Source organism: Astatotilapia calliptera, chromosome 13 (genome assembly GCF_964374335.1).
Source record: "Astatotilapia calliptera chromosome 13, fAstCal68.1, whole genome shotgun sequence".
NCBI lineage: Eukaryota > Metazoa > Chordata > Actinopteri > Cichliformes > Cichlidae > Astatotilapia > Astatotilapia calliptera.
The window spans coordinates 30,768,389-30,831,031 of record NC_137434.1 but is presented as its reverse complement, the minus strand read 5'-3'; the positions used below and the strand labels follow the sequence as shown (position 1 = coordinate 30,831,031).

Sequence of the window (62,643 nt, the reverse complement as noted above, 5' to 3'; positions counted from 1 at the left end):
AACTGAACAGCTCCTCACAAATCTGTGTGTGTGTGTGTGTGTGTGTGTGTGTGTGTGTGTGTGTGTGTGTGTGTGTGTGTGTGTGTGTGTGTGTGTGTGTGTGTGTGTGTGTGTGTGTGTGTGGTTTTCTCGGTAAGCTTGAGATCATCTGAACTCTCCGTCTGGTTTCCTAAAAACAGCTCCAGTCTTTCTGCAGGTCCTGGAAAAGCCTTGAACACATTTTTAGATCAGATATTCTCATAATGCAAGCTCTGCTCTTTTGCACTCACTTTTATTCCAAGGCCAGTATAAAGTCAGACAACTGAGGCTTGTATCAAACGAAGCAGAGCTGAAATATATGGTTAGTGGTGACAATGTGCTGCTTTTGCTGGTACCTCGCAGTGCCAGTTGCAATTTAGGGGACAAGCCGAGTGCCACAGTGTGTATTTTTGTCTTGTATTTATAGGTTAATATAGGCTTAAGTGTACACTAAGGTTCAGTGGATGTAGCTCCAACCAATCACATCTTCTGTATCATCCTTTTTTCAGTTGGTTAACATCTTGATTTGATGAAATGTCAGCTTGAAATGCTGCAGCTGACCGAAACACACACCCAGACCTACTGCAGGGTAATGAAGGGGGGATTCACGGTCACCTGATCGGCCCTAACCATATGCTTTGTCACAAAGGAAAGTTGAGCCTAATATTAAAAGTATTGGAAGCTGGTTCCACTGAAGAGGGGCCTGGCAGCTGAAGGCTCTGCCTCCAATTCTACTTTTAAGTAGTGCTCTATTGGGGTGATACGGTAAAATGAGGTCTTTCAGAAAAGATGGGGCCTGATTCTATTCAAAACCTCGTTTTCTGGATTTAACACGGAGTCACTCAAGAGAAGTCAGTATGGGTGAAGTGAAGTATATGCTCTCTCTTTCTAGTCCCTGTCAGGACTCTTGCTGCAGCATTTTGGATTAGCTGAAGGATTTTCAGGGAGTTTTTAGGACTTCCTGATAATAATGAATTACAGTCGTCCAGCCTGGAAGTAATAAATGCATGAACTAGTGTTTCAGCCGGTTTGGAACTGGGGATTGGGCCTCGAGGACCTCCATCTCTGACTGATTCAAAGAGCGTTGAACCTGTACGACCCCTCCTGTGGGTGGCGGGCCCACATAGCTTTTTCAGGCTAAGGCCGGGGTGAAAAGCTCCAGCAGTCTGCAAACTTTCTGTGTGACTAACTAAAGATGTGTTTCAGGTTTCAAACATTTTCCACCTCCTCAACAACAACTACAACCTGCTAAAGGAGAGCAATGATGGTCGAGGTGTTATAGGCAACATTCCTGTAATAAATCTGAATGAAATAAAATAATACTTTGTAATTGTACTGACTTTCACTGACAGTGGTTCCTAATATTGTGTCCCCGTCTTTGACTTACCTGTGACAACAGAATAACCTGAGGAAGACGTGAACATGAAGTGGAGAACTTTCTGTTGAGCTTCACTCATCACACAGAGGTGGTCAGCTGCTGTGTAAAAATGGACTTTTTGGACAAGCAGTTTGTTTTTGTAGAGGAACCGAAAGCAGCTTTCAGGCACCAGCTTTTCTAAAATTGGTCGAGTCTCGCCGTCGGCTCGAGCTCTGTTTGTTTTCCGAGCTCAGAGTCTGTTCAGCAGCAAGCGCTGAGGGTTGCTGTAACAGCAGATGTGTTTTGCGTCAGCACAGAGTTTTTTATGGCTTCTGGACCTCAGACGTTCATTCGCTCGGGCCTCTCTGCACCTGATGGTGAAACACAAAGCTGCTGGGAGCTCTCGTGTGAGCCTCCGGCCCACGCTGGAGACATCAGCTGTAGTAAACAGACATGTTGTGTTTATGTCTGATGACAGATCAGATTTGTTCTCCTCTTTGTTACATCGTGGCGTGCTGGGATTCGAGGCAGCAGACTGAGGGACCAGGCACTGTTGCATTATGGGAATGTTACATAACAGCAGCAGGACTGCGGCTGACTCATGGATTTATGGGCTGCGGATCTCTCCTTAAACAATTTGGGGATCCGACACAGATCTGGAAAATGAACGAGAGAGGGGAGATGAAAACATAAAGAGTGAATGAATGAGTGAGCAGTCAGCTGAAGGACTGCTTGCTTTTTTCAGCACAAACATGTGTGTTTATTCTCGCAAAGGTTATTAAACGAGACCTTTATGGCCTTTCCTTATGTTCTGTTATATGTAGACTATTACATTAATGGAGCCTGATATCAAAACATAGCTGAAGTTTCAAGCAATTAGGTCACTGCATACACAAATAATCCCTGAGAGCCAAACCCAGGCTGCAGCCTGCTTTAAACATTCACTTTAACATCCCTGATATGGGGATCTCAGGTAACCAGTTTCTGTCTCTGAGCAGATGTGGACTGGGTGGCAAAGAGGAAACTGTACAGTTTTTTAAAACCACCTAATGCGAACCAGCGAGTATCCAAAAAGTAAAAATGTTGCAAGAAGCTTGATTACAGGTTATTAGTTTGATTATACGTAGTTATTAAAGGTTTATCTTGCTGCCAGAATCAGTTTAAAGATCAGTTATAAGACTGTCCTGTGTTGGATGGGGCCCTCATCTTTTTAATGGGCTTTGGTTGTTTTTATCTTCTTTATTTGAACAGATACGAGCATTCAGAAACTCTTGAGTGGTCATTCCCAGCTTCTTCAGTTTATTATCAGCACTGTTGATGTGCAGGGAATGGTTGTCCGTCTTATCCAATGGGACACTCTGGCAGCCTGGCCTGGATGTACCCTCCTGCCTTTCGCCCTATGCTAGCTAGGATTGGCTCCATCCATGATCAGGTCAAACACATCTTTAAGCTCAGTTTTGAAACTCACTACAACCCATGGACTCGCGGTGGTCCAGTACGTATTTGGGTGCTAGTTGGGCTGAGTCATATTTTAGAGAGGACACTGAGCTTAGAATCAGGACTTGTTCAGAGTGAGTAAACAAAACCAAAGAGCAGCATAATGATGACTTCTATTGAGAACAACTTCAGCCTCATCCTCCATCTTTGCTGTGCTAATGTGTTTATATTAGCCAAACCATACCTAGCTACCAGGTATGGTAGCTAGATATGTTACTCGTATTTAGATCTTCATCTTGGTTTGTGTTCAAATTTCTAGCAGAGCTGTATGGTTCGCTTCTTTAGAAAGGCTTCGGACTGTCATACTATCATCTTTAGATGGAAGCTAGCTGGCTAAAGTCTTGCTAGCTTCTGACTCAACTAAATACTGTAAAATCATTATTTCACAGATACCAGTGTGTTAAACTTCATTGTAACAGCTGGGAGAACAGCTACACTGATAATTTTATTGGAAATGAAAGAATATGGGACACTTTTAACTCCTAACATTTGGGTCTCAGAATTGCTAATGACACGAGCACAGCCAGGGATCAACGCTGGGCAAAGTGATTGGCGATAGCTCACCAATCAATTTCTGTAATTTCCCCACTGATGCATTAAGTTAATAGAGAGACAGATATAAATTCAATCCGCCGAGTTGTACGTTCATGTTGGACCTGCTCATATAACCAACTCTTGCAACACAGATGTGTCTGGGTGTGCACAGGCACACAAGCTAATACCCAGATTTCCACAGGCTTTGAAGTTAGAGAGAGAGAGAGAGAGAGTGTGTGTGTGTGTGTGTGTGTGTGTGTGTGTGTGTGTGTGTGTGTGTGTGTGTGTGTGTGGCAGCTACGCTGATCCACCACAATCATCACGAAATGAAAGAAAATAGGAGGAGGACATTTCTAAGTGTGACTGTGAAAACTCAGCTTTGTGTGGGGAGGGGATGGAGGAGAGTGGAGGAGACAGGTTTGATATAACACAACTATAGGTCTACGTCACACAAATGCAGGCAAATGTCTCGACTGTGTTCAGTAACTACTGAAGCTAAATCGTTGTTTGTCAACATGCAAATGTTTCTTCATCCTGGAAGTGAGAAATAAACTCCCAGCCTGCCTGCGTCTCTGTCAACAGTGTGTTTTTTTTTTTCAAATGCACATTTGGGCCACACATTGCAGTTTACGGAGGGCGGATGGTGTTACCGTGACGGTGAGCTCCTCCGCCGCCTGGTGGCAACGCTCCTCTGCGATGTGACACGGGGGTGAAGGGACCAGAGGAATATGAAGCAAACTGCATGAAAAAGATCTTTATTTGTTTATTTGGTGGATAACTGTAAAATCCAAGTAAATAAAAGGTTTTCCATAATGCGTTGAATTTGAATAAAAACACAGGCAGTGTGTGTGCGTGTGCGTGCGTGTAAGGACAGCGGGTTGGTCGGTTCATCCTGTCTGATCGCCGTCAGTTTGTGCTGATGTGAGAGCACAGAGGAGCTCAGAGGGGAGAGGCATCTGTTGTCAGGAGGAATATTTGGTTTGATTCATAGCAACGCCTCAAAGTGTGGGACAGAGAGCAGGAGCAACATCTGGGAGAGCGAGAGGAGCAGAATCCTCAGCTTCAGGCCGCTTGGCAGCGACGCGCTCGCACACGCCTTTCCCCCAAAAAACAGAGAGGAGAGGGAGAGAGGTTACTGGAGTGCAGAGGAGATTCAGACAGGAGGAGGAAGAGGAGGGTGAGCGGTGCAGCTATTTCCTGCACATGATGATGTTTCTGATCCGGCCCAAACACAAGCGTGTTTCTGAAGAAGGCTGGAAAAATTAAGGGAACTTTAACAAAGGACGAAAGGATCGGAAAAGAAGTTTGGATGTTTAGATTCTTGTCCAAAATGTTTCATGAAATAAAAAAAACAAACAATTTTTTAAATGAAGGATCAAAAGTGCCAAAATCTACCCAACAACAAACAGGCGGTCAGTGAAAAACATCAACAGAGAGCAAATAAATCAATTATTACATTAATGTAGAAGATGATTTTAAAAATGTGATTTGAATTTGCCTCATTTCTGCTTTGGAGACAAATAAGAAGGACGTCGCTGAAGGTACTTTTTATAACCTCTGTGTTTGAAAAATAAACAGCAGATGAGACATTATTATTATTATTATTATTATTATTATTATTATTATTATTATATTCACAAGATTGTCACTGGTAGTCTTAAGAGTTTGAAAAATGAAGACAAAGTTTGTGAGGGTGCTTCACTTTTCAACCAATAGGCTTCTTCAGTTCTTCAGGGTCACGTGACAAGTCTAATGATCAACAGTGGGTGAACGAGCTGAAGAAGCCTCTTGAATGAGACGTGAAACATCCTCACAAATGTAAAAACAAAAAAAAAAATGCTTTTTTTTTTGTTTTTACATTTCAACTTTTCAAGCTCTTAAGATCAGTTTTTACAAATAAAAAAAATGTTTGCTAGTCAGGAAAGTCATTAAGCACACATCCTTATTTACAGTGGAGGCCTGCAAAGGCAACGCCTCTTCAGGAGATGGAGGGAGCGCTAATTTATGCAGCATGGGTTTAACTGTACGACTGCTGGTTGGTTGAAAACAACAAATTGGCTGCTGAAAGTAAAACTGCGGAAAGAAAGTAAATAAATGGGGAACTGATAGTCAGATAAATGATTACAGAAGAAAACTGAAACTGAAATATTTCATAAATAAACAAACAAAGAACAACAGTAATATCTCAGTTTGCTTGCTTTAAAAATTAGATCTTAAAACTGAGACGATGATGCGGTTTGAGTCATTCCTCGTCTGAACACAAGAGGGCGCTGTTTACCCATCAAAGCATGGTCTGCATTCATTTCATGCAATTCTTTTAAAATCGCTTCTTATTCTATCAGATGGAACTGCTGAAAAGAGTCAAATGAGGCTGGTTCCTGAGAAAAGATCATATTTTATTAAATATAAATGTCTTTGATGATTTGCGTGAGTTTTCATCACGCAAATCATCACGCTTGTGCTGATGTCAGCACAAGCAGAGCTAACCACATGTTCATTCATTTGTTTCGTCAGTTTTGCTAATTTTTCACCTTCAAGATTCGGAGCTAACAACAAAAACTAAATAAAAGAAATGAAAGCAATAAATAAAAGACCAGCATCAGCTGTTAATCAAATCTATTTAAGCCCAGAATTTTCCGGATCGACAGATGTTTTGATGTCACTGCCAGAATACCAGCCAATGAGAGCGCTCTGAATGACCCCGTGCTGCAGGATGCTTCGTGACGCCAAAAGTTGACGTGGAATAAATTATTTTTCCACATGCTGTGATGTCTCATTGAAATAAATGAAAAGATAAAATATTTTGCGTCTGTTATGCTTTTCTCCAGATATTTCACAAGCTTTTCTCTGCAGTTTGGTCATTTGAATTACAAATACTAATGCGGTATTTATTATACAGAATCTCTTTACAGCAACTGTTATGTCAAGGTCATTTTATTATAAGATAAGGACTGTGCAATATTAAGGGTCAGATAACCACACTGGCTACTGTGGAGAGGAAGAAGTGCCTTTTGAGAGGAAGAGATCTTGAGCAGAACTAACCTCAGGAAGGGCGACAATCTGCCAGGTGAGGGGAAAGATTAACTGAGCTCCTCACCCTTTCTCTAACGAACTCATTTGTGGCGCTCATAACCACAATCTCATCCTCCCCACAGCTGGAGGTCATAGCTGAGGGTAGGAACACAGAGCAGACTGGGGCTGCAGACGCTGCACACATCTATCAGTCTGCTGCTCCCTTCTTCCCTGACTTTCAAGTACCCATGGTACTTGAAATCCTCCACTTGGGGCACCAAGTCACTCTGACCCTGGTGTGCCAATTTCACCTTTTTCCCCACTGACTTCAAGATGGCTCACCCCAGCCTCATCACACTTGTGATGAAGGTTAAGGCTTTAACTGACTGATCTGTGCTCCTGGCTTTATGTGGGAGGGTATTTCCAGAAAGGAATGCTTGTTCATCTAGAGATCAGCCGTTTCAGAGTAGAGCTCGGTCGTTCAGGCTTCTGACTAGGATGCCTGCTGGACACTTGCTAGGTTACATTTTTACAGGTGTGTCCAACCAGGAGAAGCCCCTCAGGCAGACCTAGGGCACACTAGAGAGATTTTACCTCCGACTGGCTTAGAAACACTTCAGTGTCCTGTCAGAGGAGCTGATGAGGTAGCAGAGGAGAGAGAAGTCTGGACATGAGCACTCAGACTGCTGAAGAAAATGGATTTTCCACATGTCACGTCTACCTGACACTGCTTTAACAGGACAGCTCATTTTGTAAAATCTTCCAAAGAATAATCACATAGGCACAGCACTTTTCCCTCCCAGGTTTTCCCCTTTTCATTTTATTTCTGCTGGAGGTTCCAAGTACACAGCTACGTCTGCCTTGTATTCACTGAAACCTGGGACTGAGGAAATTGTGGATTTATTGGTCAGGATTCCTCTTTGTGTTGTCCTTGCAGTGTCTCACTATTGTCCTCACAGCTGTATCATCACACATGTGTGTGTGTATTTATGCACTTTGTTGTCAGTGTCCCAGTCTGGCCCTCAGACTTTTACTGCCTCACATTACCACCTATTTACAGCCCTGTGGCCCTGCTGCTGTGGAAATGTGATCTAATTAATCGCACATCACACTGATCTAATGTTGGATGCCTGTGTGTGTGTGTGTGTGTGTGTGTGTGTGTGTGTGTGGGAGCTGCACCTGCTGGATAATCTGAGAGACTGTCCTATAGCTCATGTTTATGACCCAGCAAGTCGAGTTCATCGTCACAAATGAATAAAATCAGAATAATTGTATCTGTGCTGATGTCTGTAAGTCTGCTGTGCTGCACATGCACCTGTATAATACTTGCAAATTACCCTTAAGTCTTGTTCTTAAAGGTACTTTTTGTAACTACCCTCTGAAGTACTAGGATCAAAGTGTTTATCCAGCAGGGGGCAGTGTGGCGGCGTTAGAACTTTTGATAATTAAATTAAAGTGCTGCCATTTCCTCAGGAGGCTTTCATTCTGCCAGGTTGGCACTGTAAATAACAAAAAGGTTACCAAAGGTTTTTATTGAAGTGACCTTTTCTCTAATAATTGCTCATAATATTTTATAAACTAAACTGACTGTTAAAGGCACGATTTCCTCGTAACAGTTAAGTAACAGGTTAATTCAATAGAGTCTGTAGGAACATTTCAAAGGGCTGTGGCATTAATAAGGAAAAACTTATCTTTTATTTAGGCTCTTACGCACAAAATTAAAAGATCAAGAGAGCAAACATCTCTTCTCACTATAGACACTGTCCCGAACTCTGAGAACTTACTCTATTCGATGTCTCCAATAAACGTCAGAAGATAAAATCCCAACAACAGGAAAAAATCCCCTCTTAAAGGTTATGTACCCACGGGAATTATAATTGAAGCTGCGATTGTTGCAGTTGTTTTCCATGCATTCAAATAGAAGACGTGAGGAGGCCATACTTGATAGTCTGTTCCTAAAATCATAAAACATGTTGGGGTGTCTTTTCTTTACCTTGAGCTTATTCTTCTCTGCGTCTCTTTTAGTCTCAGAGTCTTTTCATCGTGCTGCGTTTAAAGTCAATTTTAAAGCTGCTCCTTCAGAAGAAAAGTCAACTTTTCACCTCTTCCTGTCACGGCCTGGGGGATCAGCGAGACGCTGATCGGCCTTTTTCTTTCTTTTCTCTCTCTCTCCTCCTCTCTGTCGCCAGGGCGGAACTCATTGTGGGTTCACGCCCTCGGCCCACGCCCACGGAAAAGAACACACCTGATGCCCATCAAGGTGAACGGCATTTAAGCCAGGAGGTGACTGCTGGTCTTCGCTGGATCGTTGTCTACCAAGCACCCCCCTGGATAACCTTTCCCGTGTGAATCTGTGTGTCAAGTGTGAAGAAAGGAACTGCAGTCGTGTATGTGGAGAATTGGAGAGCGAGTGATTCCCCCCTTGGATTTCTCTGGAGCCCCGTCCCTCACATTGTTGTATATAGCACTGCCCGGCACTCTCTGTATATACACCTGGTGAACTCTGTAAATAAATCCTTGTGTTCAGCTGATTCAGGAGTCCCGTATTTGAGTCCCCTGCATTGAACCTTAACACTTCCACAAGGATTTTTGAAATAGCAGCTGCACAGGGAGCGTCTCGAGTGTGACTGTCGCAGCTTTGTCTCGGTGTAAATGTTCACTCTCACCATGATTCACAGCTCCTGTGACCTGAGGGAAAGGGTGCGTCTGACTATGCTCAGATCTTGTAAAATGACCCAGTAACAGTTGATAATGTGAAAGACGGATCTCTGCTGCAGAAACCTGATAAGACAGCAGCCATATGTCAACACTAACCTCCGTGTGTGGAGACGGCAGATACAGCTTTGGACACTTGAAACACTCGCTCCAAACTTTACTCACAAACTGTAACCATCAATAAACTCTGAACTACATATAACATCTCACTTTTTTGCAGCCTAGAGGTAAAAAACATCAATAAACATTTGTGTGTGTGTGTGTGTGTGTGTGTGTGTGTGTGTGTGTGTGTGTGTGTCAATAACAAAAAGGCAAAAAATAATTTTAAAATTAAAAATGAATAAATTGAAAATAATAAAAACACAACCAGTAAATGCTAATCATACCAATCCTGACATATGCTTGTTGTTCATATTATCATATTAGATAAAATGTTACCCAACACCACGGGGCACATTACTATACTGACTTTTAAAAATACATGAATCCACCTTGGAGGTGAATAAACCTGCAGTTCCTCTAATGTCCAGCAGAGGCTCCAGCAGTGAACCTGATTAGCCAAATCAGGGCTCGACTGTCTGCTATCTGCCTGCTGTAGGCTTCACCTTAATCACAGTGTTGGAGCTTTGGAGCATTTTTGTTTGTCTGACAAACAATATGTCTGCGTGATCTAGACTGTATCCAGCAACATCCGGTAGCACAAAACCGTCTTTTATTATTATTATTATTTTATTCTGTTTCCAGTTTCTTTTAGATTCAGTTAGATTCCAGATTTTTCTTTTCAGTTTAGGATTGATTGAAAATGTTTGAGTTAATTAGTAATGATTAAGTCATGATTATTATTATATAAAGGGCTTTGTTAGGAGTAAGGTTTAAAAGAAATCAGAATAGGTATTAAAATGCATACAGAAAACTGACTCAGACGTTCAAAATCTAATGAAAAAAACATAATAAAGTCTGACTGTGTCGATCAAACTGACAAAAACCAAAAACATTTCCTCTGTTTTACTTTGTTTCGTCACAAAATTCTTCCAAAAACTACTTTTTTAGTTTTATTTCAGTCAAATAAAATGTTCTATGTTCAATTCAAATTCAAATTCAAATTTGCAGCGAAATGCTTACACAACTGCTCGTGACCTAAAGAAAAAAAAAAGGCTATGAATAAGGTAAATATGAAAATTAAAAAGGGTAAATTTAACTAGGAAAGAATAAAATAAAATATAAAAATTAAAGTTGAAAATAAAATAACTGTACAACAAAATACACAATACACAAATACACAGTATCGAAATATATAAGAATGTATGAAGAAATATAAATATATATACACAATAACAGCAGCTGTACAAGTATTAAATGGAAATGAAGAAATATAATGTCCAGTGTCCACATTTGTGTCTTGTGCAGTGCGAATATGCTTAAAGTGATTTAGTGATGAAGTGATTCGATTAGATGACCACGCATCTAATCGAATTAGTGTAAACAAAGTCCAGAAAGTCCAGTGTGTGTGTAAGAACTGTATGTGTGGGTCAGTGCTGTGTGGTGGTGTGATTGAGAGACCGTATCACCTGCGGGAAGAAGCTCCTCCTCAGTCTCTCTGTGTTGGTCTTCAGGGAGCGGAATCGCTTTCCTGACCTCAGCAGAGAGAACAGTCTGTTGTTGGGATGGCTGAGGTCCTTCACCATCTTCCTGGCCTTGGTCCAGCACCGCCTGCTGTAGATTGAGTGCAGGTCAGGGAGCTCGGAGCGGATGGTGCGCTCAGCTGACCGCACAACCCTCTGTAGAGCTCGTCTGTCCTGCATGGTGCTGTTCCCGAACCAGGTTGAGATGAGTGAACATTAGCATATTAACTTTGCCTACACACACACACACACACACACACACACACACACACACACACACACACACACACACACACACACACACACACACGTTCAAGGGCACAAAATTACACAGACACTGAAGTAACTGCATATTTCACATATGTGAAACATGCTGTCACACACCTGCTGCCATAAAACTGTTTCACTCACACTGACTCACACACACACACACACACACACACACACACACACACACACACACACACACACACACACACACACACACACACACACACACAGTGTCCTATGGATCTCTCATATAGAACATTCTCACTCTTTGTTCCAGTCCAAATAAATCCTTCACACACAAACACACAGAAATACACATGAAGCAGCGATTCAGAGCATGATGTCATCTTTCTATTTCAGAAAACCACCTGTGGTGAAGTCACCCTCCCACCACACACACACACACACACACACACACACACACACACACACACACACACACACACACACACACACGTTAATATATAATATATATTTTCACAGAGAATCATCAGGAATCTTTTCAGCGCCGCACTGATACACTGATCGGCTGTAATGTCGTCTGACATTTGCTGGGCTCGTATTTACATTCAGTAAGTTATTTTTTAGTGGGTTTTTTTTTTTACTTCAACTGGAGTCATTTTGTTGTGTTATATTCAGGTTTGACTTCACGTTTTATAGAATGTTATTCAGTAATTTTATTGGTCTATTTTAATTAATTCATATTTCATTCAATTGTTTTTGCTTGAATAATTTTACTTCATGTCAGGAAAATTGTAAAAAGAATTTCATTTGTGAAGTCGCTTTATTCTGAACATGTAAAAAAAAACCACAACAACAACAACAACAAAAAAAATAAAAGTATTTAATTTCACAACTACTCATCATTTTCCTTCCTGTTTATGCCCTATCCTATTATAAGTCCTCCCTCACTGTTTAGTACATGTTTTATAACCTCAGTAACATAGACATATTTACAGATATTTATACAGCAGGTAAAATTAGTATCCAACACGTCATCAACTTTCTAATACAACATATTTATAAATGTGCTGCTGACATGAAATTCTCACCAGATGTTGATAAAGACTCATCCGATCTGCTCATGCAAAGAAATCAAACCATAGATGTCCATCAATTCAGTCATGTGTAATAATGAGAAATGACACGGGGGCAAAGTATTGAACACATGAAGAAAGGGAGGTAGCAGCATATCAGCTGGTTCAGTCCTAAAGCCTGCCTCCTCCTCACACTGCTTCAGGTCCTCACTCAGTCTGTTTCACTCCACAAACAGAGAAGCAAAATCAGTGAATTTTAGAATTTTTGATTTTAAGATTAAAACATTTATTTGATCTCTGACTGGAGAATTATGCACGTCTGTGTTTCTCGTTTTGGCTGCTATAATAGAGGAAATTTCAAATTACGACGATAAATAAACCATCTTAATAATTTCAAACATCTAATATATTTAATCACATATTGGCCATCAACTGCGTGTCATCGCTCCCACTCTCTCTGTCCCTTCCTGTCATTCAGCTGTCTGATAAAAAGTCAATAAATATTAATGTTAGGTTGAATGGTTTTAAGTTTCCTGCATAAGCATCATCACTGTTTGTTGCTGTTATTTCATTTCTGTGCATTGCTTATGGTGACATTCACACTCACAGAGACTATATCAGTGTAATGCAATGCAAATAAGTTTCTGTTTGCCATCTGTGCCCCACTTTATTTAAATCCTCTCTTTTTCCTCTCTGGATATCCTCTCACACCGACCTCAGCAATAAATGCTTCTTTGTGCTGCCAGTATTTCTCTCAATGATGATCTGAAAAAAGAATTTCACCACACAAAATCTGCTTTAAAAATAAGATAATTTGAGCAAAGTTAACTAAACTATTCATGCAGAATAATAAATGTGGATAATATTACACGGGTAAAGTGCTTGACATCCCCCCCCCCCCGGGCTGCTGGTCCAGTATCAAATCAGCAGGTTCACAGGCCAGGCTCATTTACATTTTGCAAGGACAGCTCCTTATTGAAGCTGCCACAAGGGCCTTTATTCATACTTTAAACCCGCGAAGAGAGAGCAGCTCCTTCACCCTTAAATCATCCTGAACCCGCTCCCATTAGGCTGCAGCAGAATACACAGAGACACTTTTGCATAATTTATGTTCAGCAGTCAGGACAGAGAGAAAGTCCTGACCAAAAAACAACTTAAATGACATTACAGCAGCTAAATAAATAGATCTGACACACAGCAATAATTTTACAAAGACTGAACGTGAACGATTGTTTCAATTCACAGTTGAGTCTGTTGTGTAACGTTTGGAGTCTTTTCTTCGGAGTAACAGGACAAAACAAAAACTCGGTACACCAGGAGGGCCGATCGCTCCTGAATGAGTGACAGCTTTTCTGTTTTGGTGCCCCTGCAGGCGGGCTAACATACTGTACATTACACTTTGTTCACAGAGTATTTGCTGACATAAAAGGCACCAACGCAAACTTCCAACTGCATCATTTATCATATCATTTATTCGTACCCTGTAAAACAGGGCCGTCAAACTTAAATGAGCTGTGGGCCACTGCTGGCAGTGTCATCCCACTGAAGGGCCACCTTAGTGTTCAAGTAGTCCCCAAAAACCCAAACAAACAAGAAAACACCCACAAATATTTTAGAAAATGTTTTAGTCGTTTTGTTAGTTTTCAAATATTGTATAACAAGACAAAACTGCAAATTGTTAACTAACTGAAGCCTTTCATTGATCTAACAAAAAAACACACTGATCGTCTCTTGCTGCCTGGACACGCGGCAGCACGTCTGACATCCTTAAATTTGTATTTAACAAAATCAAAATGCCGACATCAGTGTTCACATTAGTGTTTGACTCTCTCACTCAGCTGTCACAGCCAATCCCTCCACATGTTTGTACTCTCTGCTCATATTTCTTTCACATTAAATCATTTTTTGATTTTTAAAGAACAAATCCTCCCTAATAAAAAAAAGTCTCTGCAAGAGCCAAACTGCATTATATGTCTTCACGTCAATATAGCAAGTAGGAGTGATGTAGGCCGCAAGTGGTCCCCGGGCCACGAGTTTGAGTGTAGTACTGGCAAGAAATGAAGCTGAAACTAAAAATATCTGACAATCCCAGCTTTGATGTGGGCGTGCTGGGCTAAAGGTATGATTAGATTTACTCACACATCTGAGCATTTTGTCATTTTGACTTTCTTTCTCCATCAGGTCAGTGTGGTTTCCCAGGAGACGTGTTTAAATGTTATTGGATGTGCTGGTCTGTCGTTTTACTTTTGGTATTTTTTGCTTAGTTGTTGAGACTTTGTTGTCTTCTGTATGTGTGTGCAAACTTTTTTACATACACTGAGTTTGAACATCTTGCTCTGCTTCCAAAGCTATTACCAAAATGACAGGCTTTCTTAAATGAGTAATTCAGAAATGTAATGCATTATTTAGAAAAAGTAAAGATTTAACTGAAGTGTCCTCCAGAAGTGTTAGAAAAACCTTGAAGATGTCTAGAAACTAGTCAGATACCCAAACCACCTTAGGTAACTCCTTTTGATCTGGAGAAATGGATGGCAGTATGTGAGTTAAGGTGGAATCTAGACACCAGAGTTTAAAGGTCATTTCCACAGCAGTGAACTTCAGTCACTACTCACAGCTGGTGGTCAAATGTTACGACAGTAATTTACTGCAAAACCTAAAAGAAAAATCCACCTAAATGCTGCGAGAACATTTTGCCAAATGTCTGCTATCCACCAGTCTGCAGGTCACTGATGAAACCCACTGCATTGGCGTGGAGTTAAAATTGCAGGATGGACTTGCTGCAGTTATTCGCCTCACCAGTACTGCAGCTTGTCTTATATCCACTGGGTCACTCTCCCTTTACGATGTTGCAATCATCACTGAGAGGGTCTGCAGCCTGGTGCTTTGCCCACGTGATTCACTGTGAGGTCATTAATCATGGCAAATTACATTTAACCAATAAACTCCACAGCAGTCTCTCTTTTTTGGAACCAGTGTACCAAAGGAAAATTTATTACAATCAAAATAGTTTTAGACTGAATAACAATCGAACACTATTTTGGGGCATTCTGGCCATACTTTGCTCCTTGAGGCAATAAAGTGATAAAATAAGAACAAATCCTCAGTACAAAATAAGCGAGCAGTTAGAAGTGAGTCAGCAGAGTCAGCTCGTCTTACAGTTTTCACCGTGACGCCTGGAGTGAGCCATCAGCAGCACCCAGACACCATTTACCTACATGACTGGTAAACTGAGCAGGTGGACTTGAAGGTTCTCTGATCTGAAGCCTTGTTGACAAACCACACACTGAGTAACTGGAATAAAACAGTTTTGCTAATAATATCTCAGTGTGCTCGTATGTGTATGAGCCATAAAGAGAGAAAGCTCCTCTGACATAAACCAGTCCCTCTTGCTTCTTCATGATGAGACGTGTTTGAAAAATTAATTTAAAGGTGTCATTTTCATCTTTGTCATCAAGTTAAAGTTCTTACTGGCTGCTTCATGCACTCTGCATCTGTCACACTCAGTGCTATCAGAGACACACATGGCAGGCTCACTCATACGCTGTACACACCCCTCCTAAAACCCTCACGCCCTGTAAATCTGAATGACTTTTAACCTGCAGCCCCCTGCAGTCACACAGTCACTACTTTGTCATCCTAATGGGTCACCAGTATATCAGCATGACATTCCCTGAAATGGGCCATCAGCACGAAGCCATGCGCTGAGTGGACAGCAATGCATGTCATCATCATTACTGCTAACACTCTTAATATGTCCAACAAGCCCTCAGAGGTAATGAAGTGACCGTTTATAAAAGAGTAATATGTAGCTGAGTAAATGACAGATATGATTTTATTAGTTGGAAGAGATAAAATGACTTCTTACGGTTTAAAAATGGTTAATGGTTTTAAACACAAGCAGCTTATTCAGGGTCCCGGTTGCCAAAAGCCTGACATGTGTGGAGGACGGTGCTCCAGAATTGGCTCGGCCATATTTGAGCTGCTTCTTTCGGTCATCTTGCAACTAAAGCTGGCCTGAGCACTTTTAAGTGAGGCAGATTTCTACATGCTGATCAGCTCAGGTCTGAGGTTAGGGTCCAGATTTGGTGCCACAGCACAGCTGAAGTCATGATGCTTGACTCATATTACTCCTGCTTTTTAAGCCTGGAATTTAACCTTGTGAGGTCCGAGTCGGCATTGGTATTGACCTTAATCCTAACTTATCAGAATATGAACATGAACTTCTCCAAGGTCCTGGAAATCAGGGGATAAAGAAAGTAGTTGTAACAGAAACACATGAAAAAATATTAACGTTGTTTTATGTATTTATTTAATTTCATTTTATTTTTTGCCAGTCTTCAGAATTAAGGGGCAGGGCTTCATAGCAGCAGCTGTGGCTCTCACTGATGATGACTGAGACCTCAGAGGGTTAAAAGCAGCCCCAAAAACTAGGGCAGAGGTGAAGATGTAGATAACCGGGTTGTCGACCTGTAATTAACCTGCAGGCAGCGTAAAGATAAACTTCTCTGTCTGAAAAGTGAAGCCCAGAAGCACAAGAAGTCATTTACCTGGATTCTCCTTATTATCCACCAAGGGGCGATAACTGCGATTCTGCATTTTAGAAAGCAGTATTTTGTAGGAAATGCTGTGTAAACATGCAACTGACCTGAAAAACCAAATCCAACCAAATAACGCTCAGAGCCCATTCTGCTGGAGGGTCTTCCTGTTCAAAGGGAGGTTTTCCTTCCCACTGTGGCCAAAGTGCTTTTAGGGAGTCATCTGATTGTTGGGTTTTCTTTCTTAAATCAATATAATGCATCTTGATTTGACTTCATATTGATTATATTGAGGTCCTATATAAATACAACTGAATTAAGTTGAATTCTAATCTGTTTATCAGCCACCATTAAACAACAACAGAACAAGGTCACATTAAGGAAGAAGGACCAAAGACTACTACAGCTGTCACGATGTATATAGCACGACTCCAAAAATACACAACGATGTGCTCCACCACCAACTGTGTCAGATAAAGTCAGGATGTCTCCCACAATAAGGAAGCAGTATCAACAAATAACTGCACTGCTTCAGCAAAAACAACAAACAACTTTTCCACCTTAGTCGAGTCACTGTTCAAGAACCTTAATTAAAATCAGTGGAATCAAAGGTCAAGGTCAAGGTCAGATTTATTTATATAGCACATTTCCAACAGCCGATGCTGCACAAAGTGCTTAACAATAACAATAAAATTAAAAACTACAGTGTAATACAATAATAACAATAGAAACAATAAAATAGAAGAATTGAAACAATACTAACTAATTCAGATAAATCCAAAATGCTTGGGTCATAATGTGTTAAAAGCCAGAGCGTAAAAGTGTGTCTTTAGTAAAGATTTAAATTGCTCAAGAGTTTGAGCAGATCTAATATTAAAGGGGAGACTATTCCAAAGTCTGGGACCTGCCACAGAAAAGGATCTATCACCACGAGATTTGAGGTTAGTCCGTGGAATGGACAACAATAGTTTTGAACTAGATCTCGTGGGTTTTCCTGGAGCATAGGCAGAGAGGAGCTCTGACAAGTAGGGGGGGGCTCGGGCGTTGAGTGACTTAAAAACAAAAAGTAAGAGTTTAAATTGGATCCTGTAGGGGACAGGGAGCCAGTGTAAAGAGGCTAAAATTGGGGTTATATGCTCTCTCCGTTTGGTACCGGTTAGCAGGTTGTATTGGCTGCTCTGTGCGGCAGCGACTGCAGCTGCGTGTCTCTACATGTGACTCAGAGGAGGCGACGAAAGGCAGAAGGTGGAGCTGCTGCTTTAAATATTTCAACACATACGTTTATGACCTAAACACACATACGCAACATGCCTTACAGATGTAATCACACACACTCTGCAAACTCATGCACACGTAACATACTGGAGACTTACTCTAAACTTTAAACCAAGCTTAACCTTAAATTAACTTCACCGTAACGCGTAACCTTATCTCAAACCTGATGAAACCAGTGACCACAAAACTTTAGGCAGAGTCATGCTGTTTGGAAAAGCCTTTGTTTTACGTAACAGATGAAATCTTTATTTAATCTCACACACTTTCATGTGAGAGCGCCCAGTTTGACACCACAAATCAATACGTTTGACCTCTGCTGGTCTCTAACTCATGTTTGTAAAACTTACTCAGTGAAAGTAGTGTAAGGGAGAGGTATCAAACATATGGCCCTGGGGCCAAAAGTGGCCCGCCAAATGGTCCACTCTGACCCACTGGATGGCTTTAGAAAGTGAACTGATTAACTACTTAAACAGTTCAATGAAACTTACTGCTGTTCATTTTGTGGTGATGCCTCATTTCACAGATGTGAACATGGATGGAAAATGAATCTCGACTGAGACCAGTTTGAATGATAAAGATGTTCAGCTGAGAAAAGAAAAACTCTATATTTGAATGTTTTGTACGTTTCCACTGTGATCTGTAAATTGTAATGCACAATGACAGAATATGTTGGGGAAAAGTGAAACATGTCTTTAAACTTATCTCAGGTTTGTAAATGGATCACTCGTTTAAGAAGGATTAACAGCTTCTGCTGTCTGAAAATTTTACCGGACTCGAGATTTCAACTTATAAAATCTTTGCTAAACACGAAAAACACTCTGCCTGTCACTGTTCGGTGTGTAGTGGGGATTTAACTCCCCAAATTTACGTTTGGTGGCATAAATGTGTTTGATCATGTTAAGGTAAGTGATGAAAACTCCTTTTATGTTCTGCAGGAAGAGAAAGGAGAATGCAGTTACAGCAGGTGTCGTGAGATATGTGGGTAAAGGAAACTGTTCCACTGTTGCACAGTGTGAACATGTACTCTGATGCACATGCAGACCCTCTCAGCAGGGCTCTGCCGGCTGCTGTTTCTCTAAGCAGCCTCGACGTCAGCTCCACGCTCGCTGCAGGACGTCCCGCACCATCTGCTGTTTGACTTGGCCCAATCTTTGACACGTGGAAATCTGTGCCGGTCACTGATACTGAATGGTGGGATGGTATCAGGGTGAGGTAATATGCTGCATCCATGACACCTGAGGCTGATATCACTGGGTCACATTTCTTTCACTTCCCAAAAGGTTGATTCTGCTTTTGGTGGGAGAAACGTTTCGTGACTTCTTTATTCTTTACTTGAAAAGGTACAGACCATCTCTGAATCGATTCTGAATCTGGATTCAGGGTTTTAGAGTTCAAAGCAGTAGTGGCACATTAATTTTTGGCACCTCTAATGGACAAATGTGGAAGAAAGTGTGGAATGCCAAGTGTCCAGTTAATGCTAAGCAAGCAGAATAAGGAAGAGAAGAGAAGAAGAGGCGGGCGAACATCGATAGTTTTGATACCAACGCTGGTATTGGTATCGAAATGGTCTTGGCCCAATATGATCGATACTTTCAGTATGCAGCCCGCTGCAATGTGTTCATTACATTTTTGGAAATGAAAAACAATGAAAAGTGTCACGTCTATTTAATTTATAGCCACTAACACATTCGAAAAACAGAGTCGGACTCAAAGTGCCTTAAAACTCGTTTTTGTGAAAAGGAAAAATGACCTTAGTGGTGATTTAGTGGTAAATAATGTTCACAACTCGCTAACTGATGATTCATCCTATAAATCATGACACACTGCTCTGCCCCTATATAAGGTACTTTAAACGTGTTGGTATTGACAGTCTGACACTGTATTTACTTGGTATCAAAACATTTCTTGAACTGCATAGATACAGATAGTAAATTAGATGAACTGTAAACCTCGAAATGAAAAATGCAACAAAAATACTCCAACAGCAACAACAGTTCTGTGAATGAAATTAGCCGGTGAGTCGTGATCACAGGTGTGAGTTAGTGAAAATGCAGTTAATGAGGCACATCTTCAAACCCAGCTTTAAATATTGCATTTGTTTTGCTTTGCTCCGAAACATAATGGCACAAAACGTAAATATGCACTAAAACAGGGGATGAGAAACAAACTCGGTTTAATGTCTGCAGTTGATATTGATCCTTAATGAGCTGAGAGCAATAAACTCCCCTCACCTCAATAAAAAATTATTTTGTTTACAGAAATGTTCACGTGTCTGTCACATCACCCGACCTGAGCGTTTCCAATCCATTTGCCAAACCGATGCAGTGAGTCCAAAGAAGCACAATATTTACCTCATTATTTCCTCACTGAAGCTGTGTGTGCTGCATCCTGCACAAATCAGCACCTGGAAGCCAGTGGAAAACCTCGAACAGGTAAAAGAACTCGATGAGATCCGCAGAGAGAGAAGAACAGCAGGTATAAATCTTTTGAACTGTTTTTATAATAAGCTGGCAACAAACATTATAGAAGTCCATATTTTCATGTCTACAGATACACCACAGGCCTCACCGTCCATTCACGTATGATCCGATATTAAAATACATACACAATAAAAAGGCGTTCTCCTTTGAGAATAACCGTGAAATAACAGCAAACAGGTAAATTCAAATATGTCAAATAATCTCATTTTGTCAGACACTGCCTGCTTTTCTCCATTAGCTGGATTTTGCTGGTTGTGCCTTGATGGATGGCAATACTGACCAACAACAGGATAATGACCACAATAATGACACACAAAGACTCACAGAGTCTGTGGCCATGGCTTATTTTAAAGGTCTGTGAGTCAGGGCACCATGCCTCATGCTTTGTGTTTTAGACTAAGCTGCTGGTTGGTTATATTGAGCCATTTAAATCACATAGGTCTGGAGACTAGTTGGCAACCCCTGACAATCTCTGGTTGCTAGAGAAAAATATGTGTTCTAGCTGAGTAGTTAAGATCAGTCAGTGACCCCTTGTAACCACTGGTCACCAGTTAGCAAGTAAATGTGGGAGGTTGCTGGAAGCAGATAGCATTAATGTGGTCACAACGACCACGGCAGACCCGATGGATATACATGCTTTTCAGCAATCTTCTATCAACACTCACACACAGCTGCAGCTAACACACTGCCAGCTCAACACAACAACAACATTGTTAACCAAATCTCCAAACTTAAGCAGGCGAGGCGTGATTGCAGATGCCGCGCAGGTGTGTCAATCGCACTGCAGCAGCATCGTCAACCATGCCCCGCTGCAGGGGTACTTAGTGCTGGACTAATAACCTCCGTGGTGTCCTGGTCACCTGTAGCTTGGGTGTTTGTCTGCAAACACTTGCTAACTGCTAACCTTGCTCCAGGCTTTGAAATGCTAGTCTTTGCTCTGTGTTCCTCCCCTCCCTGAGCCTGGTTCTGCCGCATGTTTCTTCCTGTTGAAAGGGAGTTTTTCCTTCCCACTGTCGCCAAGTGCTTGCTCAAAGATGGTTGTCTGTTTGTGGGAGTTTTCTCAGTTTTATTTTGTATTCTTTATGTTACAATATAAAATTCCTTGAAGCGACTAAGTAAATAAAACTGAATTGAACTGAATTCAAACTAGAAACGGATATTCTTCACCTTCAGAGTAAAAGTTGCAGTGTGCTGGTTATGGCACTACGACCTTCACTTTAAAAGTGATTGCTCATCATAAGCAGTTTGCATCGCACCTCTTCAAGTTTCACTGCAGCTCAGAGAGTAAATGGAAAGTGTTTGCACACAAATCTGCATCTTTCATGCAACCTATGGGCACGACAATCATTTAGTGACCAAAGCAGTATTGCAAGCCAGAGGTTGCCAGATGTTGCCAACTGGTCTCTAGGGCTGTGTGTCCGAGACACTTAAAAACTGCCCGTTTAGGTTCAGGCTTGACTTGATGGTGGTCCTAAACAGAAAGTTACTGGTCACTTTAAACATGATGCATCATCCTTTTTGAATCTCTTTGGTTAAAAAAAAATACATTAAACAAGAAAAGAATCAGCCTCAAAAGCACATTCATCAGTCACACAGAGGCTTTTCAGTCTCATACAGTACCTGGAGTGCACTCTGTGGAGAGTGCTTGAAGGATAATATATTCTTAATAAAAGCAAAGAGTTTGCTTTCCAAGGTTGAACCTTTGGTGTGGCTGTCAGTGAGTCTAACCAGAGCTGCAGGTATACGAGACTCATCACAGTCTCATTCCAGACGCTGTTTACCTTCAATATCACTGATGTCACTACGTCTTTGTGTCCAGCGCACTGGCAGCGGTCCAGAGCTGAAGGACTCAGAGAAGGATGTCTGCAGAAAGTAGGCTGAATTCAATCTGAGGTATAATTCTATTGAAGTATATCAGTAAGGTTATTCACAGGTGAAGACGAAACTGATGTAATCAGCCTGTTCCTCTCATCACCTTCACATGATATTGTGCTATTCAAAGACAGACTTTGGTGCCTTTTCATCCTCATGTAAAATGCAAGAATCAAAACCACTTTTTCCTTTGTGAAGCTCTTCTCGTTTACTCATTTATAGCCGTGTATCACTAACTATTAAATGTGTTCATCGAGAAGGCTCTAGAGAAAATCATGCAAATCAAAAGTCATTTCAGTATTCATGTGAGACTTTGGGAAGGCGTCAGACAACATGCTATTCTCAAACCACTCTTTAATTCTTGCTTCACCTCCACAGTATCTGTCAGTGCTGCATGACAAACTATAAGTGAAGTGATGTCATGATGCTGTAAAAACCCCGAGTGTTAACAACGCCCTGCTCTGCGTCATTGTTACGACTCCCTTTCCATTTTTTCACCCAGCCTGTTTGTTTTCGCCTTGACAGCCTGTAATGAATCTAACAGAGGAAGGAACTGAAACTCATTTGTCCTCCCACAGCGGTTTCGCTGAATTAGAACACAGGTTGTTCTCAGAAACTCTCCTTTTTTACTCAGCGGGGGAAAAATATATTACTTTCTCGCTCTTTGATTATCACTCTCTCCACCTACACAGATAAAAGAACTCACAGAGGAAACAAGTTCACACAGCCACTGCACTGCAGAGGCAGTCGAGTGGCATGCTGGGAGATGTAGGATCTGATTTAAGAAGAAAGAATGAAAAACAATTAAGAATTTCAAGTTATTTGATCAATTTAAGACAAATCCATGTAATCCAAATCACAGCACATTGTCTAAAAATAAAGTTTAGATCATGATTTCCAACTGGCTTAAAAAAATTAAATGCAACTTAACAAAATACAGATTTGGACCTTTATTCACAGCTATGATCGCAGAACGTCCTCTGAAAGTTGAAGCTAAATCCTGGTAAAGAGTCATAATGACTGCTGGGAATACAGAGAAAGACTTTAGGAAGATTTCTCAGGCAGAGGAGCAAACTGTGGGCAGATGAAGCATCGAGTGCACTACACTACACTCTGCCACCTATTTTTCAATATTCACAGTTTGGCAAAACTATCAAGTTCATCTATTTAAGCTTGAGTGAATCCAGTCACTCACACTTGTGACCTGCCCACAGTGTAGTTCCCTTCATGCCTACAGTCAGCTGGGACTGGTTCCCTGCAGCCCTGACACGGAGAAGTGCCTGAGAAAACTGATGGACGACTGAATCGACTCATCAGTAAAATACGCCTGCAAACAAGCCAACTGAATGGACTCTTTAGTCATACTGATATTGTGATGCAGATCTACAACATATGAAAAAACGGCTTAAAACTTGTTGGCAGCTTTAAGTTTATTTTGAGCTGCACACACAATCTGCCGAGATGTGTGGAAATGCAAAACACACACACTTTGTTCAAATGCAGCAGGATGGTTGTGAATACAGACACTCTGACTGCGACTATAAATGTACAGAGAGGTGATCGGGGCAGAGAGGAGACACCCGGGAGACACAGCTGAACTAAATCACAATGCAGGGAAGTAAAACTGAAACACAGCTTCACAGACTTCTCCGAAAGTTGATTCTGTTCATCTGTTCGTAGCGTTTTCAGTGGGAGAAACGTTTCATCATCATCCAGGTGAAGTCTTCAGTCTCAGCTGACTGCAGGTTTCCCCAATCTTATAAACAGTACATTTGCACAGTGACTCAAACCAGCCCACTGAAGGAACAGTGGGCTGGGAGGTCAGTTCCTCCCGTCATCATCCTGACGTGATCGTCATCGCCAAAGCTACGCTTCGTCCATGGATTGAGAAAACTTTCCATGTACCCCTGTTTGTCACCTTGCCTGGTCTTTTAGCTGACCTGCGTCATCAGTAAATTTGATTGTTTTCCTCTTGTTTTTATGCTTCTCTGGAATTGAGCACACAAAATTCCCTGGGTGGAGTGCCCACTCCGGGTCAGGGACAAGTTCCTGCCCCAAGTGGAGGACTTTAAGTATCTCAGGGTCTTGTTCACGAGTGATGGGAGAAGGGAGCGGGAGATCGACAGACAGATTGGTGCTGTGGCCGCAGTGATGCGGAAATGGGCTTCCTCTGAAGGTTGGCTGGCCTCTCCCTTACGGATAGGATGAGAAGTTCGGCCTTTCGGGAGAGGCTCAGAGTAGAGCCGCTGGCTCACCCCCTTGGCGCTTCCTGGGCGAGGTTTTCCGGGCATGTCCCACCGGGAGGAGGCTGGATGCATGGATGGATGGATGGATGGATGGATGGATGGATGGAATTGAGCACACAAAACTTCCAGCATCATCCCCTGAGCCGATGCAGATTCATGACTGAACTTTCCTCCACCTTCTCCTTTAGCCCGCTCTAACCTTATTTTCTTCTGTTTGCTAGTTTGTGCTGGTTGCTGGCGGTTGTGTTTTCCATTTTCACAGCACACTTTCAGTCTTGACACTTTGTTTGAGCTGACAGCTCTCGTGCTGGGGCCACGCTTCCAAGTGCAACAGCTCGTTAATGTCTGACAACATTTGCAGATTTACATTTGTGCAGGTATTCGTCTTAGAAATTGTTGTTCGTTAAATTGCTCAGTTGGTCTGTTTTTGCTTGCTCTTTTTCAGATGCTACCTCCTCCCTGCCTCTTTGGGAGCTTATAAGGAGGCTTCCTTCCAAGATGACGCTCTCTCCTTTTCATGGCACCGATATTTGTTTTCTTACTCTTTTCCAGCTTTGCTTGTTTTGCAGCTATCTCTAATTTACGGCACACGTTGGTTATAGGTTAGCAGCTAGTTTTCTTTTGTTATCCCTTTTTGTGCATCTGTCTTCTTTGTTGTGTCCTGAATAAACCGGGTGTAACAAGGCGTTTCCATAGGTGTTTTTTTCCTCAACACTGAGTAATTGAGCAGCCGATTTGATAATTTTAGCCGAGGACTGTGTACGATTCCTTTTTCTCGTATAAAATAGTTTCAAAGAACTCTTAATAATCCAAAGATGAACTCTAAGCTGATCATTGGCGACCTGGTGGATGCCCAGAGGTTAAGCACCTGTATTCTTTTCAGTGTTATTAGTATTTGTTAGATACCAAGCATTCGCAGGTTTATACATTCTGTGTCAGCTCAGGTTTTTAGAGTTTCAGCTCGAGTTTGTCCAGCGCAGGTTTTTCATCTGCTCACCATTAATGCTGTTGCCTCCGATTCATCTTTCCTCATAAAGCTGAGGTTGATTACAGTGTTGGTGGGTCAGCAGCATCAATGTGAGTCATAAAAACCACAGGGACCTCTGGCCTACATAACTCTGACCTGAAAAAATAACTGCAAGGGCAAAGAGAAACAGCTGGAAGGGCGTGTGTGAGTGTAACTGCCAGGGAAGAAGAAGAAGAAGCCCTGTTGATGATTTCAGACACATTCATAAGGATGCAGGCCCACTCTGTAACTCTCTGTTTAGATGTTTTCATGAGGCGTGTCTGTGCAATCACACAGATTCCTCTTTCTGTATGATTACAAGTTCAAATGCAGTTCATCAAACTGACTGTTTAGTAAGCAGCACATGGTTCGCGTGACCCTGACTACTGCAGGGCGTGTGTGCTGCCAATGATGAGCAATCAAGAAAACATTTATGGTGAGGAAAGTCCTTCTAGCAGCAAACCTTGTCGCTTGGCAGGTATTCACAGCCTCTATATAAATGAATGAAAACAACATTAAATTCTTCGACGTAAAAAGCAGTATGAGGAGAATCTGATAACATCATGTAACAAAATAAACATGAAATTAAATTTGAAAAACCCTTCCTCTTATTTCAAAATAAAAAATTAAATCACTTTAATTTAATGCTTTTTTAATGCTGTGAAAATACGGCATTTTTATTTTATTTTGAAATTGGATTGCCTTGGAGTTCTTTAAATATTTAAGCCCATATGTATCCCCTCCAACAAACACCTCAGACATAAGAGCTCCTTTGCAAAAACAATTCAAAACATAAATTCTGATTTTGAACTAAGAAGCATCACTTCCCCTGAAAGGAATCCTCCTGTGAATCTTTGCTGTAAAATTACATAAAATTCAGAGTTTTATTAGAGTAACTGTGTCTCTGCTCATCACTAAGTGACAACATGGAAGAAAAATTCCACTTACCTGCAAGTTTATGATGGAAATGAGTAGAGAGACATGCCTGTCACAACATGGCTACATCTATGAGTGAAAGCTGATATGTTTCCTGTTTCAGGTATTGATTATCTCTCCCACAGATTTCTATCCCTGTTTCTTTGCGTGTCGCATCTTTCTCTTTTATTATTTCTCTGTCATTGAGTGAAAAGTCAGAATCTGTAGGCAAAAGTAAGACCACCAGGAGCTTTCTGATCTGTGTTTATAGTCGCGAGTAGTCCTAATTGTACTGGTCCGTCTCACATCTGATCAAGCCTTGGTTTAATGCAGGTACACAGTCTATGTGGAGACTGCAGATATGCCAAGAAGTAGTCAAAGCAAACATGTGGTGAGATTATCCAAACCACTGTATTTAAAGGTCACAAGCAAACACGGTAGGTGACTTAAGTCCTGCAATTCTTGTAAAGTAAAGTTTATTTATAAAGGACTTGATAAAGATCTAACAACAATTTAAAGACAATATTAAAAGAGAACGGAAAAAATAACAAAAGAACTAATAAAAGAACGTCTGATTAAACCGAAAGTCTTTAACGGTGAACCGATAGATTTGGAGCTCGTGAGCAAAGACAGCGAGCAGCAGTGTGTTTAACAAGAAGCTGAGATAAGTGTGAGAATTTTAAAATGAATTCTAAAATCGGAGCCAATGCAAAGAGAATAAAACTGGGGTGATGAATTTTGTTTTGCTTGGAGGCGTGACAGAGACCATTTACAATCTGGTAAAAAAGGGCGTTGCAACAATCTAGGCTTGACCATTTCTCTAGTTCAGAGGAGAAGATTAGCTCGCAATTTAGAAATGTGCCTTTTATTAAAAAAAATCACATATGATAGATTTAATGTGTAAAACCTTTAAGTCCACGGAAGAATCAAAGGTTCAAGGAAGAAGCTCCTTCTCTCCATTCAGGCTCTGCTGGGATGTTTGGTCACGTTCAGATCCTAATGCATTTAAACCCAAACAGCTCTCAGTGTCTTTTTAAGACTTTAAAGGGAATTATTGTGCACATTTCCAGCAGAATTTCATAATTTTATTCTTGGACTCCACTCGGGTAGTCCACTCATATTACAGCCAACTAACCAAGCAGTTTTAGTTTCTTATCCTTTAGCCAAATCTCTTTGATGTCATGAAGGTTCTTCATCAAACTGTCAGAAACAGTGGATGCTACACTAGTTATGAGTTATTTATCTCATTTTAACTTCTCCCACCTCTTTGTAATTGTTGGACAAAAACAATGTGAACTGTAATAATCTGACTGACCTCGGTGGTTATTTAGGTTTTGTCTCCAGGAAGTGCTTTTTGCTCTTCTCTGTAACACTGGCTTGGGTTTCAGTGTTGGGGCTAAGATGAGAACATAAGACTTCAGAGGGTTACTGCAGTCTGAAACCTGAACTTTTGGCTCATGCGATTCACTTCTACTTACAGTGATCTCATTTCAAATTTTCACCATGTTTGTTATGGACACCGGCCACTGAAACAGAATATACAGGACAGAAAAGCACTGTAGTTCCACTTTAAATATCCTTCTGAAACAAGCGACGGTGCAGCTGTCCGCCTTCCTGTCACACTCTCATCCTGTAGGATGATCTCAGTTTCTTCATATTTGAGCTTGTAGCTAACACCTGTCTGTTGAGTGTAAATAATTAAAATATTTTTCCACAGAACTCCACTTAAGTGAGGTTTAAATTACTATGTGGTATATTTTCATTACATTAGTACCACGATGTTCCTGCATTTCTGCATTTATAGAAATAAAATAACAATTGAGAGCAAAAGGAAACATTGATGCTCTGAAAGGAAAAAGACCTTTCAAACAGAGCGGCTGTGCAAGCCACTTTGAACCCTACCTGGATTTGTGCAAATAAAGCAATTAAAAGTAGCATATCTACAGTAGTTTTTGGCTAGTCCTTCTTGCAAATTGATATATTTAATCACATAAAGGAGATAAAAAATAAGGCTGATAGATGGTTTTTATATCCTGAAAATGGTTAATTTTAGCTTGTTGCTATGTGGTTGCTAAGCATGTAGAATTGCACTTCTTGAGATGTTTTTGTCCAGAAATTAAACAAATAAGACATCTTTCATAGACGTTCAGTTTAGTTTGCTGTTAGGTGGTTGCCAGGTAACCACATAGCATCATAATACCTCAGTCATTAACTGAAGTTTTGCAGTTGTGGTGAAATAAAAATTATACCACTCTTTTTTGAGGTGTTATAGGTTCATGACTGCTAAAAACAAGGCGATAGCTGGAAAATATCATAAGATTATAATACCTGACACATATGTGAACCTCCCAGGGCCCAGGATGTGCCAAGTTTGGCTGCTCAGCTCCTGATCATGTAGGAGGAATTTTGGTGTGTTATAGTAAGATAAATAAAGCAGCCTTACAGCTTTAAAAATAGTAGTTTCAGTTGAATTTAGATGTAAATCCAACTGCAGATCTGGCGTACTGTTAAACCAGCAGCAGTGTGGTGAAAGCAAATAGATCTTATTAAAAAAGGGCCATTGTTCATTTCCATATTAATGCTGTATTTTTAATCAGAGTGACAGAGCACCACCGCATGTGGGTAACAGAGTTGCAGGTTCCGAGGTCTGCTCGACTTCCTTGTCATGCTTGCAAATGAAAATGTGTTTGTGAAAAGCATTTGAGTCCAGAAATAAGCTGAGCACTCGCTGAATCTGTCACGGCCTGGGGGTTCAGCTGGTCGCTGATCAGCTGTCTCCCCCTCTTTTTCTCTAGTCCTCTCTCTCTCTCTCCATCTCCCCCTCGCTTGATGCTTGCGGCTAAGCTAATGGTTCGTTCGGTTTCTCATCCACTCCACGCACTAATCGATTCAGGCGCAGAGCAGAATTTCATTGACGAGTCCCTTGCTCGGGAATTAAAATTAAACACTGAACCGCTGCCTCACTCACTCCAAGTTACCGCCCTCAGTGGGCAGTGTCTCCCGGATATCACCCATATTACGGAGCCAATATCGTTAACCCTCTCTGGCAACCATTCCGAGACGTTGCAGCTGTTTGTGTTTAAGGCTCCTCTTACACCGCTGGTCTTAGGATTCCCCTGGTTACTTCTACACAACCCGGTCCTGGATTGGCGGAGGGAAAGCATTCTGGGGTGGGGAGAGGAATGTCACATGTCTTGTCTAAAAGCCGCAACTCCACCCGCGAACCCTCTGAGTAACCCCCCACCATCTGAGCCGCCCGATCTCTCGTCTGTACCCTCAGTCTATCACGATCTTGAGCAAGTTTTTTGTAAAGATAGAGCACGTTCTCTTCCCCCTCACCGGCCGTACGACTGCGGAATCGATCTCCTCCCAGGCGCCCCACTGCCTACCAGCCGCTTATACAGTCTCTCTCAGCCTGAACGGGATAGCATGGAGACGTACATTAACGAGTCACTCGCCGCAGGTCTGATCCGCCCATCATCCTCCCCTGTTGCGGCCGGGTTCTTTTTTGTTGCTAAGAAGGACAAGAGCCTACGGCCTTGTATTGATTATCGAGGTCTCAATAATATCACCATCAAGAACAAATACCCACTACCACTGCTAACTTCAGCCTATGACCTGCTCCAAGGGGCCACAGTTTTTACTAAGCTAGATCTGCGTAGCGCGTACCATCTGGTTAGGATACGAGAGGGGGACGAATGGAAGACGGCTTTTAACACACACTTGGGCCATTTCGAATACCTCGTCATGCCGTTTGGTTTAACCAATGCCCCAGCCGTGTTCCAGGCCTTTGTCAACGACGTGCTTCGGGACTTTCTTAACCACTTTGTGTTCGTCTACCTCGACGACATACTCATCTTTTCACGCTCCGTCTCTGAACATGAACGCCACGTCCGGCTGGTTTTGCAACGTCTTCTCGAGAACCGTCTCTTTGTGAAGGGCGAGAAGTGTGAATTTCATGTGACCACTGTTTCATTTTTGGGCTACATCATTGAACAAGGTAACCTCAGGCCCGACCCGGCTAAGGTCCAGGCGGTCGTAGATTGGCCCGTCCCGACAGACCGTAAGCAACTCCAAAGTTTCCTGGGCTTTGCTAATTTCTACAGACGCTTCATCCGTGACTACAGTAGGCTGGCTCTCCAACTAACTCGTCTCACGTCTCCTAAGGTTCCCTTCTGCTGGGAGGAGTCAGCACGAAAGGCTTTCAATCTCCTGAAGGATCGGTTCACCTCCGCACCTATCCTGGTTCATCCTGACCTCGGCCTGCAGTTTGTTGTGGAGGTGGATGCCTCGGACACTGGGGTGGGGGCCATTCTATCCCAGGAACAGAAAGGCAAGCTCCATCCCTGTGCCTTCTACTCTCGCCGTCTCTCGTCTGCCGAACAAAATTATGACGTTGGGGACAGGGAACTGTTGGCTATTAAGCTCGCCCTAGAGGAATGGCGTCACTGGCTGGAGGGCGCTGCCCAGCCGTTTGTAGTTTGGACAGACCACAAGAATTTGGAATATATCCGGTCAGCCAAACGGCTTAATGCTCGCCAAGCTAGGTGGGCCCTGTTTTTCACAAGGTTTCAGTTTACCATAACCTACAGGCCGGGTTCCCGCAACACCAAACCTGACGCTCTTTCTCGGCAGTTCGCTGCCTCCAAGGAGACCGCTCGGGACTCTCCCATCATTCCCCCCTCGTGTGTCATTGGGGTCCTGACGTGGGAGGCTGAATCGGCCATTAGGGAGGCCCAACGAACAGAACCGGACCCAAGAACGGGTCCCCCTGGACTACTCTTTGTGCCCTCCGCTGTCCGGTCACAGGTGATACATTGGGCGCACACAGCAAAATTCGCCTGCCACCCGGGGACCCTCCGCACCGTTTCACTCCTTCGGTGCTTCGCTTGGTGGCCCTCCCTCATCAAGGATGTCCGGGAGTACGTAGCGGCCTGTTCAGTCTGTGCTCGGAACAAATGTGTCAATCAACCCCCCTCTGGTCTCCTTCAGCCCTTGCCTACGCCTGGCCGCCCCTGGTCCCACATAGCTGTCGATTTCGTCACAGGCTTGCCACGTTCGTCAGGTAACTCTGTCATTTTGACTATCGTTGACCGTTTTTCTAAAGCGGCTCATTTTGTCGCCCTCTCCAAGCTTCCCACGGCCCTGGAAACCGCCCGGCTCCTGACAAAGCACGTCTTCCGTCTCCATGGCATTCCGGCGGACATAGTCTCGGACAGGGGGTCGTGCGGGTCCTTCTCCGCACGGCTGAGTGGAACAAGCGCCTGGCGGACCGCCGCAGGACCCCGGCGCCTGTTTATGCGCCCGGACAGGAAGTTTGGCTGTCGACCCGATTCGTTCCGCTGTGGGCAGAGTCTAGGAAACTGTCCCCTACCTTTATCGGTCCCTTTGTGATTGACTCTCTGGTGAACCCGGTGTCGGTCCGCCTTAAGCTGCCCCGGACCATGCGGATCCATAATGTCTTTCATGTCTCTCAGGTGAAGCCCTGTCTTTCCAGCCCTCTGTGCCCTCCTTCCGGGCCCCCTCCACCCGCCCGGGTCGTTGATGGCCTTCCGGCCTTCTCCGTCTCGCGCATCATGGATGTCAGGCGCAGGGGGCGTGGTTTGCAGTACCTGGTTGATTGGGAGGGCTATGGCATTGAGGAGCGGTCTTGGGTCCCGCGTGCGGCCCTCCTGGACGGGGACATGGTGCGGGCGTTCCATGCCGCTCATCCTGGGAGGCCTGGGGGTCGCCGGGTGGCTCCCGTTGGGGGGGGGGGGTACTGTCACGGCCTGGGGGTTCAGCTGGTCGCTGATCAGCTGTCTCCCCCTCTTTTTCTCTAGTCCTCTCTCTCTCTCTCTTCTCCGCTTTCTCGCCAGGGCTGAACTCATTATGGGTTCACGCCCTTGGCCCACGCCCTCGGAGGAAGAAACACCTGTGCCTTATCAGTGTGGTATTTAAGAGGGGAAGCAACGGCTGTTCTTCGCTGGATCGTTGCGAGAATCGCATTCCCTGGACTGTTCCCCGGGTGTGCGAGTGGATTCGTGTCTGGATTGTGTGGAGTAAGACGAGCGTGTTCCCCTGGATTTTCCCCGGAGCCCTGCCCCCTTCACCTTTTGTACATAGCACTGCCTCGCACCCCCTTGTAAATAGCACTGCCTCATATCTGTGTATATACTCTCTCTTTGGACATTGTTCTACAATAAATTTCCTTGTGTGCATCATCCCCGGAGTCCAGCGCGTGAGTCCACCCCGTACGCCGTGACAGAATCTCTCTGTCGGATCAACAAAGGTTAGTTTAAAAAGGCTTTCCAAATGAGAGGCGGAGCTAAACTTAAAGGGTCACTAGTTAACTCGGTGCTGATACTTGTGTTTGAGCAAAGACCTCTTAGTGATACCCGGTATCAGCTCCATATGAACCATATGTACACACACGCTGACCGTTCTTTAACCACAAGCTGAGATAGTGAAGCAGTCAAACCGCAGATTCAGACAAACACAGCCGCCAGCAGTAGAAAATCAACATTTATTCTACAGTTAGAGTTAGACAGGCAAAGAGGAGATATGGTCATACTTCATTTCTGATCCGAACAGCTCTTTTAGGCACAGGGACATACATTTAAAAATATCATATATTATAGCATATATTATTCTATGTAGCATAAAAGCTCTTTAACATAACAACGTAAGCACTTCATCATTGGCTGTACAAAAATACATTTAAATTTCTCTCTTTTTCTGCATATGGTTGGCGTGTGTATGTGTGTGTGTGTGCGTGTGTGTGTATGTGTAGTTTATTCTTGGAAATGCAGATGTTCTTAATGTCTTGCTTGCTTTGTATGGATGACTGTGTGTGTGTGTGTGTGTGTGTGTGTGTGTGTGTGTGTGTGTGTGTGGTCCTCTTCTTGCACTCGTAGTTCAGCCAAAGTCGATGCGTGGCCGGTACTCGAGTACCATGGGATATGTCTGAAGGAGACAGAAACAAGAGAAACTGTTTCAGAGAGACACGATCGATGGTTTGTTCTTTACACTGTAAACTTAAGCACACTTCAGAGGACGATGCACACTGCTGCTGCTGCTGAACGAACAGGAATCATCGGAGAAACGGCGCTGCGAGGAGCTGCTTTGTGCCGGTTCATCTAGTGAACGCACCTTTACAGAGCTTTGTAAAAGGTGCAGGAACAGCAGTCACAACAATAACACATACTTTCACACTTGTTACAGGAATTAAATAAGAGGTGGTTTGAAATGCACACACACACACACCGCCTCTGAATGTAATGCAGTTTCTATTAAACTGTCCCGGATCCACCTGGCTGTGCTCTGCAGCGATGGAGGAAGCCTGAAGCAGAAGAACATGGTTCAAATCCAGTGTGTACTTTTGTGTCTTTCATATCTGTCGCAGGAGCATCCATGGAATTTGTTCAGGTTTTAAAAACAACATCGGCGCTTTAGGAACAGCAGATTTTTCTGTGACTTAAAAAGTCAAAAATACAAAGTGATTGTTTTCAGCAAGGATGCAAACCTGCTTGGTCGAGGTGCCGAGCAAAGACGAAAAGAAAGAACATGATATCGTGAATCCTGCCCTCAGGTGCATCATGATGTTACAGGAGAACTCAAATATTCAAATATCTGCAAACTGATGAAAAAATACTGCCAGCTCGCAGAATTTGAAACTCCTAGGTGACTTCCTTCTCGGGTTATCACATTCACAAGATTTTCTGAAAACTTGACCTCTGACCCTGAGGTCGGCGTCACTGAGAGTATTTGTAGATGCACCAGTGGTATCAACTTGAAAATCAATTATCGCGCTCACAAAGTTGGGTCATCCCGCCTCCCGCCCCGAGCCTTTCAGGTCGAGGGGTAAAAATGATGAGCGTGCCCACCTGACAGGCGAACTTAAGACACTTTATATGAAAACTGTTGGCTCGTCCCAAAGACCCAGTTTTCATCGCCAGCAAAGATCCTCCAGAGAAATTGATGTGATGAAGAGAACTGATCGGCCCGTTAGAGGGAAAAAGTTGTCGTTCTGCAGCTCCTCAATACATCAACATTTTACTAGAACTCACAACACTGCAGCACCAGAGAGACAGGACTTCTATGCCACCGGCAAAATAAGCAGATTAGATCCAATAGGTTTTGTTCTCTATGTGCAAACGCATCAACGAGTAGCAATCTCTGCAGCTTTAATCCCAGCTGGCCTCAGGGAAGCTGACCTCTCAGCCTCTTTATGGGCTTCTGGTCCATGTGCTATCCCTCCATCACTGAGGTTAAATAAGAAAGTTGTCATTCCTGACAGATACATACATTTCTGCCTCTTTCAGATGATGTGAGCTACCCTTTTCATGAAACATTCAAAAAGGAAAAAGTGTTTGTGTCTGAGCAGCTGCAAAGCGAAGAGGGAGTCTCCTGATTCTGGAGTCTGTCTCCTATTTTTGGCAGCTCGAGGCTGCTGGTGCAGCAGAGTGCAGCTCCTGTCATCTCCCTCTGCATTTTGCTGTATCATGCCTCAAAAAAAAAATAAAAAAATAAAAAAGAACACTGAAGCCAATCTAACAGCTCTGTCAGTGTGCATCTGCATCTGCATCTCTGACACTCTTTCACTCAGCATTTCTGTCCCCATACAGTGCAATTACACTGCAGAAATACATACGCTGTGCTGAGTCTGCAAGGTTGTTCCAGCCCGGTCTCACAGCTAATCATGAAATCATCACAATATAAATCCATCAATCTACATGTTGATCGATAAATTGCTTTCAGACGGTTTCTCCAGTGAGAAGCTCCCACTTGATTTTCATACATTGTGCTTGAAGCTGATGGCATGTCTGAAGATTCCTAATATTTAACATATTTAACATAACATATTTACCAGAAAGCTGTAATAATTTCATGTTATCTTGTTGTAGATACTTATGTCTGAATGCAACCAGAGTGAAAAACCAGACAATATCCAGGATCCACATCATGTGTGGATCAAAGATAAGACCTTGTTAACCCAAAGATGGATGCTTGAGACCGACACTGTTATTTATTCAGGACAAAGACTGTAAATGTAAAACTGGCACTCAGACCTGGGGTCAGTCAAAGCTGAGTTCCACCGTACCATCCTGAAGCGTGTGAAGGTCATTCAGTGGAAACACCTGCCCTGCTCATCAGATTTGCCCCCCTGAGACTGAAATTCTGCTCTCAGACACACTGGAGAAGCTATCACATCACAGATCACAAAGGTTCATTCTCAGAGCTGAACTTCCAGGAAACAAAGTGACAACTGCAGACCTTCAAATTAAGGTCAGCAAAACATTAGGCAATAATCATTTGCTTTGCTAAATATTATAATCTTATTGTAACCTGATTACTCACTGGCATAGACACCATGACAGAACTTAACTCTTTTCCATCAGGGATTTCCTAAACCAGCCCAACACCAACCTTAACTCTGACAGGACAAGCAGCGTCTCCACTGTCAGAGGCAGTGATCACCCTAAGCCAGGGGTGGCGAACTCCAGTCCTCGAGGGCCGGTGTCCTGAAACTTTCACACGTGTCCCTGCTGCAACACACCTGAATAAAATGAGTAGGTCATTACCGAGACTTGACTGCATGCTGAGGTGGCAACCCCCAACGCTACTCAAGTAAATATAAGCAAATGTAAGTGTTTGGAAAATGTACTTCTAAAAGTACTTTTATTGCACCATGTTGATTATCTCATGAGCTGCTGTAACATGAATCAAATGGCTGAACTGCCATTGAGCTACTTGCTAATGAGCTACTAATTGTATTCAGGTGTGTTGCAGCAGGTTTCAGGACTTCGAGGGCTGGAGTTTGAACCTGTACCTCAGGCCACGGGTGTCAAACATAAGGCCCAGGGCTGAAGACAAGCTGGCGAAGACTCCAACCTGCACCAGTGGATGGCTTCGGAAAATGTGAAAGATGACATAAATTTTGGACTTTTTACAGTATTTTTGCTTTCCTGCTAATACAGATCTTCCACATGGTCATTCTTACTACAACAGAGTAATAGATTTCTATTACTTTTTTATACATACACTACTTACAATTGAAGCCTAAAGAGTTATGCTGATAGATGTTTTTACTACAGCAATATTTCTTTATCATGTAGAAAACCTGAGACATGCTGAGAAACTGTTCTTTTCCTTATATTCCAGTCCAACCCACATAAGATCAAAGTAGGCTGCATGTGGATGTAAAAGAAGTTTGGGCAATTAGGCAAAATAATCTTTAATAATCATTCTTTGTGGAAGATCTTTTATGGAGGAGGTGCAGTATGTAACAATAAGAACAGCAAGAAACAAAAGATAATTGTTTTATTGGGAGTATTTTGTTTTCATAATCTTTAAAATCATATTGATAATTGGAATCTGAATATTTGCCCAGTTGGAGCTGAAGTGGGAAACGACCCAGTTTCAATCAAGGATGGTTTTTGTTTTTTGGGTTCGTGAACTTCACGATTGCATCTAATGTGGCTTCAAATGGGATGAAACAAGTTTCTTTAAATAGTTTAGAAACTCTTTGATTTATAATGTGTCAGCCGACCACTCTGCAGACCTACATCCCAACATTAGGATCATGACACTCAAAGGAACTACACATGGTGAAACTCACATGTGCTGCCATCGAACTACAGTTGTTTCTGTGTTGCTCCTCACTGTACCACATGGACAGTGTATTAAATACTAAGTAATAATGCTGTGTCTATTTTTAGGACATTTTGGTCCGATGCCTTCTTGTAATTGAATATACCAGGAGATTTATTTCTGCACTACTGCCCAGTAGGGCACCTCTGCAGTTTTATTTTAGGTGTAAGAGACTTTTCCAAGAATAAATTAAGTTCTTATCTCTGCTGTTCCGGTACAGATGCCTCCTCTGATCCAAGGTCTAAGACATCACAGGTGCTAACCCTAATCCTATATTTTGGAGAAGGCCCAAGCTCACTCTTTTTTGTTAATAGCTTTTAATGTGTGTTTGTTAGAATGACTATTTTCTTTTCTCCAAGACTTTAGAGAACAATTTCATGAGAAAACAAGATGACATATCCTCTGATTGCTCAGAATCGGAGTTACGGTTAGTGCTGGGTCATCACCGTCACCTCAGAGGGTTAATATCGTCCCACAACAACACAAAGTTGAGGCAGTCAGATTTCTTTCTGCTGTAAACTTTCTTTAGAGTCCAAACGGTGGGGGCTGTGAATAAGCTCAGCTTTTTCTGGATGCGGAAAACATGCATGAAGATGTTTGAGGAATACGTTTTGAGTTTCACACTTGAGTTCCATCATTCGGCCCAAATGCTTCCCTGCTTCTGCACGCACGGTGCCAGCTCTCGAAATGTGCTTTAACAAGGTGAATTGATTGCAGGAGAGATGGAACGTCTGCGTTGCAGCTTTAGTCTGTGACTCTACCCGACCCCAGAAACACATTTTGCGTTTGCTATTTTAAAAAAACGGCAAACACTTTTCTAAATATCAGAGCCAAATTCCAGATCTGGAGCAGCTGTGTTTAGTCATCATGACTCAGAGACTGGACGTCTGTTGTTTGGACACTTTATGTGGACAGTTCTTCGCCATCACCATCTGCCTCTCCCCGTCTTCTACTGTTAAGACTTTGATCACATGACACAACACACTGATTTTTGATTCTTGGCCAATTGTACACCACAGATGAGTTTTGCATACTTTTAGGTGCAGTTTAACATATTTTTCCAACTTTAAGATTCTAAGATTGGTAAATATGCAAAGTGCTTTAGATTAGCATGGTGCTTTTCATGGATTTAAAATCCTTTAATAAAGCGCTCTAATTCCTTGTAGCGCGCTGTGGATAAAGATTAGCCGTTGATTAATAGTGTGTGACTTGGTGCCTTCATATAGTCCAATCTGACTCATTTAAACAGAAATGAACCAGAGTAAGCAGAGATTTTAGTGCTTAGCAACATAATTAAATACCATTCGTTAATAACAGACATCAGTGCGTGTACATTAAGAGTATTTTTCGTAAACGTTTTTCAGTCCTGTGTTTTTAAAAGTCACCACGGTGGCAGTCAGAAAGCGGTTTCCTGACTTAATGACATCCCGGGAGGTTACAGATTGATTTTCCTTTGCTCCCGTGTGAGCGGATCCGTCCTGACCGGCCTCTAAATCGGAGGGAGAAAATGAAGCCGAGCTGCAGAGTTGTCAGAAGGATGAGACTGATGAATGGCTCGTATCTTTTTTTCTGTCCGACTTCTGCCTCCATTCCCGACTCTGGCGCTTTGTATCCATCTATCTCGCTCTCGCTGTCATCCCTCTCCTTAACCAGACAGGGTTCAAACAGGATTCAAAAATAATTTCTGGCTGTTTATCCTCATGACTCACCAGCAAGGGCATAAATAATTCTGACGGACAGACTTCTGTCTGTTGTTGTGGAGCATCGGGGCGGTGGGCAGAGGTGAGATAGAAAATGTGGCTCCTGATGTCATGTGAGAGGTTTTCCCTCAACATGTTTTCTTTTTACATTTGGCTTGAATGCTTTCAATTTCTGAGCGCTGACCTGGAGTCAGTGTGTATTCTGGGGATACTCCAAGTGTTTTATTTCACTGTGGAATATTTTGAGCTCCACGTCTAAATGTTTTCAAAGAGATTAAATAGTCTGATTAAACCACTGATTAAAGCTGAGCTAAAAAGGACAAAAAGTGATTTGATTTAAAAAAAAACATTTTAAGAAGGAAAAACGTTATTTGAACTAAACTACGATCAGTGACAACAACCTAACTGATAACTGACACGTAGCCTGGTTTTTCACAGTCCTTACTAGGATGGGATACTGCGACTGAGTCATCTGAGGCCCATGTTATGCTCTCCCTGGTCTGTTCCCTACAATATGTATTTATGGATGGTAAGTCTATGAGAATTTAAACTGTAGTGTCCTCTTCCTTTTTCCACAGTTGCTTTGCCTCTCGTTGCTCTGTTTGTGTGTTTGTTTTATCAATCTTTAAAGTATCTTGATGCACGCTCAATCATCCAGGTAAGTAAATCTCCAAAAGTTGATTCTGTTCATCTGGACGTAGCGTTTTGTGGGAGAAACGTTTCATCCAAGTGACTTCTTCAGTGTCAGCTGACTGCAGGTTTCCAACCTTAGAAACAGTACATTTGCATAATGACTGAAACCAGTCCGCTGAGGAAACAAAGGGCTGGGAGGTCAGTTCCTTAATCTTAATTATGCAAATTCTCATGACCATTGATCAACAACCACTGATCAATGGCCATGAGTCCCATTCACAGAGAGTTGGGGAATGGCTGCACAGCATTGTAAGATGGTGACAGATGTACCCTTAGGCCCCCTCCTCGATTCAGAGATGGTCTTCCCCTGGCATCATCTCATCATCACCGTGCCTTATATAAACTTTAACTCATTTCTCCATGTGCATGACTTCTGTCATGGACCAACCAGCCTGCCTCTTGTCTTCCAGTTCCTTCGGTCTCCCTGCTTTGGACTGGCTTTCCAGATCCATTAACTCTATCAAATCCACACTTGGTCCCACTGCATCTAGCACTTTTACTCAGGACTCATGGGACGGACGACATTCACTTAGCTCTTGCTGCTGAAACGTTGCGTGCAGGTGGACATTTTTAAAGGGTGACGACATTTTAACCAAGCGGTGATCTTTTTCTAATCCTTCCAAGTGATTTTACTGCCTAAACCTGAGTGGGTTTAGTAAGAAGGTGTGAAGGAAATAAAAAAAAGTTAATTGGAGACATAATTTACGCTGCTGGCAAAGTACTCGTGCCTCTACATCCAGACTGTATCACACCTTATGACACATAGACACAAATCAATAAATATGAAAGCAATAGAATGAAAAACGGTGTTCAGGTAAGTGAGGGAGAACTTCACGTCCATGAGCATGAACCTTTTCTTCTTTTGGCTGCTCCCTTTAGGTGCCTCATCAAGTATCGTGAGGATGAGTTATGAAACGAGTCCTGCCAAAGTACTCAAAACCACCTTTGTGGCAGTTCCTGTATCACCGAGGCCACATTTACTACACAGAGACTCACAGTGGAGACAGAGGGGAGACCACCAAGTGCTTTGTGATGACTGGTAAATAAGCACTGGAACAGGACTGACCGAAGAGATTAAGTATCCTCACTCTTATCTGTGGTTTCAAGATGTTTTCAGTAAAAGTTTACGTAACAGAAAAATCTTTTTTGTTCTACTTGCACTCTCCAAAGCAGCACTCTTTTAATGATTTGTTTAATTGTCCTAAATCCTGTAATAACCATGTGTTCATAATCTGTGCGGATAATTCGCCATATGGGAAAAAGGCCCAGATGGAAAAAGACGTGACCTGCAATTCTGACAATCTGTGCACAATAAAACAGTCTGTAACATTAGTAAAGAAGACGGATGTCCAATCAAGCTGGATTAATAGGTTCAAAAAAGCTGCGTTGCTGGAAAATAAAGCAGCAGAGACGCCATCTTCCTCAGGGTTGGCATGTGCTGAGTTTAGACTGGATCCGAATTCTGCTGGGACTCATTTAAAGTTGACTCAATGCAACTTTGGCCTGCGTAGCTTTCCGGTCACAGTGCGACACGATTATATAATGAGAAGGAAAAATAATTCTGTTTTCTTTTCCGTCCTCTCTGACTAGTCAGTGAAACAGATCCAAAAAAGACATTTTAGCTCAGCGGCAGGCGGACTTTGTAGAGGACATGATGACACTCAGCTGGAGCTGAAAAGCTACACGCTTAATAAGTTTGTCATTTCATACTGACTTCCTTCCTGCTGCCTTTCCTTCTCAGTTCCACCTGACCCGGTATCTGAAGCGTCTTGCTGTGCCAGCTGCCTGCACTCATTAGTTACCATCCAGAAATGGACGGGAGCTTTCAGTAGCAGTAGAAGTTCATGCAAATACTCACCCGTGCAAACAGATACACAGCCACTCATGCACAAGTCAGCACAATTACTGTAGATCAAAGGCAGACACACTGGCTCGCTGAACCGTCACAGGACTGATGACCCTGAAGCCCAAGGCTGAGAGTACCAGCACGTTTCAGAGTGACAAGTCCTGCTTTGTGTGTGTGTGTGTGTGTGTGTGTGTGTGTGTGTGTGTGTGTGTGTGTGTGTGTGTGTGTGTGTGTGTGTGTGTGTGTGTCAGTTAATGTACATCATGACATCGGCTTTTTTGGAAGCATTTTAAAGCATTCCTATTTTCAAACTAAATAGTCAAAAAAAATCAATAAAACAAAGGCCTTAAAATTTGATTTTTTACATTTCCTGTAACTTTGCTGAACATATTTATGTTAAGCCAGGTATAAAAATAAGATTTACTTTTGGAAATCACCATCTATTTCTGCTTCATGTTACTTAATACATGCACCTCTAACCATAACCTGTGGCAATAAGAATATACAGGACTGTGCAAAAGTTTTAGGCAAGTGTGAAAAATGCTGTAAACAAAGAAAGCTTTCAGAAATATAAGTGATTGTTTATTAACCCCAAATGTATTCTGCAGCAGGACAACGACCCCAAACACACAGCCAAAGTCATTAAGAACTATCTTCAGCGAGGAAGAAGAAGAACAAGACGTACAAGAAGTGATGGTACGGCCCCCACAGAGCCCTGATCTCAACATCATGGAGTGTGTCTGGGACTACATGAAGAGACAGAAGGATATGAGGAAGCCTACATCCACAGAAGATCTGTGCTTAGTGCTCTGAGATGTTTGGAACAACCTACGAGACGAGTTCCTTCAAAAACTGTGTGTGTGCCTAGAAGAAGGCAAAGGGTGGTCCCAGCAAGTATAGATTTGATTTAGATTTCTCGTTTGTTCTTTTACTGCATTTTGTTGATTGATGAAAATAAATGATTAACATGTTTTTCTCACTTGCCTAAAACTTTTGCACAGTATAAATTTTGTTTTTAATGAAATTCTTCTTCCACACATCAGAAACTTCTTTCCTTCCTTTTTGTCTTTCTCCAAAACATCAGAGGTTCGGCCTCACAGAGCTAATCTGCCTTTTTCAGCAATATTCACCTGGGAACTATCGAAACCACAAATCAACTCTAATGCCTTTTAGTGGATCTAAACTGACACAAAGCTTTTCCTTTGACACTGCGCTGTTTACGTCTAATCAAATCAATCCAGCATTTATTAAATAAGTGAATTATGGCTTTTAGCCACATGTTAAATAAGCCAAATTTCAAAAAGCAGATAATGTTACCTGTGTTATCAACATTATACAAGTCGTGTTATTTTGCATATAAGAGCTGCATTTTGGTGAGCCCTAACCTTAGAGAGGTCTCTGACATCCTGGTGGTAAGAACGTGACCTAAAAACAACCCCACTGTCTCCTCTTGTAGATATAAAAAAGGCTGTGAAGAAGAAATATACCTTCTTATGCACAAAATAAATGTGGTGCACAGAATCTCTTTTATCATCAGTAATGCGTTTCCTGTTTTGACTGTCATTACTAAGCATCTGTTAAACATGCAGATATGACTGACTTCACTTTGCAAAGTGACCTTAACAAAAACCAAACAGGATGCAGAGTAACCCCGAGCCTCTAAGAGGAGATGGACGTGGTTCAAATTTAGCAAACAGAGGTAAAGATGAAATGTCGAAATGTTACATGAGAGGCGAATCTTTTATTCAAACCGGGCGTCTCTTGAACATCAGTATTCTGTACCAACACCATAAATTTATGTTGCAAAAAGTCTCGAGTTTCCTTTTTCACAATCTGACACCTCTGAACAGAAATGCTCCTTTGGAAAAGCATTTCACACTGAATATACAAGTCATTCAACCAGGACCGCATGCTTTCACTAAAGTGCATGAATGCATAAGATTCACAGACGCACGCGTGCACGCAAACATTTCCTGCAGCGATGCATCTACACACGAAGATGCAAACACTCACACATGAACAGGAAGTGAACGTGACAGCCTTACATTCTCTCCATGTAGCCTCCATCGGGTCATGTAGATGAACTCGAGAGTGTGATCTCTGCCCATGATCTCTCCGTTACACAGAACATCCAGCTGCAAACAAAAGAAGGAAAATACATAAGAAGGACGCTTTGACAAGTCCAAAACAAACACAAACAGCTTTTAACGAAGCGGTTACAGTCACAAAGTTTTGCCCAAGCTGCCTCCCAGACAGAGAAGGTGACAAACGAAAACAAAAGCTGAGCTCTCACTTCTACGAGAGATGAAAGGAGAGGGGAAGTTCACTGTGGTGGTGAGTGGGAGGCTTCTCTGAATATGTGAGTGTGTAAATGAGAGTGTGTGATACCACTTTTAGCTCGGCCTGCTCCAAATGTGGAAGCTAACAGTTTCTTAATCCTTTGCTAAAGCTGGCAGATGATAGCATAGCTTGCATGGAATATTAATGAGCATCTGGCTACGAACTGTTAACCTGGTCAGAGTTTGGCTTCATATTTGACCACATGCTGTTTCTCTGCTGTTTTAATGCAATCCACTAAATCTTCATTATGTTGAACTGAACTCTCCAGCATTTTGCACTTTATATGTAACACAGTACAGCTGTTGGTTAAACAATTCAGAGTTATGCTACCAAATACATGCATCATTTTCCTTTTTATACAATGGAATTTCAGCATGTTGCAACTTTAACTTTTGTGCCTGCACTGCATTTTTTAATGATATCCAACCGTATTTTTATACAGTACTGAATCACAACAACAGTCGCCTCAAGGCGCTTTTTATTTTAAGGTAGACCCTACAACAATACAGAGAAAACCTCAAAAATCAGGTGACCCCCTATGAGCAAGAGCTTTGGTGACAGTGGGAAGGAAAAACTCCCTTTTAACAGGAAGAAACCTCCAGCAGATCCTCGTCAGAGACAGTCAGCCTCTGACAGTCAGACTTCACACCCTGAATGTGTGACAACACCTGTACCGTCAGGTCCCACTAACTGTAGTAGAACTGTAGTAGTTCAGAACTAAAACAGATCTGTGATGTGGCTGGAAAGCACCGCATTTCAGCATTTCTTTGAATTACAGTGGGCTGAGAAGAAGACATCCATGACTCTATGCACCACAGATCCAAAGAGTGGACCCTAGTCTCTCAGAGGGAAGCCATTTTTGTGGTAACTCTTGTGTTTATGTGTACAAAGAAAAAATGAAAATGTGCGTGAAGACTGTTTGAGCAAAGTAATAATGTGAGGTACAGTTAGGACAGACATCTCCTAAAAGGTTCCCTTAGATAAAGAGGTCCCTACACTCTAGTCAGCCCTCCCAAAGTAGTGAAGAAAGTAACTTCATTACATTATGAAGTAAGTTTAACCCTGTAAATATTCAAAGTGGAGTGATTTTTGCAACTCTGGCCATAAAGAAAAAAAACCCCATGATTTCATTTATTTTTTTCCAGGAAGCCAAATTAAGCCTCTAAAAGTGTCAGTTTGCCACTGTAACGTTTCTTTGCTCTGTTTGAGATCTATGGTGAAAGCTCAGAAACTCAAGTGCAGGTGGTCAGAATGGGACTGAGCACTTGCAGGAGTGCTGAAGGTGCTCCAGAAGTGCACGGGGAGATGACCCTGAAGGGGAGACCAGTCAAACTCAAACTCAAGTATGATTTTTGCCTTTTATGGGCAGAGCTGCAGAGCTTTATGACCATCACTGCTCAACATCCAACAATCAAGCCCCACGAAGGTAATCCTACCGATCAACCGAAAACTTGAAAGATAACTCTGAGTTTGTGTGGTTAAGTAAAGAAAAACATGCCTTTGAATCATGACACACATATTTTAATGAATGAAAACAGGAGGACAGAGTGTGCTCCATACCTCGTAGGAACTCGGCAGCTTTAGTTTAAGACTGAGAAACTTCTTAATTGTTCCCACGGTGACTCTACTGGAGCAGCGGATGAACCTCTTCATCAAATCCTAATTGGATGAGAGAATAACTCTTACACACTGATTTAATGAGGCATAATTGCAGGTTTTTAAAGGAAAAGACATGAAAACACAATTACATCTTTACAGGGGATTATGCACCAAGCACCCGTGAAGTTTGGAAACATTACCAACACATACAGCAGCAAAGAAATGGAATACCCTTTTACATCATAGAGAGGACCAAAACAAGGTGATATTGTGTTTCAATGCCTGTACAAGTATTTAATATTTCTTAATTAAAGGTTATATGTAAAATAACACACACCGTGACCGTGCTCTCCCCCGACGGTCCTGTGTTGCGTAAGCAGTCCAGGCAGATTGCGATCTGTGGGTCACTCCTGTGATAGTCGTCATCGCCGGCACCGTCCGCCTCATTGCCTCCACCATCACCAGCGTCGCCTCCAGCATCGGGGACCCCGAACCGTGGACACCTCAGGTTTTCTACAGGCAGGTTAAGGATGTTAGTTGTGGATAAGCTGCATCGCTAAAACTCTGGGCCAGATGATCAACCACAATATTCAAGTCTAGCCTTTGATCGGTTTTCAACTGTTCCAGTTATTACTTGTTACATTCCCACATGGAAAAGATATATATAAAAAAGATAGATATAAATCTTAGTTTGTATCTGTCTTGTGTGGAACTTGTATGAAAAGCATACAAGAGTGAAAACAGATATAAGATCCCTTGAAAAATTATATAAATGAAACTTGTATGTTTTGGATACTTCCTAAAACAATATATGAAAGTAATGAGAAAGGGGCCGCTTTCACGAGTAAATCATATAAGCCTTCTGTGATTCACTATATGAATAGGCCACATCTTATGCAAGTCTTTTATAAGTTTTTACTATTTCTTTTCCATATGGGTTGTTTCTCTTTAACTTGAACCTGATGCATTGGTGCATTGGTCAATGTCTGTAAACACGAGCTCTGTTTGCACTGAAAAATGTGGTGAAGGGGGGTACGAAGTCTGACAAGAAAATTCCCTGCTGATGTATCAAAACTTGATAAAAAATTCCCCCCTTCTTTACAGAGCTTCTTCTCTAATAATGAAAGCAAGCGTGCAGACATTCTGAGTAAGATGCAACAACCACAACTGGCTTCCTTCCTCCATGGCATGGTTTTTTTTCCTTTTTGCCAGTTTTAAAGAAAAGGTGTGAGAGGCACAGAGGCGACGCAGCCACCCGTCCCCCTACATGGCAAATTCTTTACACTGCATATGACAGTGTTCCTATTTCAGTCATCTCCACCCACTCTAATACACGAGGTGAGAAATCTGTGACACAGTGGAAATCTCCTGTAATTTAATGGAATTCTAATGTGTTTTATTTGAAATGACAGCGTAATTATATTTACCTACTAATACTTACAGGTAGGTACAGTTCAAAAAGGGGGTAAGAAGTCAGGTTTTTATAAATAAAAAAACAAAGAAATAATTATACTGTAAGTCAATTTTAGTCACGTGTGTAAGTAATTTGAAGTAATGTGTCATTTTACATAAAGCATGATTAATTTTAAGTACAGCGTAATTGTAAGTAGTGTGTCATTTTGTGTAAAAACAAACAAAATTTCCCAGTCTTACATCATAGGCACACTGTACTTTTCAATATTTATATTTAATGAAATAAATAAGTAAATAATTATTCTAGAGTGCCTACTTTATGTATTTGTATAACTGCATTCAAATTTATAATAAAATTAATTTAATTACAGGGGAATTACACCCCTGGCTGCGGGCTTATTATGAAGTGTTACTGTTACTATATAAAGGGTTTTGTTGGGTCCAGCTTACCTTGGCCATTTTCTTTGGGCTGGTTCTTCCTCCAGAACTCGAGCTCTTGCTGTTCCTCTTCTAATTTACAGGAAAAAACAAAAGTAGAATGAAGTATGAAGCAATCATAGAGACTAAATCCATCAGAAGAGGATGGGTGATTCTAACATCGCGGTTACTGAATTCTGTCTACGCTGTGTTAAGAGTCTGGGATCAAACAGCTACATTTCTCCTGTACTAAATTTAGACTTTTGTTTTTCATAAAACTGATTCACTGAAGCTCCTAGGAGGAGTTTAACTAAGCTTACAAAACTATTTTACTTGCACAATAAAAGCTTTTCATAGCAGACAGTTGGCCTTTAACAGCAGGAAAAGCGGGTGTAATTAATAACAATAACAATGGATTGGTTATTCCAGCCATTCCAGTGATACAAGGACCTCCTCCAAAAAACAATGCAGCCTCTTTTCTATGCATGCTTTGACATGTCAGAACGACTGCTGTGAAAAAGGTCAATATGCTGTCTTGCCATAAGAGAAAATGAGCCACTTGCACCAATTTTAAAGCTGCTAGAGAGAAGAAAAGCTGGGAATGTATTTATTTTAAGTCTCTGCATTTCTCCTGGACACATCAAACCGAGCCCTGCTGTGATGTGCTCATAACTGCTATAATTAAAGTTAGCTGTCAGCCTCAAAGGGCCATTTTATCACTCAATTGAAGCGTATTCTAACATCTCAAACACCCTTCATTAAGGACAATTTGCTATATTGGCTCTTCCCACACCGGGAGTTGAACCCAGGCCGCCTGGTACCAGACAGTGGTCACTGTTGTGTTATCACCAAAATTTACAGGCACCCTCATATTCATATCTCCTCAAAACAGCCTGGAAGTCTTCTTCTAATTCCCTTTTGACAGCCCATTTGTCGCCTCTTAATCTGACGTGACACCTTCACTTTTTACGCTGGCCAACAGACCAGTTTTGCTGCCTCTGGTTTAAATCCAGATCCAGCAGATCCAGATCTGCTTTGATGTCTGCTGAGCGTTCTGAACATTAGCCAGACAATGCACTCGGGCCACCAGGGTGAAGAGCAGGTAGCATAATTGGAGACACTGGTAAACTTCACTTGTGCTTACGTTGTATCGCTAATTCTCGATGCTCTTTGTGACCTCTGGGATTTTTTTATGTCGAGTAGAATTTCCAGGCATGATTTCCAGCTTACTAGCAACAGGGACAACAAAACTCCTATCTTCTTCCTGTCTTTGTTGCACATTTAAGACGTCAGTGGGCCTGGAGACTTCATACTCAGAATCTCTTAACACCTAGACGGTAGTTCACCATCCGGATAGAACAGCATTGTAACGTAAAGCTCATTATTATTTACTGTGAACAGCAATGCTGTGCTTGTACCATCACCATCTACATGACAGATAAAAACCAAAACCCTTGTCTGCTGTCCACAGTCTTCTCTCTGTAGACCATACGAGAGGATTCATAGGACGCTGACTTTTACACCATTTGGCCGAGAGGCCCGAAAGCTACAAAAATATATGACGTTTGTTCCATCGTTCTGCTGCCAGAGTGCTCTATCAGCTGAGGTGAAGTTATGGAGCAATAAAATTATAGTGCCATCACCACTTTAGTTAGACATGTTGACTTGGCTTCCCGTTGGCCTTGCCACAGAGAGAAGGCTGTACATCTTCATCTAGTTTTAAACGTTTGAGCTTCCACCTCTCTGGAAATAATGTGATGCTGACAAATGATTGGTTTGTCCACATGCGACTGGCCGTAAAAGTGAACCTTAGGTCAAAAATGTCCAACTTTACAGCAGAAATGAACATGTTTACAGACTAAAGAGAATGAGTATTAGAGAAAAATCAAATTGAAAGGGGACAAAAGTAAGCAAGATATGTCTAAAACAATGACAGCGATAATTGCTGCTGCAAATTAAATTCTGAAAAGTTACAGTTTTAGTCTTTTGGAAGCATTTCTGATGGTGTACTGTAACTCTTTCCTTTTTTAAACTGCTTTCAATCCACCAAGACGCAGCATCATGTTTGCTAGAGTGCATGCTGGAGGCAATTTGTGCATTTCATTAAAACTGGTTGCAAGCCTTAGTCTTCCAGTGATTTGTGTGATGGGAGTGCTGTAAATTCTTTTCCCGACCTCCCATGAATAGTCACATAATTTAACACCGACTGCAAACTGAGGCGACAGATTGATGAAACCATCTGGCAAACTCACTTTCTCTGAGTCCGGGTACCAGCTTGAAAATGATCTCCTCCAGGGTGTTGTCTAACCTGAGAATATGACAGTGAGAAGGAGGTGGAGGGGATGATGCATTGGGGGATAACAAGAAATTAAAGTAGGCAATAGAAGTTAAATGGTGGAGGTGAAGGGAGCGATCAGGTGAGGTCAAGCAGGAATAAAAGTTTCCAAAGGAGAGAATAGAAGAGAGAAAATCAGTAGCTCGGGCTGTTGAAATACACACAAAAGCAAAATGTAGAAAAGTACAATTGAATAATGGAAACACAACAAGAAGTTCAGAGAAGAATGAAACTCTTAAAACTGTCATTTACAAAACTTTGCAGCTCTTTCAAGATTAAATAAAAAGAAATACAAAGTGTCCAACATGCGAATGACAGGAAAAAAAAACAGATAAAGTGAGAGAAGAAAAACATGTTATGTAGCCAAAGTTACCTGAGCATCTCCAGTGGGTTGGTCTCATGGACCTGAATGCCACATTTAGGACAGTCATTGCTCTCCTCAAAGTGCTGCACAATACAGCTCTTACAGACTGCAAAAGAAATATATTCAAAATGAGCTTCTGCTCTAGGTTAAGGCAGGTAAACCCATCTTTTAAAAGGTCATTCAGAATAAAAGAGAGAGAGGCAGAGAAATGAGCTGTTCATCTGTGAAACCATCATTTTGCCTTGTCATTGAGGTTTTTTTGGGGCAGCATGTTGGCTTGCCTTGTTTCGAGCTGATATTTCAGCTTTCTAAACCACTGACAATCACCAGGTTGTCACGATCTGCTGCACACTCTCAAACCGCCCAAACTAGTCTCATGTTGAAAAAGGGGAAGCCTCCAAATCTCTCTATGAAAAAACTGAAATCCTGCAGTTTGAACTTCAGACTTTGTCGGCGTTTTAGTGCCGACATCGGTTCCGATGCTTCACAGCTCATTTGCCTCATTCACCTTGCTCTACAATTTCACATCCACTTCAAATAGTCTGTCAAAGTAGAATTTTACTGGAACTATGGTAGCTGTAATTCTGGGTTTGAAAAACAGGAACAGCAAGAAGTGACACTGTGTTTGAAGCTTCTAGCTTTCTGTAGGAGTCTCTGCTCTAACACTTGCAGCTGGGTACATTTGCTCGCATCAGTGGTAACTTACTTATTAATTAAGTCTGACATGAGCATGACACCAAGGCGGATCAACAGTTTGAACATCTGTACTTTTCTTCATTTCACACCTGTCATACACAGTAGCTGTACTTTGACTGAGCCCTGCCCTGCTTCTTTACGGCTCTTTAAAGTTTGGTCAGGGTTACGTGTAACCTTAGATCGGTCTGGGTTTGGTCCCACTACCTCGATGGATTTTCACCCCTACTGTCACCTCTGTGTGTTGCTGCGTGTTATTTTGACTCACATGTGTGCAGGCACTCGGTGACTGTGGTCGGTTTAATCAGGTAACCTCGACACAGGTAGCAGGTGATGAAATGGTTAAAGTCTCTGACCAAGTGCTTCCTTCCCGTACCGGACATGTTTGGAGGGCTTTCCCTGTTTTTGCCAACAGTGAGACACCAAACAGAAGATGGAAAATATCCCCTTCTAGCTTTAGAAGGCTCAGACGTCCATTTACAACAGTGAGAAAAGGAAGACTTTTCCAGTTACAGACAAATACTGCCTGCTGCACTTCAGATGTTTGTAGATGAATTGTGTGTAAAATCCACCGTGTCCAGGGTAGTACCTACAAGGTACCTACACCATCCACAACTGATATGAGATACGAGATCCTACTGTGTAAAATCCTGCTCCATTCTTGAATTTTGCAGTCAGTCCTTGTTTAGGAATAACTCCCACTGATATTTTATTCCATCTTCCATGAACCATAATACTCCAAATGAACAGAAAATACAAAAAGCTCGTCCAGATGATGTGATCCTGTTTCAGGCACAGAACTCCCAAAGAGCGGGCGTCACGTCTTCCTCCCTGACTTTGGTAAAGTGACCTTTTTAATCCATGGAGCTTCCCAGGTGAGCTACAGAGAGTTCAGAGTCTTCTGCATAATCAGATTGTTCACCATTGGTGGCGTTGCTGTGGTCTTTACTCTTGACGCGGACAGCGTAATGATCCTTTAAGTCATGATGAAGTAACCTAAAGAAAATCAAAAACAAAAATTAATGTTGGGGGGGAAATGTGTCGATGGATTTGAAAATAGTGCTGTGCAAAAGTTTTAGGCAACTTTTTTAAAATCATGCAAATTCAATCTGCAGAAGGACAGCGAGCCCGATTATGCAGTCAGAATCATGAAAAAGGACCTTCAGAGACTTCAAGAACCAGCAGTCCTGCAACGGATGGGACAGTGGAGCTCTGATTAGAAACCGGATTGACTTTAGGAAAGCCTAAAAGAAGAAGAACAGTTTTAGTGCTGTAAACTTTTCCAGAAATCTCCACCTATATACATCGTAAGAGGAAAGAGCTTGATGGCTTTAACAGACATCTTCAAAAATTCTAAACAAAATAAAGATAATATTAAAATAACCCAAATTAAATACTTTCAAAGGACGAATCTTCACACAAGATACAACGCAATACCTAAAGCGGTTGAAATAAAAGCAGCTGGACTTCTTTTTGGTTTGTGAAGACGCTCTACCTCTCATCCAAGAGTCCTTCCATATTCACAAACACAAGAGAAGCGATGCTGCCTTTATCTTCATTTCAAGCCCTCAAGACTAATAAAGACCAGGATGACTGAGAACCTGCACAAACACAATAAAACGATGTATGAAAGGAACTGAGCAACTTGCGAAAGCTAGTTGCTAGGCCTTAAATCAGCCTTCAGTTATTCTACACACAGTTCCTAACTGTGAATTTAACCAGTTGGTTTCTCACCCACCAAAGGGTTAGGGTTTGGTCTAACCTTACATCTTATCCTGTGTTTTGAAGAAATTCAAAAGGAAAAATAGATTTCCTTTTTTCTATTTGATGGTTATGTTCACTTGACATACAGTTCTACCACATTACTCCTCCAGTTAACCCTGTGCAAGTGGTTTTTGGCCCTTGAGGGTCTGTTTACACTTTTCTTTTGTTGGTTTCCTCTGTCTGCCTCATTTGGTGTCAGGACTCTGTGTGCGGCAGGCGGAGGTGAGGATCCAAAAGCAGGACTCGTGAAGCCAAATGTCAACAGAAAACCACAGCTTTATTGCTGGCAAAGCACAAAACATGAACAGAACAACGAACACTGAGAACCGGCAACACACAGGTATGACCTGATGGTACAACACGACAGAGAGCACAGGAACACACAGGGCTTATATACACAGGGAGGTAATCAGGGAATGAGAAACAGGAGGGAGACACAGCTGGGAGAAATTGGACTAACGAGACAGGGGAGCAGTAGAACTGAACACACTCACATGAGACACAGACCTTCACAATAAAACAGGAAACAAGAACCCACTAAACAAAGACGCAGACAGAATATAACACATGCAACTCAAACAATACATGAAACAACAAATCCTTAAACACGGATAAACAGAAACAAGAAACTAATAATATCTATCATCATCATCACCACCACAAGCACTACAAGCACTACAAGAGAATAAGAAAACAATCCATAATGCAAAAACACACCAAAATAACTGAAACACAGATTCATCATAAAACCCAACAAAGCACCAGAGAAACATAAAGAACAATCCATCATTGAAAAAAAAACCCAAACCATAACAACTCAAAATGCTGGGTCAAACTGACCCAGAACCGTGACATTTGGTATTTAGAATTTACAATGCTCAGTATCTATGACATATGACACAAATGACACCTGACATTTGAGAAGCAGCCATCATTTGTTTTCAGTTCCTTCTATAGAAAATGAGAAGTTTTTTTTAATCTGGTAGCTACGAAGTTCCCCATACAGTAAACTAACCCCACTTTATTAGGGCTGAGTGTTTAAGAGAAGCCTGTCGTGTGTTGACTGTTGACGGAACATGTGACTCAAAATGTGACTCAAAATGTGGTGAAAACAAAAACCTCACCAAAGGTGAATAATCTTAAATTGGTTTTATGGGACTAATAGCTTCACCTTACTTTTGTCCTTGTGAGTCATTTCTCATTGGTCTTCAACGAGATGCGAGTCAGAAAAACACGATTAAGTCACAGTTTCTGATAAGTTCATAAATCAGTATTATAACGCTTGGGTACATACAGATATCAGTACAAGCAGTAACTTAAGTATTCCCACACTTTAACCTTTATAACTACCTCTAACCATAAACCTTGAAATGTTTCTTCTTTCGTCTGTACTTTGCCATAATCCCCTGAGGTTTAAGTCATCACTGATGATGATCATAACCCTTTGTAATAAGAATAGTATGTAACGATTCTCAAGTTATTCTCAAAGCTTGACATTGATGGGACAAATAGGGTTAGGGCTCGGGTTGGGGGCTAGGGGTTGGGTACCACCCGAAAGCTAGCCTAATGATTAACTCTAACTCTGACCCCTCATCTTCTCTGCCCTAACCAGCTTTCGATGAGGCTCATGTGGTGCTGCTTTTCAAACACCCACAGAGCCTGGAGTGGAGCTCTTCTGCCTCATCTGGATCTTTAATCAATGTTTCCTGTTTTCTGTTGTTTCTCCCTTGCACAACACCATGTAAGCAGCCTCGAGTGACCTGCTGGCCTCTACATGGCTGTTTCTTTATTACAAACTATTTTAAGTCAGTAGACTGAAAGAGGGACAGTCAGCAATATCCAGTCATTTCCAAACCATGTCTACAGTTGAGGATAGGTTCACATCTTTTGATAGATTTTGTCCCAATTTGCATATCCAAATGAGAAAGCTTATGATAGTAGAACTGTTAGGCTAAAATGCAAGCATGGGACTTTACTAGAAAAGCACAAACTTCTAGTTCAGCTGCCATCTTGTATTTGCACACTTAATAATGAATGTGGTTATCATTAACTAACAGTGACGTGATCATTCACCCAGCAGGACAGCTCTGACCTACATGCATCCATTTCTACTGCACTACCCCAACTATGAATAGCTAACCTCTCCAACTTGCCCCCATTCCATCCCCATTTTGATGGATCTGGCTGAATTTTGGCTTGCCTGCTTCAAATATAGACACCGAGCTGCATATTAATCATGTGGTGTCACCACAAAACCCACTCTGAAGTTTCATGTTTACTGTGGATACCCCCTTTTGTAAACAACTGATGGGTGTCAGTGCTGTGATTACAGTAAATGGCTGGTAAATCTCTCTGGATGTGAAATTAATCAGCATTTTCATGTCAGATTCATTCCCTTCGTTAACCACACAACAGCCACACAACATTTAAACAAAAATTATCATACAAATTACTGCATGAACTGTTTGCTTTGTGTGGGGAGGCTGTAGATATTTACCATATCCAGCACTCTTGTTCTTTCTGTGATGTTTGCCAAAAATTCACCTGATACATAATAACTGTCAGAGTTCAAGCGATTTTTGGTGAGGATAATAATGTTCAGGTGATGATTTGAGTTCAGACATAACTCCACGAAGGGTGGGATGGGTTTGTGCCAATTTAGAGGTATTACAGGAGACATGTGGCATATGAATGTGGCTGGAAAGCAAATGCTGATCAGCCACATTATTAAAACCATTCACTGGTTTTAATAATGTTGTTGTTGTTGTTTTACAGTACAAGGTTGGACGTCAACACCAACAATCCAGCAGCACCTGCTTCGCCTCACCTGGACCACGAGCACCGCCCCACACTGCAAAAAGCTGCTCAAAGTGCAATGAGCTAACCTTGCACTGAAACACTCCCACTCAGTATCCAGTAGTCAATAGAGCACTCGTGAGAGTCCCACACCAGAACCCGCGTGTCCCAAAGAACTCCAGGTTGAGAGTCCTGACAGGTCAGAGCTGTTTGGCGGTACTAGTGGGACCTGCACAGGATTAAACAGCTGGTTTTAATATCGTGACTGACTGCTCTGTGGGGTGGCTGTAGCTCAGGTGGTAGAGCAGGTCACCTACTAACCGGAAGGTTGGTGGTTTGAGCCCAGTCTGCATGCCAAATATCCTGGGGCAAGATACTAACCCCATGTTGCTCTCCGATGTATCCATCAGTGCGTGACTGTTAGATAGGAAGCACTTAGAAACAGCATAGGAAAAAAAAGTGCTTGTGCAAATGGGTGAATGTACAAGTTGTGTGAAGTGCTTGTTGTGCTCAGAGTAGAAAAGCGTGATATAAGAACCAGCCCATTTACCATCTGCAATTATTGGCATAACACAATTATGCCACATTTGTGTACAAGCATAGACGATATGGATGCAGCTTACTGACCAAGCTGACACCTGAGCCAATCTCACCTTTGGCTCAAAGACGGACGCAGTGAGCGTTTGAGCGCAAACTTTGGGCCCACCACCTGCACACACCCGGCTGTATCACACGATGTTACATGCGGCTGTGCTGCAGGGTCAGAACTGCAAAGAGAAACAACTGGACGACGTTTAGGAAGACGGTGACTCCTCGTCATCCCGGGTGCACTTTACCCTCACGCCGCTTCCTTCAGTTTGGAACCCGGACACACGGCTCAGGTGCTGCGTGTGCGTGCAGTGCTGGACTGAGGGAGCCCACTCGCTGCACGGACAAAGTCCACGGAGGAAACAGCGTGTACTCCACTCCACGCTCATCAGCGCGTCTCGCTTTTTGCTAGAAAAATCTCAAGTGCGCAGCTTAGAAATCCACCCGACGAGATTAGGAGCGCGCGCACGCGCACAGAGACGCGCGAGCGTTATTTATTCACACACACACAGAATCTGCTTATCTCATCGTTACGGCGCGTCACGGTCTACGTCACATTTGTCAAAACAACATCAATGGACGACACGCGCACATTGCAGCGACACAGTGGGACGTGTGACGCACGCGCGAACGCTCGCGCTCGCGCGTCGCAGCTTCTGCTCGGCGATTGCACACCTACGGTGCGCGGATCGCAGCGACGATAAAAGTTGCGGAGATTCGTGTCACGGCCTTAAACGAGGAGCGCCAGGCATACATTTGCGTGAACATACCGCGATCCCCGCATGTGTGCGCGACGCACTTTGCGTTAGTGGGGAGGGAGGGAGCAGGGGAGAGAAGGGGGAGGGAGGGACAGCCAGTAGCGTCAAAGTTTGGCTGAAACGTAACGCGACCGACGGCGGCTGATGGATTCTCCGTCCGCGCACAAATAATGAGCAGCAATAAGACATTACTCACCTCCGCGCTCACTTTCCCGTCGTCCCCGGAGTTACGGATGCCGCTGCTGGACAGGAATGTCCACCGTGACGCTGTCCGGTCCTCCGGTACGGTCTGCTCCGTAAACTGGGTGAGCAGAGAAACACGGAACTGGTCGGCTCGGATCTGCCCCAGTCCGCCCAGCAGAGAGGCAGGCAGGCAGCAGAGAGCAGCGGTGGGCGGGGAACCACCAGGCGAGCAGGCAGGGCTCGGAAACTGAAAGCAGTTGTGTAACTGAGTGGCTATTGGCCCACAACACGCACATGCACACACCGAGCCGCGGTGTGTAGCGATCAACGCCGCTACTCACTTTGTTCAGTTGGCCAGACCCGAGCGAGCGATGTGACTGCAGAGTTTATGCGTTAGAGAAAGAAACGTCCTGAAATCAGATCAGACACGTGCAGGTGTGTGCTGCCACAGAAAAACTGTTTGCTTCTTAAGGCAACATTTCTCACAACTTAATTATAAACACGAGTAAGTGACGAAATCCCAGTTATTAATTAACTCGGGTTATACAATAGACTGTATAAAATAGATGGCCATATTCCTCTGTCAGGTTTTTTTAATGCTCAACAGTTCTGGCATTTTGTGATAACTTGTAGTTTGGTGTGTTCGGGCTTCATCAGCACTCTGTTCTGGAAAGATAATAAGTTTGGGTAAATATACAGTCTCGTTGAAGAAGGAACAGCTGTCATCTGAATCAAGCAGGGAGACTAGACTACAGTCTCATGGTGTCTGTTTGACATGTTGAGGAGCAATCGTTGAAGTGTAAAGGACACACATAAAACACACACACATATACACAGTGACATTTTATGCCTTCTCCAGCATACTGTATATGTTATGGCCACAAGTTTGCATCATGGTGCTGATCCAGAATTCTATTATTAGTATTATTATAGTTTATCATTATTATTATTATAGTATTTTTTATTCCTAGTTCTATAATAAAAAAGTAATAAATATTAAATAATAGATTTATGATGATTCAGTTTGTTTGTTTATCCATTCACCGCTCAGTTCGTTCTCGCTCTGTCGTCAAGGGCAAGCACTGGTTAATGGTCATTATCACTGACCAGCATCTTCAAGTGGCCAAGAACCTGCTGGTGCAGGATGTGCACTACTTTGTGGCTCAGAGTTATGCATTAAAAGAAGGCTTTTCATGATGTACAAATCCCTGTTACTTACTTCGGTCAACGAAAATAATTATTTGCCGTCCAAAGAAAAAATATTTAAACAACCAAGACTGCCACAGGCTGTGTGTTGCATTTGCAATAGGCCAAGATTATTTATGGTTAGTTATATGGAAAGCAGCCGGCACATTAAGCAAAGCATTTTCAGTGTTGATGCAGCTCAACTCAACAGGTTTAGAGGAAATGTGGGTCTGATTCCAAATTGTAGATTGTGGCTTATTCCAAAGAAGGGCATATCACATGTCACATACTGTGCAATTTTCCCATTCCAAAGTGGAGCAAAATAAACATTTCAGCTATAGAAAAACCATATTGCACCAAACAAGTTCTAAATTATGGATAAGGCCCTTGACTTATCATGACTATGTTGTCCAGCTCTTCTGGGGAGATACCAAAGTTTCCCCAGTGTAAGCACAGAGATATAATTGGTCCATCATCCCCTCGGTGTTAATTAGACATCCTGGTCAGACGCCCCAACCACGTGAACTGGCATGTTTGGACTGGGAGGAGCAACACTAAAAGCTAGTCACCCTTTGGAGGAAGCTCACTTCTTGTATTTGTATTGTATGCATTTGTTTGTTTTGGCAAATCAACCAGTTAATCGAGAACATCTTCTTTCACCAGAACAGACCAGCACAGCGTCTGCAGAACTGCATAAATGAGCAGGATGTATAAAAAGTTTTCTTCGTCTTTGACAGCTACTGTTTAAATCAGATGCTAAAAATGCTCTGACGACAGTCTGAACAATAATGCAGGTGTAAGTGTGTGTTTCCCACAGGATTTGATTCTGTTTTGGCAGCAGTGGGTGTGGGAGGAGCAGGGCATTCCCATGCAGGTGTATCCAAGTGCATGGATACATGTTTCCGTTCTTTACACATGGAGAAACGGCCTGACCCATCCATTTTCTGTTGTAGTCCTGATAAACTTGCCTTCTGCAGGCTCCAGTTAGAGTGGCCCTCCAGCGTACTACTGATCTCTGGAGCATAAAAAAATACATTAAGCAGCTGCAGTCCAAGATGGTGCAATTGAATTCCATCCCAACACGGGAGGAGAATCTCCCTGGAGAGCCACAACAGAGACTGGTACACCAGCTGCTGGGGAAACACAAAACAGGGCAGACCAGGGCCAGAATATGGGGCTAGAATAAAGAGGCTGTCCACCAATAAATCAATCAAAGTCATTCCTTTGGATAGGCAAAAAAAAAAAAAAAAAGTCAGCACTGATACCTGGGCTCACCCAGATGAAGTCTGTGTGTGGGGAAACTTTTAATGCTGCTAATTTTTACTATTCCAGGCAATCTTCAATAGCCATGATGCAGACAGGACCCAGGATGATGGAAACATATCAAAATTTGCAGGTATTTGTTAACTCATTCATTCAGCACAGTAAATATGGTGGTTACACAGAAAGAGTGAATAGAACACAAACTCTAAGATGTTTCCCAGGGTCACTGGTATAGGTTTAGCTAATGCCGAGAAAGAGCTTTGCAACCTCCCTACAAAATAGTCAGGTTTAAATGCAGTGGGTAAGTGTCATTCTTCAGTGTCCAAGTATAAGGTGAGGGAAAATGAATTTAATCAGTAAGTGAAAACCCAAATGGCTGACAAACCTTGCTCTAGGCTCTCGAGCTAATAAATACAGACCTCTGTAGTTTGATACTGCTGAAGCATCAGTGACAAAGACTTTGTTCAGATCTCTTAGAATGGCAGCATTTGAAACTAGTTTGAGAATGAATTGGATTGTGATATCTGCTACAGACACTTATGTCATTAATTCATCAGTTAGTGCAGTGCTTCCTAACCTTCTTCATCTGAAGTACCCCCACAGGCCTGTTCAATAGACTCAAGTACTCCTTCATCATTTCTACTTCCCGTACTCAAATATGTTCATTAGGATTGATGCTTAACTGAATCTTAGTCAAAGGAGCTTGCAAAGAAAAGCGTCTGGACTTCGCCTGAGCCAAGGTGTGAAACTGTTTCACACCCAGTTTCACACCTTGGTTCAGGCGATTAGAGGATCATCAGGGGGTCCTTTGTCCCTCTGTGGGGGGAAACTCCCACTAGGTTTAAATCTGGGACTCCCCACCATTTGACCTTAGAACTGAAGAAGCTTCTCGGATGAGAGGTGAAACGTCTTCAAGTAACTTAAAGAAGTCCAGACGCTTTTCTTTCCAAGCTCCTTTGACTACGATGACCTGGATGACTGAGAACCTTCACAGACACTTAACTGAATCTTACTTAACATTATACAAAAGTGGAAACTGATAAAATGATTTTTCTCCAGCATAACAGTTTTTACCGCTCAGCTGTAAAAGGATGGTGGGGTCTTTAGGTGGTTGCCCGTATGTGTGAAAGCGATAACTCGATTCTGAGGCAATGTGTGAGCTTCAAATTGATATCATAGATGTATCTGCTAAAAATCTTGGACAAATTTGAATCTCAGTGACCTCGATCAAGGTAAGAGGTCAAATTTTCTGAAAGTTTTGGGGATGTGATAATTCAAAATGAATTAAATTAATACCATAGGTGCATCTACTAAAAACTTTCATCAAGACTAAACTAGTCATGTAGGAGGAGTTCAGGAACAAACATGCAATTCAATTCAATTCAATTTTATTTATATGGCGCCAAATCACAACAAAAGTCGCCTCAAGGCGCTTGCAGACATACATGTGCTACAATCATTATAGTTTGATGATACAAAATACTGATACAGTAAATCTGTTCATTGTTTTAGTGCAGTCATAAATATGGCTAACACAAAACACTCCAGGACACTCAAATTCACCTCAGGTACCCTCTGGGAACCACTGGCCTCAGGTTCTTTTTATTGACTCACACATGAGTAAGTTAGTGGACAGGCCATAATGTCAGTGTTTGATTTATGACTGCAAAATTAATCTTAAAAGAAGAAGAATATCTTAGATTTTCCCATGTTTGCTTTTAGTACACTTGTTGGTTCAGCACTGACTCACACAAGGGGCCGCAGGAGGGGAAACAAAAAGTCTTCAGTGACATCTCCCTGTGGGATATGACCTCCTGTTTTGGGAAGTGGAATGTATCACCATGGAAACAAAGTTCCCAGTCCTGCAGAGGGAGAGTTGTTGAGATGGTAAAATTCCAAAAATGAAAATGCTTGCCTTTCCAGCCCCCCCTAAAAAAAGAGTGTTTCTCTTTCTTGCAGGAGATTGTTTTGGGAATCTCATCCCAGAGGTGGAGGCTGTTCTTATTAAAGTGCACCCAGACTTCATGCATTAGTTCCTGCCAGGACAGACCTGACAAAATGAAAATGACACATGAACAGCAAAGGCTTTCCAGCCTCTTGTTACTATAATGAGGCAACAATAAAACCAGCACCCCTATTAATGATCATCATGATTCTGGCTCCCAGAAGGCCGGTGAGTTACAAGACAGATAATGAAACTTGAGACAAGCAGCGTTTCAGTCGTGGGAAGTTAAAGCTGGAAATGTTGACTTAACTTTAAGGCTTCCATTAGACTGGAGTATACTGGAGGTTTGGGGATAAAGGTGAATAAAACAATATTCAGGGATTTAATTTATGTTTTAAATTGTGTTTTACGTCTTTTAAATGTTTCTAGTGCACAGTATAATAATACTAATGCAAATATATCAGAAGTATGTAAAACCCATGGTCCAGTGCAACTGATGGTAAAAAATTACATGCTCTCATTAGACCAATTATTGCCAAGTGTAAGAATGTGTGTGTTGAAGTTTATGTCAGTTCAAATTAGGGCAAAAGCTTGAACATAAGAAAGCGAGTAAGAGAGAGACAATTAAAGAGAAAACAGGAGGGAGACTGACAGGTCAGAAGAATAAGGTACAGAAGGAAAAAGATACAGGGATAAGAAACTGAGACAGCTGCAAACGAATAAAAGAGCTGGAGAAGATACAAAATGATGGAGATGGAAGAGAATGATTCTGTGGTGAATTTAAGATAACGAAAGAACAGAATGAGAAGCAGCAACGTGATTGAAGAATTGAGAGCATCTGTGAAATTAGGTGGGCTGAATACGTACAAGGAGTAGATGGATATCAGATGAGAAAAAGAAGACAAAATTAGAAGAACTAAGAATCAATAAAGAGCACGAGTGTATGTGGGGGAGAAAGAGAAGAAGCTGTTCTTAGGATGGCAACAGTTTCACCACTTTGTATTTTTATCTGTTTATTTAAATCCCTGAAAGTGTCACAGTTAATCTATTGTGTAACCCTGACACTACTCTACATAGAGACACAAGCTATATATATGCAATCATTTTTATAGATAGCGCTGCATCTGTCTTACAAATTGCTGACTCTTTTTTTAACCTCTCATAGTATTTGCTTCTTAAGTGGGTTTGCTATCATTTTGCAGGCTGTTTTTGACTAAACACAGACAATAACAGCCTGCTGATGCAGGCCTGTAATCCTTAGTTTTTTCCAGTGGCTTCTGTGTTTTCTTGCCTGGTTAAGTCTGATTACTTTCTCTTGTGCATTATTACCCCTTTCTCTCTGGTATGCATTTATGATCAGCTAATCAAATGTATTTGATTAGCCGATCTTCATCATCATCATCCTAATGGACTGAATGTGTAGGACATGAAAGGCATTATGGATTCTCATGTTTCACAGTAGATGGACAGAGTCAAGGTTACTTATAGTCTCAATTTCAAATGGCCCAGTAAAATCTGAAGACAGTTTTGACGTAGTGTGTAATGGAATATTTTTGGTTAAGAGCCAGACTTTCTGACCTGGTACGTCGGCTGGAGCAGGGGTCCGACTGTGATCGTGATGTGTTTATTCTTCTCTTTGGTTCTCATGGAGGGCAGGTTGAGTCTCATGCCAGAGTGTCCCGCAACAGCGCAGATGGTCTTAAACAGAAGGAACAGGACTCGTACCTTCAATGTTTGG

General features: G+C 42.2%; 1 protein-coding gene and 1 long non-coding RNA gene across 4 annotated transcripts; both read right to left on the bottom strand.

Annotated features, from left to right (window-relative positions):
* Positions 1-4,145: 4,145 nt before the first annotated feature.
* On the bottom strand, positions 4,146-12,171 carry LOC145419632 (uncharacterized). The gene is made up of 3 exons (XR_013900940.1): positions 12,078-12,171; positions 10,702-10,939; positions 4,146-4,502 (listed from the first exon to the last, which is right to left on the bottom strand). It is a non-coding gene; the product is annotated as an uncharacterized LOC145419632 (long non-coding RNA).
* A 20,708-nt stretch (positions 12,172-32,879) lies between these two features.
* Positions 32,880-57,311, bottom strand: LOC113034800 (polycomb group RING finger protein 5-A). Of its 3 annotated transcripts, none has more exons than XM_026189850.2 (10): positions 56,526-57,311; positions 51,584-51,667; positions 50,692-51,419; positions 49,740-49,836; positions 49,284-49,339; positions 47,065-47,124; positions 45,539-45,714; positions 45,163-45,261; positions 43,308-43,397; positions 32,880-33,336 (listed from the first exon to the last, which is right to left on the bottom strand). In XM_026189850.2, the coding sequence occupies exons 3-10, from the start codon at positions 50,804-50,806 to the stop codon at positions 33,289-33,291; spliced, it is 741 nt and encodes a 246-aa protein (XP_026045635.1). In that variant the 5' UTR covers positions 50,807-51,419; positions 51,584-51,667; positions 56,526-57,311; the 3' UTR covers positions 32,880-33,288. The 3 variants fall into 3 exon arrangements, with proteins under 3 accessions (XP_026045635.1, XP_026045637.1, XP_026045636.1); XM_026189852.2 differs by lacking the exon at positions 56,526-57,311 and adding an exon at positions 55,637-55,863; XM_026189851.2 differs by lacking the exon at positions 51,584-51,667.
* Positions 57,312-62,643: the final 5,332 nt, after the last annotated feature.

Coding starts and splice junctions, on each gene's coding strand:
- LOC113034800 (XM_026189850.2), bottom strand. CDS start 50,806: ATGTCCGGTACGGGAAGGAAGCACTTGGTCAGAGACTTTAACCATTTC. Junction 49,837..50,691: donor CACCGAGTGCCTGCACACAT/GTGAGTCAAAAT, acceptor TTTCTTTTGCAG/TCTGTAAGAGCTGTATTGTG. Junction 49,340..49,739: donor AACCCACTGGAGATGCTCAG/GTAACTTTGGCT, acceptor TCATATTCTCAG/GTTAGACAACACCCTGGAGG.